The sequence below is a fragment of the Coregonus clupeaformis genome, chromosome 19 (assembly GCF_020615455.1).
Source record: "Coregonus clupeaformis isolate EN_2021a chromosome 19, ASM2061545v1, whole genome shotgun sequence".
In the NCBI taxonomy this organism is placed as follows: domain Eukaryota; kingdom Metazoa; phylum Chordata; class Actinopteri; order Salmoniformes; family Salmonidae; genus Coregonus; species Coregonus clupeaformis.
In genome coordinates, this window is record NC_059210.1 from 30,309,242 (window position 1) to 30,370,189 (window position 60,948).

The window sequence follows — 60,948 nt, forward strand, 5'->3', positions numbered from 1 at the left end:
TCACAATAACAGCACTTACAGTTGACCGGGGCAGCTCTTACAGGGCAGAAATTTGACAGACTGACTTGTTGGAAAGGGGGCATACTATGACGGTTCCACGTTAAAAAATCCCTGAGCTCTTCAGTAAGGCCATTCTACTGCCAATGGAGATTGCATGGCTGTGTGCTCGATTTTATACACCTGTCAGCAATGGGTGCGGCTGAAATTGCCAAATCCACATATTTGAAGGGGTATCCACATACTTTTGTATGTATGTACAGTTGAAGTCAGAAGTTTACATAGCTCCCGAGTGGCGCAGCGGTCTAAGGCACTGCATCTCAGTGTTTGAGGCATCACTACAGACCCCCGGTTCGATTCCAGGTTGTATCACGACCGGCCGTGATTGGGAGTCCCATAGGGCGGTGCACAATTGGCCCAGCGTTGTCTGGGTTTGGCCGGTGTAGGCCGTCCATTGTAAATAAGAATGTGTTCTTAACTGACTTGCCTAGTTAAATTAAGGTAAAATAAATAAAAAACACCTTAGCCAACTACATTTAAACTCAGTTTTTCACAATTCCTGACATTTAATCATTGTAAAAATTCCCTGTCTTAGGTCAGTTAGGATCACCATTTATTTTAAGAATGTGAAATGTCAGAATAATTGTAGAGAGAATGATTTATTTCAGCTTTTATTTATTTCATCACATTCCCAGTGGGTCAGAAGTTTACATACACTCAATTAGTATTTGGTAGCATTGCCTTTAAATTGTTTAACTTGGGTCAAACGTTTCAGGTAGCCTTCCACAAGCTTCCCACAATAAGTTGGGTGAATTTTGGCCCATTCCTCCTGACAGAGCTGGTGTAAGGTGGAGTCAGGTTTGTGGGCCTCCTTGCTCGCACACGCTTTTTCAGTTTAGCCCACACATTTTCTATAGGATTGAGGTCAGGGCTTTGTGATGGCCACTCAAATACCTTAACTTTGTTGTCCTTAAGCCATTTTGCCACAACTTTGGAAGTAGGCTTGGGGTCATTGTCCATTTGGAAGACCCATTTGCGACCAAGCTTTAACTTTCTGACTGATGTCTTGAGATGTTGCTTCAATATATCCACATAATTTCCCTTCCTCATGATGCCATCTATTTTGTGAAGTGCATCAGTCCCTCCTGCAGCAAAGCACACCCACAGCATGATGCTGCCACCCCCGTGCTTCACGGTTGGGATGGTGTTCTTCGGCTTGCAAGCCACCCCCTTTTTCCTCCAAACATAACGATGGTCTTTATGGCAAACAGTTATATTTTTGTTTCATCAGACCAGAGGACATTTCTCCAAAAAGTACGATCTTTGTCCCCATGTGCAGTTGCAAACCGTAGTCTGGCTTTTTCATGGCTGTTTTGGAGCAGTGGCTTCTTCCTTGCTGAGTGGCCTTTCAGGTTATGTCGACATAGGACTCGTTTTACTGTGGATATAGATACTTTTGTACCTGTTTCCTCCAGCATCTTCACAAGGTCCTTTGCTGTTGTTCTGGGATTGATTTGCACTTTTCGCACCAAAGTACATTCATCTCTAGGAGACAGAATGCTTCTCCTTCCTGAGTGGTATGACGGCTGCGTGGTCCCATGGTGTTTATACTTGCGTAGTATTGTTTGTACAGATGAACGTGGTACCTTCAGGCATTTGGAAATTGCTCCCAAGGATGAACCAGACTTGTGGAGGTCTGCAAAAAAGATTCTGAGGTCTTGGCTGATTTCTTTTGATTTTCCCATGATGTCAGGCAAAGAGACACTGAGTTTGAAGGTAGGCCTTGAAATACATCCACAGGTACACCTCCAATTGACTCAAATGATGTCAATTAGCCTATCAGAAGCTTCTAAAGCCATGACATCATTTTCTGGAATTGTCCAAGCTGTTTAAAGGCACAGTCAACTTAGTGTGTGTAAACTTCTGACCCACTGGAATTGTGATAAAGTGAATTATAAGTGAAATAATCTGTCTGTAAACAATTTTTGGAAAAATGACTTGTGTCATGCACAAAGTAGATGTCCTAACCGACTTGCCAAAACTATAGTTTGTTAACAAGACATTTGTGGAGTGGATGAAAAACGAGTTTTAATGACTCCAACCTAAGTGTATGTAAACTTCCGACTTCAACTGTATGTACATATGTATATATAGTGTATATATGCGTCTGTGTGTGATTGGATCTCAGATCATAAGATGCACAATCAGTTAGGCGTGCAAGTAAAGACATTAAAGACAACGGTAATTCTGTGAATAACTCAATTCAATGCATTAGGTTATAGGATTTCATAGATGTAGGTTTCACAATGAATAAATGCAATCAAAACAAAACATGCTGTTATTTCAGATTCATAACATTTGGCCATTCATGGGGGGATTTCGTTCAATCGGCGTCCTCCTGGGCTTCTTTTTGACGGGATAAGAACTCAACACTGTTGAAGATATTCTGAGTGGACAGGCAGTGCTCCATACACCTTTTCTTCCATCTTTATGGTGGATTTACTTTGTTCGTTCGATCAATATTCATGTTGAGGACACATTATTATTCTGATTTGGATATAGCACATTTCCTGTTCATTGTCAATGTCTGGCTTTCTGAATTAGCTACGTTAGCTAGCAACAGTGTCAGGGAGGAAAGTCAAAATGATCCATTTTGTGCTAAACTAGTGCCGCTTTAGTAGCTGGTTTGTCAACAAAGTAAACACCAACACACATTCTACCCCGACTTCGTCTATAGTGTACTTTCAATCAAAATCTAATCGATTATGGATAGCCAAGATAGATCGATACCTAGCATGCATAGCTATATTCGCTAGCTAACGTTAACTAGCTTAGCTAGCTATTGCGCTAAATAGCATGGATGAATGACTTGCTACCTTTGCAAACTAGCAATGAGCTGGTTCGCTGTCCAATGGATACGAATTGTATGTAATTGATCAAATGCATACATACCTCTTACAGATATGGTTGAATGTGTTTTTTTTTTCTTGAAAACGATTGTACTCTATCACTTTCCCTTTGGACTTGCTAGCACGTAGCAAGTAACAAAGAAAGACATGACCGTATGCACGTCAACTTTGACATGGGGAGATACCAACATGATTAATAGGGAAACAAAGTAAAACATTCTTCTCCTAAAATAATACGTCAACGTTTAGTGCATGTATGACAAACATTTCTATTGACATCAGGGATTTATGCTAATATGAACTGCAAAACTATATATAACCCAAGCCTCACTCCCCCATATCACCGTTGGTTTGCTCTACGGACTTTTAAACTCGCGAGGTTGTTTTCCATTGGCTTCCAAGCCTCTGACACAACTTGCAGGCATGTTTGCCGTTTCAATTCGATAGTGGTAGATAAGGGAGTGGGAGGGGATTTGATGAGGGGAGACATTTTCATGATTGGGACTCATCAATATATGGGGTGGAAAAGAAGGCTGGAAAATGAATATTTGGTTGGTGTAAACTCTGCATATGCTACTATAGAGAGCCCGATTGGACTGAGGTGAAAGCATGTGGCATCCATACCACAAAAATAGTTGTCCATACTACGCCATGCGGGCCATTTGCGGCCCAGGAATAGTTTTTAAACGGCTACTATTCAGGTAGAATTAAGAAATGATTGAGGTGTTTTTGGTGTTACATATAGGCCTACTATGCTACAGTATGCCTATATACTATTATATTAGGTTCTGTTAAATACTAATTATTCATTTACATTACATTTTACATTTACATTTTAGTCATTTAGCAGACGCTCTTATCCAGAGCGACTTACAGGAGCAATTAGGGTTAAGTGCCTTGCTCAAGGGCACATTTACGTCATTTAGCAGACGCTCTTATCCAGAGCGACTCACCAATTGGTGCGTTCACCCTATAGCCAGTGGGATAACCACTTTACAATTTTGGGGGGTATTCATTGTGATCTTGCAAGACATTGATTTGATTGAGCTTTGATCCAACTTTACTAAACAAGCACCATTGTGAGAAGTTATAATCTTCTATTTGTAATAATAATAAGTGATGAATAGGACTATTAGGCGTAGGTTATTTTAAGCAATTTGAGTACCCTTCAAATCGTGGTGCTGAAAGGACGGCACCATAACCAAGTGGTCACATATGGTTCTGGGTTCCACTGCACAAGAGTTATATGAACATCAAGGCATACACGTGGTGAATTTGGATCCTAGATCTCTTTGGTGTTTTAGCAACCCCTGGAGTTCTGTCTGTGGCAGTTCTTGTTATGTCGGATTTGGCCCGCTCAAAGTGGTAAATCCTCCTACCTATGGGCCTTTGCACACACTACAATTATTCATCATTCGCGCTCCGCCAGAGGGAGAAGATGGGGAAGAAACCACATTTACCTGCCTATAGGCTGCTATTGCCTACATATTTATTTAGTTTGTCATTCTATCGTTTTCATGGAATTTTTGTGGTAATTAAATAGAATTTGAGAATGTATCATTATTCATTTTCCAGAAATATCTTTTACCAGCAGCGTGTATTCTCAAATTGAATAAAGTGAGGGAGCGCCCCTCCCCTGCACTATGGCAGCACTACATCCCTGCTGATATGTGCAATAAACTTGGGAAATGTAAAACTCTGGTCACTATCTCTCTAGTTGCTGACCATTAAAGTGAAAGTTTCATGTGAATTATTCACAAAACTAACACACCCAGAGTCATAGTATTCAACCTAACAGTCTTAGCCAATATTATTCAATTCATTGGCTCTAGCGACGCGTTATGACACTGTAGTTATGCATTCTACTCAGCCAGCCGGTCAACTTCCCTTGCTACGTTTACATCAAACTAGTTACCGGTTTGGCACTTTACACCTGCTGTCTGCTAGATCTCCCGCAAATGACTGAACGATGTTAATCAAATTAAGGCTTTTTCTGTTACCCCTATGTGCAAGAAACAAAACGGTAAAAAAAAAAAAAAGTGTGTCGAGCTACATTGACAACTTTTAAGGTGGTTAGCTAGCTACTTTAGCTAGCTAACGTAGGTAGCAAGCTATTTTACATTGCAAACAGGATAATATCATATACAACTTATTAATATTTAATCTTCTGCGCCCGGTGCTGGTCGAAGGCTCAATCAAGTCCTCAGCTAGGAAAGGACGGCTGCAGACCCCGGTGTGATTTGTTACAGTGAACTTGTCAAGTCGAATATTTACAATCCATCTCTTCTAACTTCTAACATGGGGAATGTGTGGAAGCTCAACACAGAATTGAAATTCACCGTTGCCACACATTGTGGCACACAGCAATGCTCCACTGAGGTGCTACCTTCGTGTTGCTGGAATCTTGATTAAATTATTTAAAATTAAAGATTTTATTTTCCTGAAATCATGCTGATTTTTTAAAATAAAACTTCTAAAATAAATAAAAAAATGAGGGAAAGTATGAGGAAAATATGCAGTTTTATTGATTAATGGTGACTGATAGTGGTTTAACGGCGGTTGGCATCCAATTTGTTGCATTACCGCCACCTACTAGACTGGTGTACAACTCCCTTATATTTTGCTAGAAAAATAAAATAAAGAAATACCCTACTATCTAACACTACACTCACAAATTCAAAATTATTATTAATAATTAACACCACCCCACTCCACTATTTAAATATATTCATTCCTACCTCATCCCTTCAACCTGAAATGATGGGACATCACCACTTAACACTCCCTGTAACTCTTCTGATGTCAAGTCTCGCACACCCAGATACCTCTATGCAGCTGCCACCACAACCTCAATTTTCTTTGACTTACATTCCATCCCTGCAGTACAATTAATAACCATTGCTATAAATGCTAAAAATCCAATCTTACTGAAACATATATCAGTTGTTGACCTATCCCTCTGTACTGGTACATATCTACTACTCTCACCACTCCTTCCCCTTGACCCATCTTCCTCTACTTTATTAACTGCCTCAGCATATGACAACTTCTTCACTACTTTTACCCTGGAAACCTCAACCTGCCTCTCTCGCACGGGACATTTCTGATCCCCAGCCCCATGGGCACCCCTACAATTAGCACATACCACTACTTTCCCCAATGCTACACATTCCTTTGTCTCATGCCCTTCTGCACACTTCTCACACCTTGGAACCTCCCTCCTACACCCTGCTGCCACATGCCCATAAGTTTGACACTTGTAACATCGTAATGTATTCGGCACATAAGCTCGTACAGGATAACTTATATATCCTAACTTCACTTTGTCAGGCAAAGACTCAACTTCAAAACTCAAAAGAACAGACAATGACTCTTGTGTTTCGCTAGCTAGCTACTGTTCCTGTTGTGATTTGTTAACATCTTGACCAGAACCGTTTTTTTGCGTAAGTATGTAGGCATTAAATCGTCTTTTGAGCCTATTGTTTGGATTCGAATACCAGCCTTGATGTTCCTCTCATCTCTCACTTCTTGGACTAAATTAAAGGGATAATTCCCCAAAATTACACATTGGTTTCCTTAACCGGTAAGCAATCTATGGACAAAGTATGACAGCAATCCATGCGTTTTTATTTCCCTGGCACGGTTTCCAAATGCTAACGTTTTAGAATTTGTGGCACAAATCCCATTCAAGTCATGGACCCGATATTAGCATTCTTTTTTTTTTCCCACACATCATGTCCAAAGCACCTGAAAGTATGTAAAATTGATTGTGAAGCACAACAAAGTCACTTATACAGTGCCTTCAGAAAATATTCATACCGGTTGACTTTGTTGTTACAGTCTGAATTCAAAATGGATTATATAAATAAAAAAAACACCCAAAATCACCCATTGTAATGTAGACGCAGGGAGTCAGGATGCAGTTAGTGAGTTTAATAATAACAAACATGGACCAATACAAAAAAAGAGAAGCATCTGACATAGAAACAAACAATACTAGCTGATGACTGATAACAAAATAGTGTTATATAAAGGATAAGTAATCAATGGAGTAATGAAGTCCAGGTGTGACTGATGAGACGCAGGTGTGTGTAATGATGGTTGCCAGGTGCGGGTAAAGATGGGTTGCCAGAACTGGTGATTAGTAGACCGGTGACATTGAGCGCCGGAGCGGGAGTAGACGTGACACCCATCAACACACAATATCCCGTAATGACAAAGTGAAAACATGTTTTTAGAAATGTTTGCTAATTTATAAAAAATGAAATATCTCATTTACATAAGTATTCACAGCCCTGAGTCAATATTTTGTAGAAGCACCTTTGGCAGCGATTTAAAGCTCTGAGTGTTTCTGGTTAAGTCTCTTAAGAGCTTTCCACACCTGGATTGTGCAACATTTGCCCATTTATTCTTCAAGCTCTGTCAAATTGGTTGTTGATCATTGCTAGACAAGCATTTTCAGCTCTTGCCATAGATTTTCAAGTAGATTTAAGTCAAAACTGTAACTCGGCCACTCAGGAACATTCACTGCCTTCTTGGTAAGCAACTCCAGTGTAGATTTGGCCTTGTGTTTTAGGTTGTTGTCCTGCTGAAAGGTGAATTCATCTCCCAGTGTCTGGTGGGAAGCAGACTGAACCAGGTTTTCCTCTAGTATTTTGCCTGTGCCTAGCTCCAATCCGTTTATTTTTTACCCTAAAAAACTGCCCAGTCCTTAACGATTACAAGCATACCCCTAACATGATGCAGCCACCACTATTCTTGAAAATATGGAGAGTGGTACTCAGTAACATGTTGTATTGGATTTGCCCCAAACATAACACTTTGCATTCAGGACAAAAAGTTAATTGCTTTGCCAAATTCTTTGCAGAATTACTTTAGTGCCTTGATGCAAACAGGATGCATGTTTTGGAATATTTGTATTCTGTACAGGCTTCTGTCTTTTCACTCTGTCATATTAGGTTAGTATTGTGGAGTAACTACAATGTTGTTGACCATCCTTAGTTTTCTCCTATCACAGCCATTAAACTCTGTAACTGTTTTAAAGTTACAATTGGATTCCTTCCTCTCCTGCAACTGAGTTAGGATGGACGCCTGTATCTTTGTAGTGACTGGGTGTATTGGTACACCACCCAAAGTGTAATTATAACTTCACAATGATCAAACGGATATTCATTGTCTGCCAATAGGTGTCCTTCTTTGCGAGGCATTGGAAAACCTCCCTGGTCTCTGTGGTTGAATCTATGTTTGTTTGAAATTCACTGCACGACTGAGGGACCTTACAGATAATTGTATGTGTTGGGTAGAGAAATGAGGTAGTCATTAAAAAATCATGTTACACCCTATTATCGCACACATTGAGTCCATGCAACTTATTATGTGACATGTTAAGTAGATTATTACTCCTTGTAATGAAGACGCTGTGAGTCGAGAAGCAGGTGCAGGTGAAACGTCTAATAAAACAACAAACGTGGAACGAGACAACGTAGCAGTAGCGTCTACGCATAACCACAGGAATAATACTGACTGGGGAAAGAACCTAAAGGAGTGTCAGATATAGGGGAGGTAATAAGTGAGGTAATGGAGTCCAGGTGTGCCTCATGATGATGTGCAGGTGTGCGTAATGATTGATGCCAGGTGTGCGTAATGATGGATCCCAGGACCGGTGATTTGATAGCCTAAGAAGAAGACAGCCTTCTGATGAAATCGGCACATCTCAGCCTTGACAAACAGGTGGTTAGCCAGGAGGCGTTCCAGAACTGCTCGAACGTGAGTGATGTGATCCTCCAGGGTAGCTGAGTAGACCAGGATGTCATCGATATACACGACCACCTGGCGTCCGAGCATGTTCCTGAACACCTCGTTAACGAATGCCTGGAACACTGACGGAGCATTGGCTAAACAGAAAGGCATCACCAAGTACTCTTAGTGACCAGACATTGTGCTAAATGCCGTCTTCCACTCATCCCCCTCCCAGATGCGGATGAGATTGTATGCACTCCGCAGGTCTAGTTTGGTAAAGATCCGGGCCCCGAGGAGCTGTTCGATGGCTGCCGGCACCAACGGGAGAGGGTAACGGTACTTTGTGGTGATTTCATTGAGTCCTCTGTAATCAATACATGGACTTAACCCTCCATCCTTCTTGGCCACGAAGAAGAAACCAGCCGACGCAGGAGAAGTGGACGTGCGGATAAAACCTTGTTGGAGCGCCTCTTGGATGTAATCCTCCATGGCCTGGGTCTCAGCCACCGACAGAGGGAAGATGCGTCTTCGCGGAGGTGCAGACCCTGCCAGCAGGTCGATGGCACAGTACCAGGGGCAATGAGGAGGAAGACGGGTGGGGCGGGTCTTGGAGAATACCTCCCGCAGGTCCTGGTATACCTCCGGGATGTTGGGCTGAAGGGCAACCACAGGTCAACCGACGTGGAACCACAGGGGACAGGGGAGCAGGTCCTCCGCCATTCGGGTGAACAGTCGGTGATTCTCATTCTCGACCATGAGATGGTGGGGTTATGGCGTTGAAGTCAAGGGAGGCCGAGGATGATCTTGTGACCTGGTGCACTGGTGATGAAGAAGGGGATGTTCTCCTGATGAATGGACTCCACGGTGAGGGTGAGTGGTTGGGTGATGTGGGTGATGGTTCCGGATCCTAGTGGCCGATTATCAAGGGCTTGAACTGGGAAAGAAGAGGGGAGCGGGTATGAGATGAGGTTAAGAGAGGAGGCAAGGATCTGGTCAATAAAGTTCCCTGCGGCACCAGAATCCACCAACGCTGTAGACACAGTACATGAGGGACAGTCAACTAGTGTGATGGACACGAAAAAGAGTTTAGCAGAAAGTGATGAAGATGGAATACTCTCTCCTGCCCTAGGAGGTGGAAGATCACGTGACCGTCCCTCTGCTCTTGTGGATCCCGGATTAGGAAGTGCCAGACACCGCTGGACCTGGTGCCCTCCTTGACCACAATACAGACAGAGCCCCAGCTGTCTCCGTCTGCGTCGTTCTGCCGCGGGGGGGCGTGTGACCCTTACCTCCATGGGTTCAAATCAAATCAAATCAAATTTTATTGGTCACATGCGCCGAATACAACAGGTGCAGACATTGCAGTGAAATGCTTACTTACAGCCCTTAACCAACAGTGCATTTATTTTAAACAAAAAAAGTAAGAATAAAACAACAACAACAAAAAAGTGTTGAGAAAAAAAGAGCAGAAGTAAAATAAAGTGACAGTAGGGAGGCTATATATACAGTAAAATAAAGTGACAGTAGGGAGGCTATATATACAGGGGGGTACCGTTGCAGAGTCAATGTGCGGGGGCACCGGCTAGTTGAGGTAGTTGAGGTAATATGTACATGTGGGTAGAGTTAAAGTGACTATGCATAAATACTTAACAGAGTAGCAGCAGCGTAAAGAGGATGGGGTGGGGGGGCAGTGCAAATGGGTGGGGTGGGGGGGCAGTGCAAATAGTCAGGCTCTGATCCAGAGTGTTCACTGAGGGAGGGAGCGAAGCGATGATAGTACCGACGCTCCCGAAGTAGGTTATCCAGACGGATGGCCATCGCAATGAGTGTGTCCAAGGAGAGGTTGTCGTCTCGACAGGCCAATTCCGTCTGGACCTCCTTGCGCAGACCTCTTCTGAATAGCGTACGAAGTGCCGGCTCGTTCCATCCGCTGGATGCTGCTACTGTCCGGAAGGTGAGCGTGTACTCGGCAGCCGTCTGGTCCCCCTGCCGTAATTGGAGTAAACGCTCACCCCCCTCTCTGCCCTCCGGGGGATGATCGAAGATGCATTTGAACAGAGCCATGAACCCCTCATATGAATCTAGCTCCTCCTCTCCTCTCTCCCAGACGGACGTGGCCCATTCCAACGCCTGCCCAGTCAGCAGAGAAATAACCATGGCAACCTTGGACAACCTCGGTGGTGGGAGCTCCCATCTGGTGCGTAAAGTAGAGGGAGCACTGAAGTAGGAAGCCACGGCATTTAGATGGTGTGCCGTCATATTTATCCGGGAGGGACAAACGGGCATCGCTGACCTGAGCGGGTTGCTGAATGGGCTGTTGTGCTGGCTTGCTGGGTCGACTGGCTGTAGAGTATGATGGATCCTAGGACCGGTGGTTAGTATACCGGCAACGTCGAACTCCGGAGGTGAGGAGCGAGAGTAGACATGACACTTCCGAATTTATTTAAGCTTTTCATTTTTATTTAATTTGTAAAACTTTCTAAAAACATAATTCCACTTTGACATTATGGGGTATTGTGTGTAGGCCAGTGACAAAACATCTAAATTCAATCCATTTTAAATTAAGGCTGGAACACTTTCTGAAGGCACTGTAGATGATTTGAACATGAAGTGCGAAAAAAGCTCATATGGGTCCCATGATTGGAATGGGATTTGTGCCACAGATGCATTTGTAAACAGTGCCAGGGAAACTAAACCGAAGCATGGATTGTTGTCATACCTTGTCCATAGACTGCTTACAGGGTAAGGAAACCAATGTGTCATTTTGTGATTTGGGTAAACTAGGCCTATCCATTTAAGGCAGGACCAAAGATTCAGAAATGGCAGCAACGTTCCTCCACTACAAACAAGGATTCCTCAGAAGTTTCGAACAGATTGAAACAACACTGTGTAAGGGGCTCAAGGATGGCCTTCAATACAGGACCCTACGGAAAATATACGGATGGCGAGGAGGAAGGAAACGAATCAGCAAATTAAAGTCTATTGTGTGCACTCGCAATGCAAGCAGTACAATATGCACACCGGAGTTGGACAAAAAAAGGACACTTGCCAGTTCTGCAGGCTGACCCTCTGGCAATTGACGTCACCCACTCCACAGCTGTGGTGGAGGTCTTCATCCATTATTTTTTACTTTTTACCCCTTTTATCTCCCCAATTGGTAGTTACAGTCTTGTCCCATCACTGCCACTCCCGTACGGACTCAGGAGAGGCGAAGGTCGAGAGCCATGCGTCCTCCGAAACATGACCCTGCCAAGCCGCACTGCTTCTTGACACACTGCTCACTTAACCCGGAAGCCAGCCGGACCAGTGTGTCTGAGGAAACACCGTACAACTGCCAACCGTGTCAGCGTGAATGTGCCCGGCCCACCACAGCACGATGGGACAAGGACATCCCGGCCGGCCAAACACTCCCCTACCCCGGACGACGCTGGACCAATTGTGCGCCACCTCATGGGTCTCCCGGTCGCGGCTGGCTGCGACCCAGCCCGTGATCAAACCCAGGTCTGTAGTGACGCCTCAAGCACTGCGATGCAGTGCCTTAGACCGCTGCGCCACTCCAGAGGCCTCTTCATTCTTTATTTTAAAGGATTTTCTTTTCCAGTTCAATATAGAACTAAAACACAAAAACAAAGCTGCCAGACATATACACTGTAAAGTGGAATATTGGTTAAGGCATAAAACAACAATAGGAAAACAATATAATCATGACAACAACACAAGTAGTCAGGTAAGCGTTCACAATTACTTCACAATCAGTCTTTATCCGGAAGATCAAGAAATGGACTCCAAATCTTTAGAAATCTGTTGGAGTAGTTAGTGCTGTAGAAATGTGTTTTTCCCCCATGTTTATGGTGTTGATCATTTCCGCTAACTATCTCCGGAAGCAAGGGGAAGTTGGTGATTTCCATTCTGTGAGGAAGATGTTTTTTTGGCAGCCACCATTCTGAACATCAAAGCTTGTTGTTCCTCGTAAAATGACTTAAGAGCAGATTTTGAACAACTGAAGAGAGCTAATTCTGGGTCAGGTTCAATGGCCCTTTCATACACATTTGAATACCATAAAACATATATATACATTCACCCAGAAGTCATTGAGTAGGGGGCTTTGCCAAAAAAGATGAGTCAATGAGCCCTCTGAGGTTTTACATCTGTCACACATTGGGGAAACCTGAGGGTAGATTCTATGTAGTTTGCATTACTTTATTGTATCAATTGATACCTGGCATGGATGGAACAAGAGGTAATTCATTCTAGACAGGGCTTCTCCCCAGATATCATCGGAGATCTCAATATTCAACTCTTCACACCAGGTCTCCTTGAGATGACTAGTAGAGGCCTCTGTATATTTGGAGAAAAAGGATACAAACTGGGAGACTAGGTGTTTTGAGTTGGGAGAGCACTGTAACAGGTCATAAAATGAGCATTGCACAGTGAGGGTTTCAAAGTTTGTCTGACTTAGAGTTACTTTAACTGGTTAAATGATGCAAATTGCTGTTGGGGAAGCTACTCTGAAAATTGACCAAGCTACCAATTACTTCACTCTGTAAGAAGTTAAGCTAATAAGCTGACAGTCCCCGAAATTGGGCACTAGAATTACTACTGTTTACATGACTTCTTTTATTGATTTCCCACCATTTCAAGTCAGAAGACCGCCATCCAGACCTTCCTAGGACTATGTCCTCTGTCGGCTGCATCATTACATTCATTTATATCACTTCACTGCAATGTTACTTCAAAGGGGCGGTCCTTAGAAAAACATTTATCCAGCTCGACTGCTTCAGGGCACAGCCATGGCAAATAAATCGCTGAATTTGTCTCGAGCAGGCAGATCTAAATACACTTTTATAGCTCTACGATAAAGAATGCGACCTACACACTTCCTTAAACCTAAAATAAGTAAATAAGTAATTTTGTGTGGAAGTCAAACATTTGTTTGATGTCGGATGCAGACACATTGCATATGCTCGGAACAACAAAATCGAGCCCTTTACATAGCCCTTGTCCCCTTGTCTATAGGTGGGACGCACGCTGTTTAAATGGTCCAACTGTTGATTTAGATCTTCACAAATTTAACAGATTTTGACTCACTAATGTCATTATATACTGAACAAAAATATAAATGCAACAATTTCAAGGATTTTACTGAGTTACAGTTCATATAAGGAAATCAGTCAATTGAAATAAGTTAATTAGGCCCTAATCTATGGATTTCACATGACTGGGCAGGGGTGCAGCCATGGGTGGGCCTGGGAGGGCATAGGCCCACCCACTTGGGAGCCAGGCCCAGACAATCAGAAAGAGTTTTTCCCCACAAAAGGGCTTTATTACAAACAGAAATACTCCTCAGTTTCATCAACTGTCCGGGTGGGTGGTCTCAGACGATCCTACAGGTGAAGAAGCCGGATGTGGCGGTCCTGGGCTGGCGTGGTTACACGTGGTCTGCGGTTGTGAGGCTGGTTGGACGTATTGCAAAATTCTCTAAAACGACATTGGAGGCGGCTTATGGTAGAGAAATTAACATTCAATTATCTGGCAACAGCTCTGGTGGACATTCCTGCAGTCAGCATGCCAATTGCATGCTCCCTCACAACTTGAGACATCTGTGGCATTATGTTGTGTGACAAAACTGCACATTTTAGAGTGGCCTTTTATTGTTCCCAGCACAAGGTGCACTAACAGGGATGTAAACACATTTGTGCACAAAATTTGAGAGAAATAAGATTTTTGTGCGTATGGAACATTTCTGGGATCTTTTATTTCAACTCATGAAACATGGGACCAACACTTTACATGTTGCGTTTATATTTTTGTTCAGTATATGTTTGGTAAAGTAATAAAGAAGGTGAAAAATCTTGGGTAGATGTTCCTAAAACAGATAATAACTATATATTGACATATTATAAAGTATGAAAAGGTGAATTCATTCATTTATAGATTGTTTTATCATACCATCATATTTGTATATGTATTATTATACTTTTATTGTGTACTAGATCATATGGGTTGAAAAGTGTTTTTTGTTGTTGTCATAAATTAACAATTCCAGGTGAAAGCCAAAGGTCATAGCTTTCTGGGGAGGGGGACACTACTACATTAATAAAATATTTCCCTCTTGCTAGATTGATGACTAAAACCATAGCGAAACAGTGAAAAATGTCTGTCAGCTCAATAAGCTACACTAAAGCTACCCGCATCCCCAAACCATCACACCACCACCACCATGCTTGACCTTTGGTATGATGTTCTTACTGTGGAATGCAGTGTTTGGTTTTCGCCAGGCATAATGGGACCCATCTCGTCCAGAAAGTTGACTCAAGTTTGCCAAAAAGCACCTGGATGATCATCAAGACTCTTGGAATAACGTTCTATGGACAGATGATTCAAAGGTATAACTTTTTGGACGACATGGTTCCAGTAATGCCTGGCGAAAACCAAACACTGCATTCCAGTGAATGTCAGACCATCCGTCTGTGTCACGAATTCCGCCAAGACTGCTCCTCCTCCTTGTTCGGGCAGGCTTCGGCGTTCGTCGTCCCCGGAGTACTAGCTGCTACCGCTTGATGTTCTCTATGTTTGTTTGGTTTTGTCTTGTTGGTGCACCTGTTTCGTATTATGTCACCTATAAGTTTCCTTTGGTTTTGTTTGCAGTTGTGTGTTGTTGTCCGCCTGTCCGCTGGTGAATGTTATTTGTTTTCTAGTTGTTAGTGTTTTACGCACGTTTTGCGTAATCGCTCGCCTCCTGTGTTTTGAGGCCCGTGATTTTGGTATTTGTCTTTGTGACAATTAAAGTCGTTTTCGACTAAGCTTCTGTGTCCTGCGCCTGACTCCAACACCGCATCCACATCAGCTTCTGACAGTCTGTGAGCTGAAGCTGAAGCGCAGCTGGGTCATGCAGCAAGATAATGATCCAAAACACACAATCAAGTCTACATGAAAATTGCTAAAAAAAAACAAATTGGAAGTTTTGGAATGGCCTAGTCAAAGTCCAGACCTAATCCCAATTGAGATGTTGTGGCAGGACTTGAAACGAGCAGTTCATGCTTGAAAATCCACACGTCACTGAGTTAAAGCAGTTCTGCATGGAAGAGTGGGCCAAAATTCCTCCACAGCGACGTGAGAGACTGATCAACAACTACAGGAAGCATTTGGTTGGAGTCATTGCAGCTAAAGGTGGCACAACCAGTTATTGAGTGTAAGGGGGCAATTACTTTTTCACACAGGGGAATTGGGTGTTGCATAACTTTGTTTATGAAATAAATTAAATAAATATGTAATTGTTGTGTTATTTGTTCACTTATGTTCCCTTTATCTAATATTAGGTTTTGGTTGAAGATCTGATAACATTCAGTATCACAAATATGCAAAAGTAGAGAAAATTAGAAAGGGAGCAAATACTTTTTCATAGCACTGTACATTTGAGATGAGTAAAGCAAAAATATGTAAACATTATTAAAGTAACTAATGTTCCATTATTAAAGTGGCCAGATTTCAAGTCTATGTATATGGGGCAGCAGCCTCTAAGGTGCAGGGTTACGTAACCGGGTGGAAGCCGCCTAGTGATGGCTATTTAACAGTCTGATGGCCTTGAGATGGAAGCTGTTTTTCAGTCTCTCGGTCTCAGCTTTGATGCACCTGTACTGACCTCGCCTTCTGGATGATAGCGGGGTGAACAGTCAGTGGCTCGGGTGGTTGTTGTCCTTGATGATCTTTTTGGCCTTCCTGTGACATCGGGTGCTGTAGGTGTCCTGGAGGGCGGTAGTTTGCCCCCGGTGAAGCGCTGGGCAGACTGCACCACCCTCTGGAGAGCCCTGGGGTTGCGGGCGGTGCAGTTGCCGTACCAGGCGGTGATACAGCCCGACAGGATGCTCTCAATTGTACATCTGTAAAAGTTTTTGAGGGTTTTAGGTGCCAAGCCAAATTTCTTCAGCCTTCTTAGGTTGAAGAGGCGCTGTTGCACCTTCTTCACCACACTGTCTGTGTGGGTGGACCATTTCAGATCGTCAGTGATGTGTATGCAGAGGAACTTGAAGCTTTCCACCTTCTCCACTGCGGTCTCGTCGATGTGGATAGGGGCGTGCTCCCTCTGCTGTTTCCTGAAGTCCACGATCAGCTCCTTTGTTTTGTTGACGTTGAGTGAGAGGTTATTTTCCTGGCACCACACTCCCAGGGCCCTCACATCCTCCCTGTAGGCTGTCTCGTCTTTGTTGGTAATCAGGCCTACTATTGTTGTGTCGTCTGCAAACTTGATGATTGAGTTGGAGGTATGCCTGGCCACGCAGTCATGGGTGAACAGGGAGTACAGGAGGGGACTGAGAATGCACCCTTGTGGGGCCCCTGTGTTGAGGATCAGCGAAGTGGAGGTGTTGTTTCCTACCATCACCACCTGGGGGGGCGGCCCGTCAGGAATTCCAGGACCCAGTTGCACAGGGCGGGGTTCAGACCCAGGGCCCCGAGCTTAATGATGAGCTTGGAGGGTACTATGGTGTTGAATGCTGAGATATAGTCACTGCTACATGGCAAAAAAGCAATTAACTACTGAAAAAACTTCCAAGATTTGAATTGAGTTCAACTACCACCAAGCTGCTGCAAAATGTAGTTATATTACTAGTTGAACTACATGTAGTTCACTACTCCCCAACAGTCATGGTCAAAAGTTTTGAGAATGACACAAATACTAATATTCACAAAGTCTGCTGCCTCAGTTTTGATGATGGCAATTTGCATATACTCCAGAATGTCATGAAGAGTGATCAGATGAATTGCAATTAATTGCAAATTTGCCATGAAAATGAACTTAATCCCAAAAAAACATTTCCACTGCATTTCAGCCCTGCCACAAAAGGACCAGCTGCCATCATGTCAGTGATTCTCTCGTTAACACAGGTGAGAGTGTTGACGAGGACAAGGCTGGAGATCACTCTGTCATGCTGATTGAGTTAGAAAAACAGACTGGAAGCTTTAAAAGGAGGGTGGTGCTTGAATTCATTGTTCTTCCTCTGTTAACCATGGTTACCTGCAAGGAAACACGTGCCGTCATCATTGCTTTGCACAAAAAGGGCTTCACAGGCAAGGATATTGCTGCTAGTAAGATTGCACCTAAATCAACAATTTATCGGAACATCAAGAACTTCAAGGAGAGCGGTTAAATTGTTGTGAAGAAGGCGTCAGGGCGCCCAAGAAAGTCCACCAAGCGCCAGGATTGTCTCCTAAAGTTGATTCAGCTGCGGGATCGGGGCACCACCAGTGCAGAGCTTGCTCAGGAATGGCAGCAGGCAGGTGTGAGTGCATCTGCACGCACAGTGAGGCGAAGACTTTTGGAGGATGGCCTGGTGTCAAGAAGGGCAGCAAAGAAGACCCTTCTCTCCAGGAAAAACATCAGGGACAGACTGATATTCTGCAAAAGGTACAGGGATTGGACTGCTGAGGACTGGGGTAAAGTCATTTTCTCTGATGAATCCCCTTTCCGATTGTTTGGGGCATCCGGAAAACATCTTGTCCGGAGAAGACAAGATGAGCGCTACCATCAGTCCTGTGTCATGCCAACAGTAAAGCATCCTGAGACCATTCATGTGTGGGGTTGCTTCTCAGCCAAGGGAGTGGGCTCACTCACATTTTTGCAGAAGAACACAGCCATGAATAATGAATGGTACCAACACATCCTCCGAGAGCAACTTCTCCCAACCATCCAAGAACAGTTTGGTGCCTTTTCCAGCATGATGGAGCACCATGCCATAAGGCAAAAGTGATAACTAAGTGGCTGGGGGAACAAAACATCAACATTTTGGGTCCATGGCCAGGAAACTCCCCAGACCTTAATCCCATTGAGAACTTGTGGTCGATCCTCAAGAGGCGGGTGGACAAACAAAAACCCACAAATTCTGACAAACTCCAAGCATTGATTATGCAAGAATGGGCTGCCATCAGTCAGGATGTGGCCCAGAAGTTAATTGACAGCATGCCAGGGCGGATTGCAGAGGTCTTGAAAAAGAAGGGTCAACACTGCAAATATTGACTCTTTGCATAAACTTAATGTAATTGTCAATAAAAGCCTTTGACACTTATGGAATGCTTGTAATTATACTTCAGTATACCATAGTAACATCTGACAAAAATATCTCATAACACTGAAGCAGCGAACTTTGTGAAGACCAATACTTGTGTCATTCTCAAAAAATGGAGTGTGTCTCCTCCATTTTCTCATGTGAGCACAATCACAAATTGAGCTGCTGCATAGAGAATAGGGTTTTGTCTTTACGCAGCCCTGCTTTCCCACTGCTGCGAAACGCGGAGAGGGGAAGAAGTAGCAACCATTAAACCCAAAGAGAGAGGGTAGGGCAGAGAGCCGTAGGTCCTGCACACTATCCTATCCAGCCCGCAGGTCTGCGCCCAGGTTGGCCAACCCATCTTACCTCTCTTAGGAAGGATAGAGGGGCGGATCCTTGCTGTGGCTGCGGCGTAAGACTGTTGTGAGGCGGCTGGGGCGAGACGCAGGAACCAACAGGCTGCCACAGGCTTCTCTTTTGCATGTCACACTTCTGCCCCATGGCATCGATAGTATACCCAAACAACTCCTTGGGTGTCACTGGGGCATTCAGGAGGTCCACCTTTTCTTTGTCTGTTAGGCTGGATAAGCCCTTTCTCCCACCACCGCTAGGCTCATGATACGACCACAGCCTTGGATGTGTGGGGATCTATTTTCTCATAACTGGAGGGATGACTAACTTAGAAAGAATACATTAATGATTAAAGCATAAAAGGTTTGTACTGTACTGATATAAATTGTTTCACATAACAAGCTGTGATTCATGTGAGGAACGTTAGGGGCTAGGATGAGATAAAACTTGTATTTCTTACAGATACGAACACTGCCTCTTTGTTGTCTGTGAACCATTGTCTGTGAACCGTCCTTGAACGTAGGTACTTACAGTACAGTGGAACGGTGTCTTTTGGGTGCTGACTCCACAGGTTGTTATGATAAAAATGTACGCCTGGCAACAGTGTGCAACGGTGGAGCGCCAAGGGGCTGGGACCAGCCGGTGCGCCAACGGATAGGCTGAGTAAGTCTAAACCACGCTCAGTCTCTACTCTGATTGGCCAGCAGGGAGTGGGAAATATCTCTGTCAGAGTATTTGAAGAAGAACCTGTAACAATGGATCAGTTCTCTGTCTGCCCTGCGTGGTATTTCAGTGAGCCCGTATACGAACCAACATACTGAGGTGGTGAGCCAGTGAGAGGGTTGCCAAACCCGGATTCCTTCTTATTGCGCATGTCCAGGCGGGGGTCGTCCCAATCACTTGCGCTATCTCAAGGATATCCATAAAATTAATCTCTCTGTCATCCTCGTCTTCCCCTGACACCACGTCGTCAGACAGTGAGGAGGGGGGAGTTTAGGCTATCCATGACCTCGGCCCAACTTGGCTCTGTTGCGGAGAGCTGAGCCTCAGCTATCGCTGTTGGCTCGGAGGCAAGATAGACGCACATTTAAGCCTCCTCTTCAGACCTGCTCTCTTCAGCAGTCTGCAGTGCTCACCTCTTGAGCACCTCTTGGGTGTGTTCCTAATCCAAGCAATTGATGCATAGAGGGTGGGAATCTTTCCCGCAATCATGGAACCGCAAGCACTAGAACGTGGGGGTTTGAGTGATAGGCTCATCCTGGGACGGGATAGCAGTGGCCATTGTGAGGAACACAATGGTTAGTACCTAACCTCTCGACAGGGTCTGAAGACCTACGCTCGGCAGCGATATCTATCATGGTTCACTTGTGAGCAGTTAAGCAGGAAAACAGGTATCCAATCGATATGAGAGCTAGAGTAGAGATACTCTTCGTGAGGAAGAGAAGCGAGAATAACCAGGGGCTCATTAGCATATTTGGGGGCATGGTCTAAAATATGTTAAACTTGTGGACACCTACTTGTTGAACATCTCATTCCAAAATCATGGGCATTCATATGGAGTTGGTCCCCCCTTTGCTGCTATAACAGCTTCCACTCTTCTGGGAAGGCTTTCCACTAGATGTTGGAACATTACTGCGGGGACTTGCTTTTATTCAGCCACAAGAGCATTAGTGAGGTCGGGCACTGATGTTGGGCAATTAGGTCTGGCTCACGGTCGGCTTTCCAATTCATCTCAAAGGTGTTCGATGGGGTTGAGGTCAAGGCTCTGTGCAGGCCAGTCAAGTTCCTCCACACCGATCTCAACAAACCATTTCTATATGGACCTCGCTTTGTGCACAGTGGCATTGTTATGCTGAAACAGGAAAGGGCATTCCCCAAACTGTTGCCACAAAGTTGGAAGCACAGAATCGTCTAGAATGTCATTGTATGCTGTAGCGTTAAGATTTCCCTTCACTGGAACTAAGGGGCCTTGCCCGAACCATGAAAAACAGCCCCAGACCATTATTCCTCCTCCACCAAACTTTACAGTTGGCACTATGCATTGGGGCAGGTAGCGTTCTCCTGGCATCCGCCAAACCCAGATTTGTCCGCTGGACTGCCAGATGGTGAAGCGTGATTCATCACTCCAGAAAACGTGTTTCCACTGCTCCAGAGTTCAATGGCGGCCAGCTTTACACCCCTCCAGCCGACGCTTGGCATTACACATGGTGATTTTAGGCTTGTGTGCGGCTGCTCGGCCATGAAACCCATTTCATGAAGCTCCCGACGAACAGTTGTTGTGCTGACGTTGCTTCCAGAAGCAGTAGTGAGTGTTGCAAACGAGGACAGGCGATTTTTACGCGCTACGCGCTTCAGCACTCGGCAGTCCCGTTCTGTGAGCTTGTGTGGCCTACCACTTCGCGGCTGAGCCGTTGTTGCTCCTAGACGTTTTCACTTCACAATAACAGCACTTACAGTTGACCGGGGCAGCTCTAGCAGGCCAGAAATTTGACGAACTGACTTGTTGGAAAGGTGGCATCCTATGACGGTGCCACATTGAAAGTCACTGAGCTCTTCAGTAAGGCCATTTTACGGCCAATGTTTGTCTATGGAGATTGCATGGCCATGTGCTCGATTTTATACACCTGTCAGCACTAATTTGAAGGGGTGTCCACATACTTTTGTATATATAGTGTATTTGTGGCAATCGTTAGTGGTAGTGTGTGCCAGTTTAAGTGGTTTTATCATTAAGTTGATGAAGGTTGAGCACCTCATTTGTCCACTCCCAGTTCTACAAGCTTTGTAAGAGCCTGTGACAATCAAGAGCTGCACGGTTAATAAGAGGTTACTGTGCATTTTCCAGTAACTTAATGACAGTTGGTCAACAGGAAGTTCATGTTTATTTTTCGATAAATTACTGTTGGCTTACTGCAAGTAGTTATTGTAAAATTCACAGTAAGTTACTGTGGCTGATCTCTGTCATGCTCACTAACCTGTTGGTGTGGCAGGAAGGTCAGTTGGCTGTCAACCAAAAGGTTGAGGCCTGGTGAGGGAGGCTGAGTCTCAAGTGTACTAACCACAAAGAATGCTTAGTAGTTGTCAACTAATGTTGAGCTATCTTGTAATCAGTAAAGTTCAGTGAAAGTACAGTAAGTTAATGGCAGCTAGTTGCAAGTAAGTTACTAGCAGTTACTGGCTATTAAGTTACTGTGAATGTTGATAGCTTTTTGATACTGGTAGCTAGTTGCCAGTTAGATAAAGCAGAATTCACAGCAACTACCAGGCTACTAACTTCCATTAAGTTACTGTAAAATGCACAGTAACCTCTTAACAGTGCAGCTTTTTGTCACATGCTCTTACAAAGATTGCAGAACTGACATTGCTAAAAGAGGTGGTCAACCTTTGACAACATAACCATCAACCACTTAAACTGGTACAACACTTCCACTGATGGTTGGCACAAATACACAAAATACTGTAACTTCTTGTTGTTTACCATACTTTCACTGCAACCAGTAGCCTGTAGTGTACCGTAAAATTACAGGAACTTTTTAGTGTAGAATTTCATGGCATAAAGGAAAACATGGTGGAGAAGTGAAGAGCAATATGGTTCTTCACAACCATCACAGCAGTAAAGAACCCTTCCTGGCAGTAAAGCACCCTACCTGAGCAGTAACGCACCCTAACTGAAAAATGGTTACATGTCACTCTCACCCCTGACAAAGAACCCCTCAATATCCTTTTTTTGTGTGTAGTAACAACATTGCATCAACATGTTTCTTTACTGCTTTAGCCATGTTTTGCATTGTGTTGAATGATTTGTTACACAATAGAGCCCCACAGTGGTATCGTAATACCCATAAAACCTAGCGGTCAAACAGGGAAATGTTTCCAATCGTTTTTTCCACCATTCATTTTTCCCATAGGGAATTTTAGAAACACTTCAAATAAGAGCTGTGTTTTGTGTAGGCTTACCCTGGCATGACATTTTGATAACCATGTAAATTTCTCTTAGCGTCAAAGTAGACATCATGCAAGACTACAAATCCCTGCAAGCTCCTGCACGTCATCTCTAGCTGACACCTTCGCTAACAGGTATTGTATCAATTTAAAACTTACACAAGACACTAAACAGAATTGTCAATTTAAATAAATGTTGCCAATAATTGAATTACTCAATTTAGCTAATATTAGATTGTTAATCCAGAGATTATTACCTTTGCCTCGATTAGGCAGCCTCTTCTAGATCATCATGGCATTTGTAGTTCTTTATGATAGCCACATTAACAGCTAATTAGCATTTCATTTTGGGGGGGTAAATACAGGCGACTATATTGATAAGTCACCTTGTTCTAGAGAGATTTACACGGTTATCAAAACGTCACACCAGGGTAAGCCTACACGAAATACAGCCCTTAATGTAAGTGTTTCTAAAATCCCCTATGGGAAAAATGAATGGTGGAAAAACGATTGGAACCATTTCCTTGTTTGACCGCTAGGTTTTATGGGTATTATGACTTGTACTGTGGTACTCTATAAGGACAATCCCTATTCCACTTGTGGCTGTGGAATAACGAAAAACTATGCAATTACAACAGTACTACAATAGAGTATTACAGTGTAGGAACAACTGAACTTACCCATTTGTCTACCATTTGTGTTTGATATTGAAGATTTTACTTTGTCAAAACCCAACATCATCATCAACACCAGATAAGTCCAGCATCCATTCAGGCCAGGCTTTTAGGTTTGAATGGGATAATGTACATTTTCTTCAGGGTCAACATAAATCCTCAATTACACAACAAAGTATAGCATCAAAACAAGACTGAGTTACAGGGAGGAAGATTTCTTTCTCAAAAAGAGATAATACAACCCAGTAAGTAAATTGAATCACAGTCATAATCCATGAGTAGGAATTTGGCCACTAGCATACACTTTATAGACTGGTTATTGACATGATGTGCCCAGACAGTATATCACAGGTGTGTCAGGAAAGCTTGACTCAGCTACAATCCTTGTAAATTATGAACACCTCCACATAAACATTTTGGTTACGATAAGACAAGACATGCTTATTTCTGTTTAATGAAAGGTGTGATTCAATTCTGGTTCCATGAACATTTTCTCATGTGAAATTGTAAGATGTCTGTCTCATGTATTTGGCAATTACTCTGCTGCTCTGCTGAAGTGAAATATACAGTACCAGTCATGTTTGGACACACCTACTCATTCAAGGGTTTTTCTTTATTTTTACTATTTCCTACATTGTAGAATAATAGTGAAGACATCAAAACTATGAAATAACACATATGGAATCATGTAGTAACCAAAAAAGTGTTAAACAAATCAAAATATATTTGAGATTTGAGATTCTTCAAATAGCCACCCTTTGCCTTGATGACAGCTTTGCACACTCTTGGCATTCTCTCAACCAGCTTCATGAGGTAGTCACCTGGAATTCATTTCAATTAACAGGTGTGCCTTGTTAAAAGTTAATTTGTGGAATTTCTTTCCTTCTTAATATGTTTGAGCCATTCAGTTGTGTTGTGACAAGGTAGGGGTGGTATACAGAAGATAGCCCTATTTGGTAAAAGACCAAGTCCATATTATGGCAAGAACAGCTAAAATAAGCAAAAAGAAACGACAGTCCATCATTACTTTAAGACACGAAGGTCAGTCAATACAGAACATTTCAAGAACTTTGAACGTTTCTTCAAGTGCAGTTGCAAAAACCATCAAGCGCTATGATGAACCTGGCTCTCATGAGGACCGCCACAGGAAAGGAAGACCCAAAGTTACCTCTGCTGCAGAAGATAAGTTCATTAGAGTTAACTGCACCTCAGATTGCAGCCCAAATAAATGCTTCACAGAGTTCAAGTAACAGACACATCTCAACATCAACTGTTCAGAGGGGACTGTGTGAATCAGGCCTTCATGGTCGAATCGCTGCAAAGAAACCACTACTAAAGGACACCAATAAGAAGAAGAGACTTGCTTGGGCCAAGAAACATGAGCAATGGACATTAGACCGGTGGAAATTTGTCCTTTGGTCTGGAGTCCAAATTTGAGATGTTTAGTTCCAACCGCCGTGTCTTTGTGAGACGCAGATTAGGTGAATGGATGATCTCTGCATGTGTGGTTCCCACCGTGAAGCATGGAGGAGGAGGTGTGATGGTGTGGGGGTGCTTTGCTGGTGACACTGTCTGTGATTTAACCAGCATGCCTACCACAGCATTCTTCAGCGATACACCATCCCATCTGGTTTGCGCTTAGTGGGACTATCATTTGTTTTTCAACAGGACAAGGACCCAAAAGACACCTCCAGGCTGTGTAAGGGCTATTTGACCAAGAAGAAGAGTGATGGAGTGCTGCATCAGATGACCTGGCCTCAACCCAATTGAGATGGTTTGGGATGAGTTGGACCGCAGTGAAGGAAAAGCAGCCAACAAGTGCTCAGCATATGTGGGAACTCCTTCAAGAATGTTGGAAAAGCATTCCTCATTAAGCTGGTTGAGAGAATGCCAAGAGTGTGCAAAGCTGTCATCAAGGCAAAGTCTGGCTACTTTGAAGAATCTAAAATCTAAAATATATTTAGATTTGTTTAACACTTTTTTGGTTACTACATGATTCCATATGTGTTATTTCATAGTTTTGATGTCTTCACTATTATTCTAGAAATGTAGAAAATAGTAAAAATAAAGAAAAACCCTTGAATGAGTAGGTGTGTCCAAACTTTTGACTGGTACTGTATGGTTCAGGATTAAGATGAATCATCAGTCACAAGGAGGAAACTGGGGCTACCTTCACCTGATGTTGAGCAACTGAAACAGTCTGTGTGCAAAAAGGCCTTGAGAGACCTGCTGGAACTGCTGGCAAGGTGGCCGTGAACCCAGGAGATGGAAATTAGGGTCGTGTTCATTAGGGGACACTGTAAAAAAAAAAAGCGTAACATTTCAGTTCATCCCCGTTTATCGGTTTTCTTCAAAGCTTTCCGCTGTTGAATTAACTAAACAGAAAACTGAAGCAAACGGGGAGGTACTATCCAAATTTCTCCAAAAATAAACACTTGTTTTAGTTTCCCGTTGCAATACGTTTTGATACGGTGTGCCCTAATGAACAATGTACAATCAATAAGTTCTGCGATCACACAAAACAACTGCCAATGTCAGTTTTACAACTGATTTAATATCTCTGTATTAACAAACTTGAAAATTCCAGAGCACAATTACACTTCCACATGTACAAGTGAGAGATACGACAAAGTCCCATTCTTTAAAAATATAAAAATAAGACACTGGACACATGCTGTATGAAATGCAATAAATAGTTAAAAAAATAAGAAAGAAATGGCCTGTGTTTTAAAGAGGATTTGAAAATGGGAGTCCAGTCAAGATGGGCCATTTCCCCTCAATCTTCCTTCTAGTGTAACGCATGCATTATGATGCCTCAGAAACGGTATGACCCAATGACTCTTCTTGTGGGACCTTCTTCAAAAGGTTTCTGCTCCCAACTGAGGTTGAGGTACATTGCTACTGTTACAGCTAATGTCCGGTATCTGGTCCGCAAACGACTGTGTCATCCACTGGTCGTATGGCATGTGGCTCATTGCTGTAGCTTGGTCCTTACTGGGCATTCCTGAAAGAAGCAAAAAAAAAAACATAATATATTTATTACATATGTCCTTTTAGATTAACAAACCTAAAACCTGTATGAATAGTGATACTAACTCGTCTCATCTTTAGGGTCTACTTTTCTATCAGCCTCATCAGATGGCCCAGGTTAACTAACGAAAGTAAAAAATACAAGCACTCTTGTCTTCAGAAACCTACTCTCACCTGTCTCTTTGGTGGAGGAAATGTTGCAGTAGCTGGTGCTTTGACTTGCATCCTGGCGTGCCCCTCCGCAGTTCTCGTACTCAGGATCCACCTGCTCTTCCTTGATGGCCATCCTCTTAGCATCCTCTGTAGCACAGTGATACAGGAAATACAAGGTTACTCATCTTCAACACTCTGAACTGCCTTGACAAACACATGAAAAATCTAGAGATCATACAGTGAGGGAAAAAAGTATTTGATCCCCTGCTGATATTGTACGTTTGCCCGCTGACAAAGAAATGATCAGTCTATAATTTTTATGGTAGGTTTATTTGAACAGTGAGAGACAGAATAACAACAAAAAAATCCAGAAAAACGCATGTCAAAAATGTTATAAATTGATTTGCATTTTAATGAGGGAAATAAGTATTTGACCCCCTCTCAATCAGAAAGATTTCTGGCTCCCAGGTGTCTTTTATACAGGTAACGAGCTGAGATTAGGAGCACACTCTTAAAGGGAGTGCTCCTAATCTCAGTTTGTTACCTGTATAAAAGACACCTGTCCACAGAAGCAATCAATCAATCAGATTCCAAACTCTCCACCATGGCCAAGACCAAAGAGCTCTCCAAGGATGTCAGGGACAAGATTGTAGACCTACACAAGGCCGGAATGGGCTACAAGACCATTGCTAAGCAGCTTAGTGAGAAGGTGACAACAGTTGGTGCGATTATTCGCAAATGGAAGAAACACAAAATAACTGTCAATCTCCCTCGGCCTGGGGCTCTATGCAAGATCTCACCTCGTGGAGTTGCAATGATCATGAGAACGGTGAGGAATCAGCCCAGAACTACACGGGAGGACCTTGTCAATGATCTCAAGGCAGCTGGGACCATAGTCACCAAGAAAACAATTGGTAACACACTACGCCTTGAAGGACGGAAATCCTGCAGCGCCCGCAAGGTCCCCCTGCTCAAGAAAGCACATATACAGGCCTGTCTGAAGTTTGCCAATGAACATCTGAATGATTCAGAGGAGAACTGGGTGAAAGTGTTGTGGTCAGATGAGACCAAAATCGAGCTCTTTGGCATCAACTCAACTCGCCGTGTTTGGAGGAGGAGGAATGCTGCCTATGACCCCAAGAACACCATCCCCACTGTCAAACATGGAGGTGGAAACATTATGCTTTGGGGGTGTTTTTCTGCTAAGGGGACAGGACAACTTCACCGCATCAAAGGGACGATGGACGGGGCCATGTACCGTCAAATCTTGGGTGAGAACCTCCTTCCCTCAGCCAGGGCATTGAAAATGGGTCATGGTTGGGTATTCCAGCATGACAATGACCCAAAACACACAGCCAAGGCAACAAAGGAGAGGCTCAAGAAGAAGCACATTAAGGTCCTGGAGTGGCCTAGCCAGTCTCCAGACCTTAATCCCATAGAAAATCTGTGGAGGGAGCTGAAGGTTCGAGTTGCCAAACATCAGCCTCGAAACCTTAATGACTTGGAGAAGATCTGCAAAGAGGAGTGGGACAAAATCCCTCCTGAGATGTGTGCAAACCTGGTGGCCTACTACAAGAAACGTCTGACCTCTGTGATTGCCAACAAGGGTTTTGCCACCATGTACTAAGTCATGTTTTGCAGAGGGGTCAAATACTTATTTCCCTCATTAAAATGCAAATCAATTTATAACATTTTTGACAGGCGTTTTTCTGGATTTTGTTGTTGTTATTCTGTCTCTCACTGTTCAAATAAACCTACCATTAAATTATAGACTGATCATGTCTTTGTCAGTGGGCAAACGTACAAAATCAGCAGGGGATCAAATACTTTTTTCCCTCACTGTATCTTCATTTAACATTTTTGCACAGCAAATGACCGAATATAATTTGCGTAACATGATGGCATCCTTATTATCATATCAGTCTTATTCCTTATGTCCACCCACTGTGCCCAGAGTGGGTGAAAACGCACTTTGGTGATAATTTCACTTACTTATGTTATAAAATACATTTTAGAAGACAAATTATTATTCATGTTCTGAATCGTTCAGTGAGGTCTTTCTCTAACATATAATTAACATTATATCCAAAAAGTCGGATTTCGTAAGATAATAGATCCGATAATAAGCTCTGACATAGCCATGCAGGTTTCTCATAACTTTAGAGGATTTTTCAATTTGTGGTCGGTCTTCAAAGTTGTTTCCGCGGGTCGCAAAAAGTAAAATTAGCATGACATGAGCTGAATTAATGTAAAAGGCTTTGAAGAAAAGCTTGGTATACGCTCAGTGCTCCGCTGACATTTCACAGAGATACGCTTGTTTTTGTGAGAAATCTTTGAAAAATAACAGGAATTTCTCATTAATATTAATAACGTATGCTAAAATATGAAAATACTACATGTCATGTCTCAAAATCGATATCCATCTTACCTCTATATTGTTTTATGTCTTGCGGATTTGAGAAGAAACAGGAGTTCAACGAGAAAGTGAGCCTGTCAGGTAGCCAGTCGCCTTAATTCTTGCACAGAATCCAGCGTAGTTGACGCGATTAAACTTTCCAGATTATTTTTTTTACCACTTTTTTCCCTCTGGCTTCCATTGATTTAGTCACCTTAATTCTGGCCATACTACAAGGGAAACACTCCAATAACTTTTGAATGGATTGTGATAGAGACATGAGATTTGGACCATTTGTTTTCTTAGAGGATTATCTACACAATTAACATATTATTTTACCCATTGTTCAAAATATGTGTTTTTGATTGGACACCCTCCTTATCAATAACATTATATTCAGTGTATACAGTGCCTTCAGAAAGTATCCCCTTGACTCTTTCCACATTTTGTTGTGTTACAGCCTGAATTTAACATTGATTGAATTGAGATGTGTCACTGGCTTACATACAATACCCCATAATGTCAAAGTGGAATTATGTTTTTAGAATTTTGTATAAATTAATTAAAAATGAATAGCTTAAAATGTCTTGAGTCCAAGTATTCAACCCCTTTGTTGTGGCAAGCCTAAATAGGTTCAGGAATAAAAATCTGCTTACAAGTCACATAATAAGTTGCATAGACTCACTCTGTGTGCAATAGTAGTGTTTAACATGAGTTTTGAATGACTACCTCATCTCTGTACCCCTCACATACAATTATCTGTAAGGTCTCTCAGTCGAGCAGTGAATTTCAAACACAGATTCAACCACAAAGACCAGGGAGGTTTTCCAATACCTCACAAAGAAAGGCACCTATTGGTAGATGGGGAGAAAAAAAAGAAAAGCAGACATTGAATATCCCTTTGAGCATGGTGAAGTTATGAATTACACTTTGGATGGTGTATCTATACACCCAGTCACTACAAAGATACAGGCGTCCTTCCTAACTCAGTTGCTGGAGAGGAAGGAAACTGCTCAGGGATTTTACCATGAGGCCAGTGGTGACTTTAAAACAGTTAAGAGAGTGTAATGGCTGTGATAGGAGAAAACTAAGGATGGATCAACAACATTGTAGTTACTCCACAATACTAACCTAATATGACAGAGTGAAAAGAAGGAAGCCTGTGCAGAATATTCCAAAACATGCATCCGTTTACAATAAGACACTAAAGTAAAATTGCAAAGAATGTGGCAAAGAAATGAACATTATATGTCCTGAATACAAAGCGTTATGTTTGGGGCAAATCCAACACAACACATCACTGAGTACCACTCTTCATATTTTCAAACATGGTGGTGGATGCATCATGTTATGTGTGTGCTTGTAATCGTTAAGGACTGGGGAGTTTTTCAGGATAAAAAAAAAAAAGAGAGAGAGACTGAATGGAGCTAAACACAGGCAAAATCCTAGAGGAAAACCTGGTTCAGTCTGCTTTCCAACAGACACTGGGAAACAAATTCACATTTCAGCAGGACAATAACCTAAAACACAAGGCCAAATATACACTGGAGTTGCTTACCAAGACAACATTGAATGTTCCTGAGTGGCCTAGTTGCAGTTTGGCTTAAATCTTCTTGAAAATCTATGGTAAGACTTGAAAATGGCTGCCTAGCAATGATCAACAACCAACTTGACAGAGCTTGAATAATTTGTTTAAGAATAATGTGCAAATATTGTACAATCCAGGTGTGCAAAGCTCTTAGAGACTTACAACTGTAAGCACTGCCAAAGGTGATTCTAACATGTATTGACTCAGGGGTGTGAATACTTACGGAAATGAGATATTTCTGCATTTCATTTTCAATAAAATTTGCTAAAAGGTCTAAACATGTTTTCACTTTGTCATTATGGGGTATTGTGTGTAGATTAAAAAAAATCCATTTTGAATTCAGGCTGTAACAACAAAAATGTTGAATAAGTCAAGGGGTATGAATACTTTCTGAAGGCACTGTATAAGAGATTCAGTTTCCAGCTTTCTCATGTTCGTTCTGAAATAGCCAAGTGAACGAGACTTTGAAGTGTGGCAACGGGAGACTAATTCAGTTACCTTTGGCAAGTCCCAAGTCGAAGTGGTACTCCGTCTCTTGCACCTCACGGGCGATTGGAGCCACACCCTTGATCTTGTCCCGTAGCTCCTTCAGCTTGATGTAGAAGTGAACCTTGTCCTGAGCGCGGGGGAACTGGGCACACCGGGGGCTTGACGAGGGCATCAAGTAGCACACCTGGGGTGTATTTAATGAGTGAAAATGTTTGCAACGTTGCAGGTAGGAATGTAATGTGCAGAGCCGACATGACTCACAAACACTAAACTTGATCTACACACAATACATTTCTATCCGAATATTCTATAACGCTGCACCCTCTTGAACAGACCCCAAAACAACAGTATGAACAGCCAATGAGAGGAACAGAGAATGGCTACAAACATCAAGATACATGATACAAACATTTGCGACTTCTTACTATTTTGGTAAATCTACTTACCGTTTCGGTTTCTGGGATTGTGTACGGCTGTAAGCCGAACTCGAGTTTCTTTGCCTTCACTCCAAAGATCTCTTTGCTGAAAATTTCGTAAATACCTGCCAAAGAGCAATGCAATGATTATCATCATCATTTTTAATAGTATATTTTTTAAGTTAACTGTAAAAGACAGCATAAAAAACGACAATTGTAATTACTGATATCCTCTACAGAAATGTGCTCACATTTTCCATTGAAAGCTGCAATTAGTGGCTTGTATTTCTTCAGCTTCTCTACCAATTGATGGCCTCCTTCACGAAACTCTTTGCTGTGGAAATAGTAACACAGTTAGCCTAGACAATGAACAGCCAATTAACCATGATGACAATTCTAAACTAAAGAGAAAACACATAATGGAAGTTAGTTTTATTACTATAACTATTATTACTATGATGGCACATTTAATAACATACATTTGACAATTATTATACATTTGAACAAAAAAAGGGTTTGACACCTTGAGAGGTCTTTGCTTCCTGGGGTTGTTCTCTCCACCATGTTGGTAAAGCCAATGCCATACTTCTCCGGTAGGCTCTGATCGTGCATGTGGTTGAGCTGCTCTTCAGTAAGACCAGAGAGGAACAGGCATTTCCCTAAGGTCCGAAACAAGAACTAGCTCAGTCACTTTCATCATAATGTTACTAATAACGTGGGTCGTGCTCACTAGGCACGAAACGTAAGAAGGCTGTCTCAAACGAGTTAAACAGGGAGGTCCTATCTGAACTTGTCCAACAAGAACAGCTAGCTTTTGTTTTCCGTTTTGCTACGGTGTGCCCCAATAAACATGACCCTGATCAGGCAGTCAGTATGTCATATTACAATATTCTGGATATATGAAAATAGAAGTGAAAAAAATAATACTGAGTGAAACGTACAAAAATGATTTCCTGGGTTTGGGTAATGTCGTCCCTTGTAGGCTGACAATAGTCCTGGATTGATACCAATCTGAGAAAGGGATAATAAAATACCTTATTATTGCAACATGCTAGAGAACGAAAAGTAATTTTAGAGATTAGATTTTCACGTAATTAATAGCTTTAATCTAACTAACATTTGCGTTTGATCCATGGGCTATCATTAGAGGGAAACGGTACAGATAAAACAAATGTAGCCAAACTTCACATCAAAAGACCTACTCAACATTCCCATTCCAAAAATGTCACTCATTGAATGATGTTAAAACTCACTATCAAAATGTCCAGGTTGTGGTCAATAATGTCTGGCAGGGTTTTGGCCATAACCTCATCCACTGACATGCCATTGAAGCGGTTAAGGGTCCTTTTGGCTTTCTTCAGAGCCTCTGCCTGATCGTGGTCCTCCTGTGGTTGGCCCTCCCCCGGCTTCTGTTTGGGAGGCCGACCTCTCTTTCTCTTCCCTGGCATTGGAGCTAAAATAAAGAAAATTAACAAGTTTGAGGGGAATCTGTTTGAGGCGAGCTGCAGAATCACTTATCTTGATCACATAATGAGTGCCTATCTGGGAAGCAAGGTGATTTATAGATCAGTGATCCTGTGCTGTCCGACTGCAATGTAGTCAATCTCAAACATGCCAAATGATTCTGTAAAAGGTGCTAGACAAATAATTGAATTGATTGACCGATTGATTACAGGAACAGCACTGCATGAGGATGGGTCAGTTCATGTTAATACCAGGGAGATGGGGACTGGGGAAATGTGTTTACGGTATGTGGAGGAAAGAGAGCACAGAGTGGCAAATCGAGCTGTACAAATATTTACCAAGCAAACATGGTAGATTGCATGGCTAAGTAGGGGGAGGGGCAGTAATCACATACCTTGTGATGTATCCACAGGCTGATGATGTTGGACAATTGGCTCTTGATGGCCGAGGAAGTCATGATGGAAGTCCAGTTCTTGGTGGACAGGGAGCTCCTGGTGGACCGACAGCTCCGTCATGACCCGGTCCTCTCTGGATCCCTCCATGTAATGACCCATATGACCTGTGTTATGGTACTGCATCACATGTTGAGCTTGGGGGTGCTGCTGGGTGGACTGGTACCTACAGGTCGAGAAGACAACGGGACAAGAGGCAGACTGGGGTGACACTATCTTCTTTTGTTTTCATGGGATTTGTCACGAGATGAGACGAAACTGATGACAAACAAAATGACGCACAAACGACGGAGGGCCCATAGACAAATTGTTCATGCTCCTAGGATCTCAGAATGAGTTTACATCAACAAAGATGATAGAGGCCTTCAAATAATACATGTTTCACACACACATTGGTTTGACATGTCATGTTTCCTGGTCAGAAAAAACGTATGGCCCTACTCATGGGCCAATAATTTGATTTCATATGGATGTGTGCTATTAATGACCATGTTTTAATTATGCATATGTTTTAAGGTCTAGGATTACTTTAGTTAAATGTAAATGGCCCTATCAATGACACGTTGCCTCATACTCTGCATCAACAGAGTAACTTTGCATATAGACTTCCAATGACATTTTTTTATTTGCAAATCTTAAATTTGATCATGTACCATGTAGAGCTGTCTTTGTTTGTCGGTCTGTCTGTTTTTCTGAATTCCTTCCCGGCTGTCTGTCTACACAGGACCATGATTGCTTCTTCATTTTAAAAGTACAGTGTTGCAATAAGAAGCATGCTTTTTCTGATGTTGTTTGTGATGATGACAATAATGCATAGCCTAGTGTAGGCCTCGACAATAGTAACTGTTTTGTCAGTTGTTACAAGATTCAATTTATTTCATAAATGTATGTTGATGGAGACTGTACTGACACTACACAACAATTGTATTTTATGCAAAACCTCCAACACCAATGCATTTGGAGGACAACTCACCACTGTTGGAGATAATCCGTAGGAACCGTCAGTGACGTATACTGCTTTTCTTCCATCTTTACGAGGATTTACTTAAATAAATTAATATTCATGTTTCTGTTAGCTACAATGATATGCCTTTACTCTGTAAGTTACCACAGTAGGAGTACTGGCAAGCTGTAGGTCTTTAGATTTGGCAAACTGATTGTTATCATAGCACCACAAAGACGTCTGGTGGTAGGAAGGGCTACGGACAACCAACATTCATTCTAGCTACACAGTCTACTATACTAAACAAGCTTTCTGGAAATTGCGTAGGAGGGTATATAAACGTGCTAGCGTAACTAATAAAATATGTTGTGTAGAGACATACCTGTTATACATATGTTTACAGTTCCCTTTTCAGCAAATGCACCGAATGAGGGCGATCAATGCACCCAAAACAAAGACCATTTAGGAACATTGGGGGGATCTGTCTTCAGTTTGTTGGCTTTTTCCTAGCAAAAGTATTTGCATTGTCGCCACCTACTGGGTTGGAGTATGGATCTGGGCTCACATCAACTTGGCTTTTGTGCCATTAACCCATTATATTTAAATGTGGCTTATCTACATAATGTAGGTACATTACGCTTTTGACCAGAATGAAAAAGTCGTTTCAGAATTTCACAACTACAGATTCCATCTCTCGAAAATGGAACGAGATAGGTGGCAGTAGCGCGCCAATATTACCCACACCGGTAACATAACATTCTAAAGAAGAAGAAACGCTGCGTTAGCAGAGCTGTTATCTAGCTAAGTGACCTGCCAATGTGCTTCAATTATAAATAGATTTCTGTTGGAAACAACAGTTCTTCAAACTCGCCTTTTATCTGTTTCAGAATAGAGCAAGGTAATGTTAATAGCTGAGTGTAAGTGTTTATTTTAGGTGGTTTGACTATGGAGCAAAGACCAAAGATCTACTACTAGCTTGCTAGCTACTCAGCTAGCTAGGTAACGTTACATATGCCAAGTGACATAACTATGGATTGAGATATATGGGATATAAGATATTTTGGAGACAGAACTACTGTAGCAGTATAACAATGGATCCCTGATGATGTTCCATGTAATATCAGAAAATCTGTGTTTCACATGTAAACTGTTTCTTGTGGCTGTGATTATGGAAGGTCATGAATGTACCCTACTACAAGCCCTTAGCATGTTGTGATGATTATTTGATTCAAGGATGATGTTGGGGTACTGGTTAGGGTTAGCACAACGCCCACCCATCCAGAACCAATCAAAATCTTCCAGCTTTATGCTAATGTCAAATCACTACACCACTGTCTGTCTCTCTCCTGTATAGGTAACTGATTGGTCCTCTTGGCTGATGTGAAGATGCCTGCTGGTGTGTCTTGGCCTCGGTACCTGCGGATGTTTGGTGCCAGTGTACTATCTATGTTTGTCGGAGCAGAGGTTGTCCATCAGTACTACAGACCTGATCTGGTAAGCATGGAAACAAACACCTATCCTTCCCCATGTGCTTTTTCATTATATGACCACATGTATCGTAAAATGAAGGGTCCACATTGTCTTGTGTTTTGCATACTTGTTCATAAGATCGTAAATGCATTGCTTGAAATGTTGCTGATACGCCAATGTAATGCATGCACCTTTTATTTCCCTTTGCCAGACTATTCCAGAAATCCCTCCCAAACCTGGCGAGTTGAGGACTGAACTGCTGGGATTTAAAGCCAGAGAAGAGGCTGCTGCCGCTGCTGCCCAAAGACAGTGACCATTTCAGTAGACTGATTAATTATTGTACAGTATCTAACTCTGGAGCAATCCTTGTACATATTGCACATGTTTAAAAACCACAAAGGGACAAATGTGAATAAAACAAAATGGATGTACATGTGCGTATCACATTTGTTATGAAAAGGACTCTAATGTGGTATAAATGTGCCTGTGCCAATTCTATTCAAAGTTGCTTCAGGCAATGATGGCTGGTTGGAGCTTCAGGCTCCTCAGCCTATTTAGGTCAGGAGCCTACAATTGCATTTATCAAACCTACTGTCATGGAGAACTCATGAGGTTGTGGGTTCGATTCCCACGGGGGGCCAGTATGAAAAAAAATATATATATATGCACTCACTAACTGTAAGTCGCTCTGGATAAGAGCGTCTGCTAAATGAGTAAAATGTAAATGTAATGAGGTCTTGAGTATAGGACTACTTGCAGAGAAGACACCCCTTTGCTGTTCTTGATGCGAGAGCCATAGCAAAGTGATCTCAAGTTTTAACCATGTCTTCTGATGGATCACTCATGTCTCCAGCCTTGCCACATGCTGTGTGAATGTCAGATATAGATACTGCGCAGACTAGTATGAGTATGTCAGATACTGTATGTATGTAAATGTTCAGTGGGTTTTTAAGCAGCAGATGTGAATAAAATGTTTATTGGGTTTATGCTTTTAATATACTTTTATGTTGGGTTAATATACTTTTATGTTGGGTCCACACGCAACAACAAAAAATCGTAGAAAGGGCATCTTTCACCAAATATATTTCAAAATCGGAGTTTCATTATTTATTAATGAATAAACTTTGAAATTATTCTGAAAGTTATCATTCTGATTTTGATCATTCAGGCGCGCACAGCAGACCATTGTCGCAGACAGCGCCAGAGGTTTTGGCGTATCCATAGCAACCATAGATAGCAACCAATGTAGCTAGCTAGACTTGTGAGACGGCAAGAATGGCGACACCAAGAGAGCAAGAGGCTGCAGATTATCTTAGAAAACACAAAATTATCGAACTCATGGATAATTTAACAAGCATGCTCTTCTTTTACAGACCAGGTTAGACTTCTTTTTTTAAATTATTTGTTCACATTTTCTTCCCATCTTGTTTGGTGGCTGAAGTAAAACGTAAGCTAGCCTGCTGCTGTGCTAACGCTAACTGCACTGACTGCTTGACTAACGTTAGGAAAGAGGGACACCATAATAAACTCATCACTAGCATCCTCTTTGGTAACATTAGTCATTGAAATCCCCCCCAAATCAGTGTTGTTTTTCAGGATCTGTTTCACACTAGTTTGCAAAAGAGAATGGTTGAGATATACTGAAAATAAGTTGTTAATAGTAATATGCCACAGAGCAGACGCTTTTATCCAAAGCGGCTTACAGTCATGCGTGCATACATTTTGTTTGTGTATGGGTGGTCCCGGGGATCGAACCCACTACCCTGGCGTTACAAGCGCCGTGCTCTACCAGCTGTGCTACAGAGGACCAATGTTTGATCTACTGCAAAACAGGAGGATCATTCCTATGACATAGCCTACCTAGCAGGGCAGGCTAAGCTTTGTGGAATATTGACACATGACATACTAATTTTTCCCCATCATCTGTGCTGTTTCTACTACAGAGAGACCAAATGAGTTCCTGATCACACAGCTTGAACAACTGAGAGTGTCCAAAATGCGGTCACTGGATTGCCCAAGCCTGTTCAATGACACAAACCTGGATGCCGTTTTGGGAATCTTGGACCCTACCAAGCAAGGGCACATCACTTTTGTTCAGTACAAGGAGGGTGAGTCACAGAAATGGTCCATTTGATCATTTGCGAGGCAATGGCCCAGAAACAATTTGGAGGGGATAGGACAGTGTATCAGATCACCTACTGTATCAGATAAGTGCATCAAAAACAAGTGGGGGGCATACCAATGATTCGGCCTATATAAGTCTAAGCCTATAAGTCTAATAATATACCACACCCCAATGTTTATGCCTTTCCATCACTCCCAAGGAAACACTCATTCAACATACTATGTATGATTCTGTTTCGCAGCACTAACCACTTTGGGGATTGAGAAGTTTAATGAGTGTCCTGAAGGTGTGGCCAAGGACAAGATATCTCAGGAAACCTTCAAGAGAGAGGCGTAAGATCTATAGATCTCTTTTAAGTCAAACATAAGCCAAATATTCATTCACTGTTTGTTATTGTGAGATACTGTGTGATATGACTATCTTTGTCATTTTTTCTATATTTTTTTTTACAGGAAGGAGGGCTTACAGAGAAGCTCAGCAACATTTATATCTAAATAAAATTGGAGATCTCTGTCCCATCACTCTGAGCGTGTGATATTTTGACTGATATGTCTATGATGGCTATATGAACTCTTCATAATAATGAAATGTATGGTCAAATTGGATTAGTTATACAGTCAGGCATGTGTTGTCTGGACCCAGTATGGTCACAGTCTTGAATGCAAGTTGTCTCGGCTTGTCCACCATACATCAATGGGCATGCACCTGTTCGAAAAGTCCTACACAAATCCAAGTATATGTTATTATATGTTAACTAAGCAAAGCTTCAGTTTAGAAAATATTCATTTTACTGGCTATCAAGAGGTTTTATGTGGACGCTATTGTTTTGTGTTTACAGTAAGCAACTGTTTTCAACATGTTTTAGTTTTGCAATATATTGTGAAACGTTGACATCTTGAACACCCCCAGGATGAATGAGGGGGCGTGGTTTTGGTGGTGCCATGGCGTTCCCTGTCCACGAAGCTACAATACTCTTGAGCCGAGTGTGAATTAAATGTCCCTTAATTTCGTAAAATAAACACCAACATTTGAAGTACATTACATTCAAGACCAAATCATGGGCACCGTTCACGCTAGGGTAAGGATAACTGCTTAAAATGCAAAGGGTGAAAGCATGACCTCTGAGTACAGTAGCCGTAATAGCTAGCGTAGTCATAGCACGCAAAGCGAAAGGGGCCCAGTTGGACAGCTTGCCAACTATGGCAGCTAGCTAAACTCCAGAAACACGAACTGTCCATACCTTGTCACTAAGTGAAGGAAATTAACATGTTCAAATGCTGCATAGTTGCAACAACAGCACCGGTGTAGCGCGCGCACTACAGCCACTGATCATATGCATGGGGGTTCATTAACCATTTGCATTATTAGATGCTTAAAACCACAGTCTGAAATTTCCAGTAAATTCAACTAATTACATTTTGAAGAATGTGACTTGTAAATACCAGTCTTGTGGTCAGGTGCCACGAAGAGGGACTTACGAAAATTACAATTGGCCCAGAACAGGGCAGCACGGCTGGCCCTTAAATGTACAAGGAGAGCTAACATTAATATGCATGTCAATCTCTCCTGGCTCAAAGTAGAGTTTGACTTCATCACTACTTGTCTTTGTGAGAAATATTGACATGTTGAATGCACCGAGCTGTCTGTTTAAACTACTAGCACACAGCTCAGACACCCATGCATCAGTGGAGGCTGCTGAGGGGAGGACTGCTCATAATAATGGCTGGAACTGAGAGAATGGAATGGCATCAAACACATGGAAACCATGTGTTTGATTTATTTGATAACATTATACTTATTCCGCTCCAGCCATTACCACGACCCCGTTCTCCCCAATTAAGGTGGCACCAACCTCCTGTGCCATGCATACCCCACAAGACATTCCACCAGAGGTCTCTAAACAGTCCCCAAGTCCAGAACAGACTATGGGAGGTGCACAGTACTACATAGAGCCACGACTACATGGAACTCTATTCCACATCAAGTAACTCATGCAAGCAGTAAAATCTGATTTTAAAAAACAGATAAGAATACACCTTATGGAACAGTGGGCACTGTGAAGAGACACACACACTTGTACAGACACACACATGATAACATACCCACTATACACACACGTACACATGGATTTTGTGTTGTAGATATGTGGTAGTAGAGTAGTGGCCTGAGGGCACACACTTAATGTGTTGTGAAATGTAATATATTGCAAATTGTATATAACTGCCTTAATTTTGCTGTACCCCAGGAAGAGTTGCTGCTGCCTTTGCAGCAGCTAATGGGGATCCATAATAAATACAAATACAAATGTTGAGATTAACTAGTACCTTATCATAATGACCAAAACACTAAAGCCACCTAACTACCTGTTCAGCTAATGAGTTTTGTACAGATAGCTTTACAATACAATATATAGCCTGATAAGTAATCGTATTCATCACTAACTCTGATGTGTTGCAGAGTCTTGATCCTCTGCCAATGCATGGACCCGAGCTGGGGTTTCATGCAGATGACATTGAGACGCCAGATATGGAGCAGGAGTCAAAACAAGAGGTCCTTGAAAACAAAGATGTAAGGTGTTTTGGTAACTCAGTCCTGAATGAAAACCACATTGGCTCAAGTTGTTACTTAATCCAATATAATTTCTGTTTGGTTGAATGTAAAAGTTACCTTTTATTGTTGCCTGTCAATGCAGATTATAATTCCTTTATATATATTTGTCCTATAGGTCATAGTCCAACGTGTACACGTAGATGGTCTCGGAAGAACCAAGGAGGATTGCTTAACATACGAGATTGCTGATGTCTTCCGAGCCAAGAACTTGATTGACGTGAGTGAATCTATCAGTACAGTACAGACCATGGTTTTTCGTGTGGAGTCTGTATAGAGACTGTAGCAAAAGTATGATCAACTTTGTTTACTGTTTGTTCTAGGTCATGAAGAGAGCCCACGAAGCCAGGCAGAAGCTCCTACGTCTTGGTATCTTTAGACAAGTGGAGGTTGTCATCGATACCTCACAAGGTACTGTAGTTAGAAAGGTGATCTATTCTGAATCTGAACAGTATCTGTCCAAAGTTTAGTATGTTACTTTGGAAGAGACTTAAATGAATGGGAAAGTGGGTAAAGCACTCACAACAAAACAATACTTACTTTCAGGGGTGGATGCTTTACCTAATGGACTAGATGTGACGTTTGATGTGACTGAGCTGAGACGTATGACTGGCAGCTATAACACCATGGTTGGAAATAACGAAGGCTGCATGGTGAGAACTCCTGAGTGATGGGCTCTATTCAGTGCATCGTTTCAATTCATTTCTCACATCCTATCTCCTCGCCTCCTTCTCAACCGTATTGGAGGAGAAGGTCCAAAGCCCCTCCCCCTAGTACCTTCTCCAATGCATTTGAGAAGGAAGCGAGGAGAGCGGATACCAGGAGTCGAGGAAAGATTAATTTAGAAAGAGCCATGGTGGTGATTACAAGTGCTATTGAGGTACCGTACTCTGTTGTCATGTTTTTACTCGTTTACCTGCCTCCTACTTTAGGTTCTTGGTCTGAAGCTGCCCAATGTCTTCGGTCGTGCAGAAAAGCTCACCTTCCAGTTCTCCTACGGCACCAAAGAGACTTCCTATGGGCTGTCGTTCTTCAAGCCCCAACCTGGCCACTTTGAGCGCAAGTATGAGAAAAACCAAGCTGCTAATTCCATCATTAGCAATGCTTGAAAAACGGTGAATTGTGTTGTTGTTTATTCTGTATTTCCCTGAGCTCTTTTTGTCGTATCTATCTAATTGACTTTCTCTGGCTGTTGCAGTTTCGCCGTCAACTTGTACAAAGTTGCAGGCCAATTTCCATGGAGCTCACTGAGAGAGACTGATCGTGGCGTCTCCACAGAATTCAGTGTAAAGATCATTTTCCATTAATTTATCATTACTGTACAAGTTCTCGTGTGGTATACTCCTGTGCTCTGTGTTACCTCCGGACTCTATGTGAAATAACCAAAGTGATTGTTTTATTTTTGCTGTTGTTATGCTAACTAATATGAGTAGAATTGCATTTCTCTGCTATTTTACTATTCCATTTCATCCTACTGTAATGCTTTTGCAAATGCTTGATCCTCTCTGGTTTCTTCCTTACTGTTTTGCATACAAACAGTTCCCTCTCTGGAAGACAAACCACACCCTGAAGTGGGAGGGTGTGTGGCGAGAGCTGGGCTGTCTGACGCGTACCGCATCGTTTGTAGTCCGGGAGGAGAGCGGCCACTCCCTCAAGTCATCACTCTCGGTACCGGGACTTCAGTTTCGCTTCACAATCCCCCCACAACTACCTTTAGTACCAGGGATTTATTTATTATTTTTATTTAACCGTTATTTAACCAGGAAAAGCCCATTGAGACCCAGAGTCTCTTTTTCAAGGGAGACCTGGCCAAGTAGGCAGCAACAATCAATACATTACAGAATTAAAAACATACAATACAATTCAACAACATGATCCAGACTTTTTAAAAAGCATTTACACTCCTCTGTGACAGTCTCCCATCAAAATGTTGAATTCATTCAGTGGCACTGACATATCTAGATGAAGCATGGATTGTAGAATATTCCATGCCTCTGGTGCACAAAACAAGAAGGCAGTCTTGCCTAATCATGATAATACATTTGAGCCCAAATCCTATTTTGAGATCTGTACACTTAATTTGGACTTTTGTGCAGATCTTGCATTGATGATGTCAATGGGAAATGTGTGCAAAAATGTGTTTTGCGCAGGTGGATCTCAAGTTAGGATTTGACCCACTGAGACATTTGAGACAATACTTTTCATCAACATGTCTCCTCTCCTTTGCAATCATAGCACTCCATGGTCATCGACACCAGAAACTCTGCAATCCTTCCCAGGAGTGGTGCCTTGCTGAAGATCAACCAGGTGTTTAGGTTTACATTACCTGGCCAGTGTTGCAGCCAGTAATAATTTCCTATTTAAACCATTTCCCAAACCATTTTGAACCAACAACACATTCAGCTGATGCATTGTTGTGGTTTTGCAGGAGTTGGCTGGATACACTGGAGGAGATGCCAGCTTCCTGAAAGAGGACTTTGAGATCCAGTTTAACAGACGTCTCTTCTGGGACTCGGTGAGAACCTCAATTGTTTTATTTATCAAGAAGAAATGTGTGTGTGAACTTTAGTTACACACATGGATCTAAAGTTGGAATGCAGTCTGAGTATTGAACTGGTAATAATCACTTTTACAGTAAACACAAGTTATAACCAACAGCTTGTTGATGGAGGGTTGACAAATGGTTGTGGTCAGGTTGGAATAAATGTGGGATAAAAGAGCAAGTGGGAGAGCACCTTTGATGAGACCTCTTCCTCTATCTTCCAGGTCCTGTCTGCATCTCTCTGGGGGGGGTGCCTCCTGCCCATTGGAGATAAGCCAACTTGCATTGCTGACAGGTAAGACAGTACTCTCTATTCCACAATACCGCCACTGAAAAGCTGGGATGTCAAACATGGCCCGCGAGACGATTTAACGTGGCCTGCCATGTTATCTGTATATTAGGATGTTTCTTGACCCTTTAATGGTTTTCTACCTGCAACTGCTTGGTGTCCGACCACAAGGCGCTACAGAGGGTAGTGCGTACGGCCCAGTACATCACTGGGGCCGAGCTCCCTGCCATCCAGGACCTCTATACCAGGCGGTGTCAGAGGAAGGCCCTAAAAATTGTCATACTCCAGCCACCCAGTTCTCTCTTTTAGCGCACGGCAAGCGGTACCGAGTCTTGGAACCAACAGGACCCTGAACAGCTTCTACCCCCAAGCCATAAGACTGCTAAACAGTTAGTCCGTGTAGCTATTGGTTAACTATCTGCATTGACCCGTTTTGCACTAATTATTTTGACTCTTCACATACGCTGCTGTTACTGTTTATTAACTATCCTGTTGCCTAGTCACTTTATCCCTACATATATACCTCAATTGCCTCGTACCCCTGCATACAGCCAAGTTATCATTACTCATTGTGTATTTATTCCTTATGTTGTTATTTTTATATTATTTCAATTTTTTCCCTCTCTGCATTGTTGAGAAGGGCCTGTAAGTAAGCATTTCACTGTTAGTCTACACCTGTTGTTGACGAAGCTTGTGACAAATACAATATGATTTGATTTTTGATCTACATTTACATTTTAGTCATTTAGCAGACGCTCTTATCCAGAGCGACTTACAGGATCAATTAGGGTAAAGTGCCTTGCTCAAGGGCACATCGACAGATTTGTCACCTAGTCGGCTCGGGGATTAGAACCAGCGACCTTTCGGTTACTGGCACTACGCTCTTAACCACTAAGCTACCTGCCGCCCCTATGTGTCTCTTAGGTTCTATCTCGGGGGTCCTACTAGCGTCAGGGGATTCAGTATGTACAGCATCGGCCCTCAGAGTGAAGGTGAGATGTTATCCACTGTCCGTTTCAATAAAGTCCGATTTAAGATAGGTTACATTCTCACATCACGTGTGGTTTTATTGTTGGTATGACAGGTGACTACCTGGGAGGGGAGGCGTATTGGGCTGGAGCCGTCCACCTGTATACTCCACTGCCTTTCCGTCCAGGCAAAGGGGGCTTCGGAGACCTCTTCAGGACCCACTTCTTCCTCAATGCCGGGAACCTGTGTAACCTCAACTATGGTGGGTGTTTAAAGATGTAATTCACCCCACAATCAATGTTGTTCAAATTCATCCGTAGGAGAAATCTGTAGGACTCAATCACCATGATATTGGAAGGAATGGCACCACCTAATAATAATCAGTCTTTTTTATGACAACTTAGTCATATGGTATTTGGGTCAGGTATTGGTTTAAACCCACTCAATTTACAATGGTCTGTTCTGGGACTTTATACAGGGAAAGAGAATCCTCTGTGCTTTTCAGTCCTCTAGGTCAGTGGTTCCCAAACTGTGGGGCAACTCAGTCCGGCTTTCAACCTACTCTTGAAAGTTGTAATAGTAGAATGCACAAGGTGCAATTTCGAGATTGGGTAGTGCATCATCAGTTTTCCTCTTGTCATGTTAGTCATTGCATACCTTAGAGAGCTATTTATAACTTGTCCGAAATTTCCAGATCAAATCTTTTTTTTCAGCTGTGTTTTCTTAGCCCATAGATTTTGTAGTAATGTTTGAGTCACTCAAATATCACATGAATACACATTAGACATGGCAAAATGTATAGAATTGCAAGACAATTAGCTTTAAAACTGCAAAATGTTCTCTGCACCCCATGACAAAATGTGTAGAATTGCAGCAACAGTGCTTGTGCCCATAGAAATAGACCTGGCGCGCGCGCACGGGGATGGAAGGGGAGCCTGAGTGAAAACGTCTGGGAACCCCTGCCCTGGCTTTACTCAGGCTGTGTGTGTTTTCCAGTAGGTGACGGGCCTCAAGCACACCTGAGGAAACTGGCAGAGTGTATCCGCTGGTCTTACGGAGCGGGAATCGTGCTGCGACTAGGAAACATTGCCCGGCTGGAGCTCAACTATTGCATTCCCATGGGCGTCCAGAGTGGAGACAGGTAGCCTATTATCTTCCCGTTCTGTTGTCAAACCATGACATGATAGTCCTAAGTTTAGAAACAATACTATATAGCTCATAGGTCATATAGATGAGCAGTACACTTTTATGCCTGATTCAAATAATAGGGCCGACTCGAACCGTGCTGTGCTGGCTCGGTTATTTTATTTTCCAGTTTCCTTTCCAGCATGGTTTCAGCAACTATGGTGGATGCGTAACCAAGCCAGCCCAGTACAGCTCGGCTTGGATCGGTTTGGCTCGATATTGTGAAAAGGGGATTGGGTTACTGTTAAGAAATAACACTTTAGCCTTTGTTTAGGATATGCGACGGGTTTCAGTTTGGAGCTGGAATCGGATTCCTGTGATGTCCTCCTGCTGTCTTGCTGAATTGAGTTGTGGACAACAGGAGTTTGTTTCCTTGGTTTTAAGTAAGTGAGACGTGGGGACCCTTGCAGTACACCGAAGGTTGCTGGAAATGCAATGGCGACTACAACCAAGCTATTGTAAAATGGATGAGGCAACAATGGAGATTTTCCTCCAGTACTAATGAATGACGGGAGCCACCAGTGCTCAAGATGTGGAAACCAAAGAAGGTGATATATCAGCCATGAGTGCCCTTATCATGACTCAAATAATGTGGTCTGGATTATTATGCTCGGTAATAAATTATGTTCACCTCTACAGGTATTCAAAGACCACACTAGTATGTGTCTTTCTATGGCATTGACCTACCTTCCGGTTGATTTTGCATGGCATGGATTTATGGTTAGTGCATTGAAACACAGCATGGATTAAACCATTTGTGCCTCAAGGTTAGGTCAGACAAGCTTATAGATGTGCTTGAGTTGGTCAGAGTATATTATTTATTAAGGAGCTGTGCCAAAAAAGTATAAAGTAAATGAACGGGCCAGTACCCCTACTTTATGTATAGGATATGTGTTTGCCATCACTGCTATCAAATTGATTACTCCACTCGGCACGCAATAATATAAACAACCGTATTTTAGGGAATATGAAGAAGATTAACATTGCATACTGGGGAATCTTGTCCGCCCATTCAGAACGTTGATGTTGTTTGAAGCGGGCCCATGCGCATTAAAGTCCTTCCTGATGTTAATTTTGGTAGCAAGGCTAGTGTACGTTGTAGGAACGGACTGCGTGGTTTCGTTCACAGCGAACATACTATACGTTTCCTCCCCCCCTCCCCATCCCCTTTTCCAATACACAGTACTACCAGAACGTAGTGTTGTTTATGTTTGGAGAAATTCTGGACTAAAAGGGACGAATTGAAAGTAATATCGGTGGAATATTGTTGGTATTCTCATCTCGACAACACGCAGTCGGACACACTGATGGCGGTCACTATCGAGGAGCTGTATCGTAACTATGGGATCCTTGCTGATGCCAAGCCAGAAGACCTGAGCCAGGTAAGCATCAAATGAATGGCTAGCTAATTGAAATATCTTCCAGAATAGCTACCTTTTCATATAAATTATATCAGCAGTGGAAGCCAAAGGTGAAAGTTATGCTAACGAATTGGCTACATAGCCAGCTAGCTAGCATCGCCTGGACATGCTAAACAAGTGTTAGCTTGCTAACTAGCTAAAATGTGCCTATGTAGGTAGCTAACGTTAATCCTTCTTCATTTCAGTTAACGTAACCCGACGTTTTTACTTTAGCTTGCTAGTTAGCTGTGTGCAATCAACTTTAATTTCTAGCAAGCGGGGTAGTTAGCTTGATACCTAACGACGATTTTAGCGGCTAGTTAGCTATCTAAGTACTGTAGTTGGCCAAGATGAGTTGATGTTGATTCCCGCGTACAGCTTCTGCCGAAAACGTATTTACGCTATGACTCTTGCAACTTGTCATGTTGGTAAGATTTACCATGTTAAACTCAAAGGCTAGTTGACACAGCAGGCAGTTGAGGGAAGGACGGCTCATAATAATTGCCGGAGAAAATGGCATGGCCTCAAACACATGGAAATGTATTTGAAACCATTCGGCTCCAGCCATTACCACAAGCCCGTCCTTCTCAATTAAGATGCCACCAACATCCTGCGCTAGCTAGCTACTACTGCTGGCAACTAACCAGCTACTATGCCAAGGGCTTCAAAAAATTGCAGGCTTGTTTGGCTGAACGCTCAATTTTCTAGTCCTCTACTGAACACTTTTGACCAATTCACTGGAAGCTTTTGCATTCATGTTGGACAGTGATGTCCTATATTACAAACTTGTGAATGTATCAATTTGTTTCCATCTCTTCTCCAGCACAAATATGCCTATCAGGTGATCATTGATGGGGTGAAGGGGGGTCCCAAGGAGAAGCGCTTGGCTGCACAGTTCATTCCCAAATTCTTCAGCAGTTTCCCAGAGCTGGCAGATGCGGCAATCAATGCTCAGCTTGACCTGTGTGAGGATGAAGATGTCTCAGTAAGGATTTGATCCCAGTGGGACTATCATTTCCATTTGGAAAATACTATTGTCACAATTCATTTGACAAAATATAACATGCATATACCACTATACACACTTGAAACATAAGAAGTTAGATTTGAGAAATCAATCAATCAATGTAAAAGTGTACTTGGGTAATGCCTGATCAGAGTAGTCACACTACTCCATTTCTCACCTGTTGTTGGTTTGTCATCTTCCTTCCTCCTGTAGATTCGGAGGCAGGCCATCAAAGAGCTCCCCCGTTTCGCAGCCGGGGAGAACATCGTCAGGGTAGCAGATATCCTCACCCAGCTTCTCCAGACAGGTACAGTACTCTTGAGCTAACCCACCTACTACTTCTTCTTGTACGTTTCCGGCAAAGACGCTGTATTTCTCAGGTTGGGGTGCAAATGACACATTTAATTCTCTAATAGCCTCACACCTGTAGGTGCAGGCCACTGGAATAGAGAAACCACAACGTCCTTGCTATTTCGCTCTGCCTGTCATTTGAGGCCAAAATAGTTACAAGCGAAAATGTGGTTACGCCCAACTCGGCCAGCTCACAGAAAAATGTCCTCCTATCCTCAGCATACCGCCTGCAATATAACAGGACATGCTTCACATTATCTACCTCTCCACATTCCTCACACTTCCCATCTGGTTGTTTCCCCACTAGCAATAACCCACTTCCCAATCCACAATGGCCCAACCTCAGCCTTGTCAACAGAACCCCCCCCCCCCCCTCCCTTTCACTCCCCAGATACCTGCTGACCTTCCTCACAGACTTCTGGATAGAGAGAAACTGCCTCCCTCTCTCCCACTCATGTTGCCACTCCTGGGTCAACCCCTCTGCTATGATACTCCTACATTCCATCCCCCCCCTAACGGGACAACCACATCTACCTCCTCCCTCTTCAGAGCCGCCTTCGCTACCTTATCTGCTGCCTCATTTACCCCTACCCCCAACATGAAAACCTATCTTACTCCCTTTCTGCACCACCCTATAAAGTGCAATCAACGGCACTATTATCAGGTCTGTGCTTGTCTTTGACTTCCCTTTTCTCAGGCTAGCAGCAGCGTCTGAACACAAAATGACCCTATTAGGCCACACTGTTTGTACTATCCTGGGAGTGGACATTATGTATGCCATAGCGTAGTTTGTCAGAAGATATGTACTTTCTGTGAAACTGGGGGACCAATATTTATACTCTCTTCTACGTTGGTGCTTACAGATGATTCGGCCGAATTCAGCCAAGTGAACACAGCGCTGGTCTCCATCTTCAAGATGGACGCAAAGGGTAAGCGTCGATTTTTCTCTCACGTTTGAATAGGCTTTCAATTGTTAAAAGACGGACTACTTCATGAGTGAACAGGCAGGATAATGCAATGCTCTACGAATACAAATGTAGTTAAGAAGAAATAGTCGTTTCTCAGATGTTTTCATACCTCAAGCGGACTTTATTCCACACGATCTGTTGTGTAGAACCTCGCACAACGCTTTAAGAGAAATTTGGCAGGCCTCAATCCCAAATGAAGTGGGAAAATGGGCATTAGAGTTAGATGATGTCGTTTGTTGAAGTGAGCATAACATGGCTTCCCCTCCAAGGCTGAAGGACTGTATAGCCTCTAAGTACTTTGTCTAGCCAACCTGTATCTCTCTGCTCGGCCTCAGCTACCCTGCGAGGCCTCTTCTCTCAGATCCTGCAGGGGGAGGACATAGTGAGGGAGAGGGCCATCAAGTTCCTCTCCATCAAGCTGAAGACACTGCCTGAGGACACCATGACCAAGGAGGTGGAGGACTATGTGTTCACAGAGACAAAGAAGGTATGTTCCATATCTCTCTGCTTTGGTAGCAACTATCAAAGTGAATCACCTGGGATGATACACTCCATGCTTGAGGCTGTTTAGTAGAGCACTTTGTGAAAGGGCTCAGATGGGATGAAGTAGAATGTGTTTTTCTTACTATTATTGGCAAACTGAATACAAGATCTCCATAGGAGGGATCTGTAATCTAGTTGTGTGTTGGATATATTTGTAACTGGTCAGCCTCACGTTGACTCCTGGATCTTGTTCATTAGGGCACAACATAGCAAAACGTCTTGCAAGCGAAAATGACTGTTTCTTGTTGGACAAGTCCATGTAGTCCCTCCCTGTTGCAGTCTGGTTTTCTTTAGCTTTGTGCCTACTGAACACGTCTCAGCCCTCTGACCCACATTGACCTCTGAACCATTCCCCCTCCAACCACAGGTGCTGGAGGACGTGACGGGGGAGGAGTTTGTGCTGCTGATGCGCATCCTGATGGCACTGAAGGGCCTGCAGACGGTGAGCGGGCGGCAGCAGCTGGTGGAGCTGGTGGTGGACCAGGCCTTCCTGGAGCAGGCGCTGAACCCCGCCGACCCCGACACCGTGGACCGCTTGCTGCAGTGCACGCGCCAGGCCCTGCCCCTCTTCTCTGTGAGTGTTATAACACACACAGGTCCAAGTCATAATAATGTACTCCTCTTAGCGACTTACAGGGAGTGCATACACTTTTAGTGTGTGCCCCCCTGTGGGATTTGAACCCATGACCTTGGCATTGCTAGCACCACACGTTTACCAACTGAGGAAACCGCAGTCTCCCACTCACAACACACACGCACGGTATCACCAAACACATCGTGCTAATGTGTTGCTCAATGCTCACGCACACAGTCACCTCACACATACTGTTGATTGTTTGCAAATGGCTAATTACTCTTGTGATGAGAACCCTGAGATTCAGTATCTGTTTGTGCCGTTACGTCTCATTGTTACTACTTTCCTGTTTATGCATGTTTATTGGTCAAGGTTCTGACCTGATTCGACCAACCACATCAAGTAGACAACCCCCTCCCCCCTTTCTTATAATTAACTTTTTTCTGCGACTTCTTGAACTTTCCTACCCTTCCAGAAAAATGTCCATTCCACCCGCTTTGTGACCTACTTCTGTGACCACGTCCTGCCCAACCTCAGCACCCTGACCAGTCCCGTGGCAGAGCTGGACATTCAGCTGGAGGTCAGTTACCGCCCTCCCCTGTACCAACCATACAGAGTTCAGGCAACTAGTCCTCAATGTTGGCTCCAACATGCCAGGATAATAGCATTGTCATTGACGTGTGTGTGTGTGTGTGTGTTTGTAGGTGCTAAAGCTGCTTGCTGAGATGAGTCCTTTCTGTGGGGACATGGAGAAGGTGGAGGCCAACCTCACCATGCTTTTTGAGAAGCTTCTGGTAAGTAACAGCCTAGCTCAGCCTTGTAATGGACTTCGGTGTGCTTTCACCATACTGCGTGGGATAGTGGGTCAGTGTTGATTTTGGACCGGGACATGTAAATCTGCTTTATCAGACTGGTAAAAGGCTAATGGACAAAACACCGCTAAAAGCAAACGACCGCTAAAAGCAACGAGTGACCATCCTCTCGCCTCTTACCACAGAACTTTGGCCGTCATTTTAATTTCCTAACGATTCTACATGTTGAACCGCCTCCGCTACGTCAACACCCATGAGGTGATCTAGTGTGCCCAGCCGATGTTCGTTGTGGTGTGTTTTGTCCTTAACTGGTCCTGGCTGGTAAAAGGCGAACTGATCAACCCCTTCCTCCCTGTGTCTAGGAGTTCATGCCGCTTCCCCCAGAGGCGGAGGGTGAGAATGGCGAGAACACGACGAGCGAGGAGCCCAAGCTGCAGTTCAGCTACGTGGAATGTCTCCTCTTCAGCTTCCACCAGCTGGGCAAGAAGCTGCCTGACTTCCTCATCGACAAGATCAATGCAGAGCGCCTTAAAGACTTCAAGATCAGGTAGAGGAAGGGTTCCCCCCCCTGCAAATGTTTTGTCAACGTTTGTGTGTCTTTTTGATCAGTCTTGGTTTGTTGTGGGAACGTTTGGCATATAATATCTTCTGGTCTTTTTGTGTTTTCGCACCATTTTCAGTTTAGTGATCTGCGTTCATGCGTTATAGCAATGTTTCTGTTGAATTTCTATCAGTCTCCTCCAGGACATTAAATGAACACATGCCAAATGCGGGTAGATTTAGGTATTGGCGGGTAAGAATGTTTATTTCACCAGCCACGTTTGCGGGTGGTCAATTTGCAGGGCTCTACAGTTCAAGCATTACATTCGCTAATAATAATTAAGACACACAAATGACTAGAGGGAGTCCGACTAGCAATTGATTGTGCCGGGCCGGGCTCAGACTTGCGAGTGACTAGCACCTGTTGTCTCTCTCTCCTCCCTGCTGCAGCGACCACCACAGCGCGATAAACACAGTTTATGTTCTGTCTGTGTTGTTGAAGCTGCAACATAATTACAGCCATTTCTGACTGAGAAGTTCTGTTACCGAAATCCCTAATTTGTTTAGGAAAAACATGGCCTATTCCCTCAGCCCTTACTCTCTTTACGTGACACATGTATGCAACACATGCACTTGTCCAAAGACCTATTCGCACGGGAGTAGTATTACTCGTAGAGAACGTTGGTTATGTAATTTACTCCAGAATGTCTGTCATTCCAGATGACGATTCGGACAAGACTCGTTTTTTTCCAAACTGCCCCCTGTCATTTAAAAAAAATAAATGGACAGTTATGACCGAAGCCTGGAGGTTTTTATTCTAGGTGTGAAGATAGTATTTCAACATGTACAGGTGATAGGACCACACTGAACTCTAGCTTGATTCCCAAGTTTCTAAACCAGCGTTCCTATAGTGTCGCCATAATATTTGAATTGAGGAAGTGTGATCATAATCATTAGGATATTTTAGCGATCCGCGGTACATCCTAAATGCCCCCCAGCCTTCAGATGTGAGCTAAACAGTGCAATTGCACTTGAGATGCATTTTAAGGCTATGGATGAGTTTCCAAACGTTTAGGTCAGTTGTATGCTGCTTTGCAATCTATTAACAGCAAGGGTTGCATTAAATATGCTCTATTTTCAGTTCATACGCACAAAACATATAAACAAAAGCATTCACCGTGAAAGTTGATAGGCTACATGTAGGTCGTTCATACAGTGCATTCGGAAAGTATTCAGACCCCTTGACTTTTTCCACATTTTGTTACGTTACAGCCTTAATCTAAAATGGATTACATTAAAAAAAAAAAATCCTCAGCAATCTACACACAATACCCCATAATGACAAAGCGAAAATAGGTTTTTAGCAAATTTATAAAATAAAAAAAACAGATACCTTATTTACATAACTATTCAGACCCTTTGCTATGAGACTCGCAATTCAGCACAGATGCATCCTGTTTCCACTGATCATCCTTCAGATGTTTCTACAACTTGATTGGAGTCCACCTGTGGTAAATTCAATTGATTGGACATGATTTAATAAGGCGCACACCTGTCTATATAAGGTCCCACAGTTGACAGTGCATGTCAGAACAAAAACCAAGCCGTTAGGTCAAAGGAACTGTCCGTAGAGCTCTGAGACAGGATTGTGTCGAGGCACAGATCTGGGGAAAAGTACCAAAACATTTCTACAGCATTGAAGGTCCCCAAGAACACAGTGACCTCCTCCATTCTTAAATGGAAGAAGTTTGGAACCACCAAGACTCTTCCTAGAGCTGGCCGCTCGGCCAAACTGAGCAATCAGTGGAGAAGGGCCTTGGTCAGCGAGGTGACCAAGAACTGGATGGTCACTCTGACAGAGCTCTAGAGTTCCTCTGTGGAGATGGGAAAACCTTCCAGAAGGACAACCATCTCTGCAGCACTCCACCAATCAGGCCTTTATGGTAGAGTGGCCAGACGGAAGCCACACCTCAGTAAAAGGCACGACAGCCCGCTTGGAGTTTGCCAAAAGGCACCTAAAGGACTCTCAGACCATGAGAAACAAGATTCTCTGGTCTGATGAAACCAAGATTGAACTCTTTGGCCTGAATGGGTCACGTCTGGAGGAAACCTGGCACCATCCCTACGGTGAAGCATGGTGGTGGTAGCATCATGCTGTGGGGATGTTTTTCAGCGGCAGGGACTGGGAGACTAGTCAGGATCGAGGGAAAGATGAACGGAGCAAAGTACAGAGAGATCCTTGATGAAAACCTGCTCCAGACCACTCAGAACCTCAGACTGGGGCGTAGGTTCACCTTCCAACAGGACAACGACCCTAAGCACACAGCCAAGACAACTCAGGAGTGGCTTTGGGACAAGTCTCTGAATGTCCTTGAGTGTCCCAGCCAGAGCCCAGACTTGAACCCAATCGAACATCTCTGGAGAGACCTGAAAATAGCTGTGCAGCGATGCTCCCCATCCAACCTGACAGAGCTTAAGAGGATCTGCAGAGAAGAATCGGAGAAACTCCCCAAATACAGGTGCGCCAAGCTTGTAGCGTCATACCCAAGAAGACTCGATGCTGTAATCGCTGCCAAAGGTGCTTCAACAAAGTACTGAGTGAAGGGTCTGAATACTTATGTAAATGTCATTTTAACGTTAATTTTTTATTATTAGCAGAAATTTCAATCCTATTTTTGCTTTGTCGTTATGGGGTGTTGTGTGTAGATTGAGGGGTAAAAAACAATTTAATCAATTTCAGAATAAGGCTGTAACCTAACAATGTGGAAAAAGTCAAGGGGTCTGAATACTTTCCAAAGTGATGAAATTAACAAATGAATGATTGATTGATACAGTAGCCTATAGAAGTGATGAAATATAGGCTTAAGTAAGTTACGGTATTAAGACTAAACACAATGTGCTCTTAGGCCTACAGTTCGATGGTGGTTATTCAAGGCTGCTATACCAAGCCTACTAATGATAATGGCATTATTTATTATTACAATAATAATAATAGTAATAATAAGGCGATCAAGAAAAAGGAGCATTATTATTGTTATAAATATTATTTTGCTTTCCTCTCCTCACTTTTCTTAGACAATAAGGCAAGGGCTGTTTTCTCATCTCTTCATTCTGCTGCTTCCTCCGTGGCGTAGTTCTCAACACCAATATGCTGGTTAACGTTGCTATTATGCACATAGCAACATGGTCTAGGAAAAGGCGCCAATTCAACAGCACACTGTGTTTCAGAACCGTGGACAGCGACCGCTATCCAACGAGGGAGAAAGCGCATTTGTTATATGTTCCATCCACAGTGGATCAGTCCGCTCAGACAGGCGCGAATCAGACCGGTGTCTTATACACCGTGAGGTAAATGTATTTAGACACACGTGACAGGACTCGAGTGGCCCCGTTACCATAGTAACCTCCCGCCCTTCAAGGGGCCGCTGAACAGTTTTTCTCTATTTTGATTAAAACTCAGATCACAAATGAAATTGCGCGATATAACACATTACTTCTTACTAATACATTTCTTGTTTTAGAAACATTACAAAGCATGGAAATGTGTTTTTTGATGTAATTATGGTGGTAAAGATTTGGGCTGATAACAAATGTGACAGGTAGATCTATCTGCCATAGTGTCTGGTGGACCAAAAAGTACATTTTAGGCCCTGGTCTCCACTATAATTTAATATGCCATTTTAGCTGACGCTTTTATCCAAAGCGACTTAGTCATGCGTGCATACTTTTTTTTTTTTTTGTGTATGGGTGGTCCCGGGGATCGAACCCACTACCTTGGCGTTACAAGTGCCGTGCTCTTCCAGCTGAGCTACAGAGGACCACAATCCAGACACTATAGTGTCTGGATGCCAGTAATGTCATCTTTTTTTTTTTTCTTCAGTCACTCTAACCCTAGTTTGTCTTCTCTCCTGCCTTCAGGTTACAGTACTTTGCCAGAGGGCTGCAGGTATACATTCGCCAGCTGCGAGTAGCCCTACAAGGCAAGACGGGAGAGGCACTGAAGACAGACGAGGTATGTATCGTTTTAGCAGCTGTTTTGCTCTCTGATGAGGACTTGCTTTGTTTCCTCTTGACGGTATCTCACCAGCCACAAAGAATCATGCAGATTCAATCAGGAACAGTCTCTGGAGACATTGTTAATCATGTGTTCCTTCTGTTCTAGTGTAATAGTTGTCTTGTGTTTTCATCCCTCTTAGAACAAGATCAAAGTGGTGGCTCTGAAGATCACGAACAACATCAACGTTCTGATCAAGGTGAGATGTTCATCTTCGATGTGTTAACACTGGGTCAACCCTGAAAGACACTGGGTCAACTGTACATAGCTAGTTGTATCTCTAACATTCTCATTACTGTTCCGCTTTTCTGCAGGATCTCTTCCACAACCCACCATCGTACAAGAGCACAGTCACTCTGTCCTGGAAGCCTGTCCAGAAGCCTGAGGCTGTAGCGTAAGTCTCTTTGTTTTTTTTTTTGTTTTGTTTTTTATGTTGTCATGGGTAATCTGGTGACCGAGAATATCGGGTTTCTGATTAAGTGTTATTAACCTTACACTCTAAAATCCGAAATGTTCAGACCTCAAACGTAGTCAAGATGAGTTCACATCCCAGGCCATCTTATGTAAATCCGTCTCTCTGCCACAATCTAAAAAGAATGGAAGCGATAAGTACCATGTAGTGTCCAGATTTGTGGATGAGTTATGTAGCTAGATCTATACAACTGATGGTGTGGGGAAACGTCTGACCAATGTTGATTTTGGAGTGCAATGTCCCTTTTAATGTTAATTCATGGGTCAACTGACCTGCTCACTTCAATGTAAGGACACTAGCAACTTCTCAGTACAAACACAATAACCTCATCAGATAAGACTGAAAACGCAACATTAGTGTTAGCATTATGACCCCAGGTGACCTCTATGTAACCTGTGACCTTTGCCCTCTGTGCCCATCAGTCAGAAGCGCCCATCCGGGGAGGAGATGGGCACAGGCAGTACCATGAAGAAGCAGCTGTCCCCCCTGCCCCGAAGGAACGCGAGACAGATCTACAACCCTCCCAGCGGCAAGTACAGCGCCACCATTGGCAACTTCACCAACGGTGAGGGTGGCACTTGGGTAGCATGTCAAACAGTAGAACGTTGCACAGACGTTGTATCTGGGTTTTTCTCATGGGTTCTCTCACGTTTTGTCTCATCTACCTTTGTCGAGTGCACTTGGTGTTACTTAGTCACTCTGGGTAAGAGAGTCAATGACTGAACTGGAAACATGTTTGGTGCCTACTGTTTCTTTCCATTGTGTGTGTGTGTGTGTGGTGGATGTTGTTCACTTCCATCTTGTATTGTGCCTAGGGTTGCAAAGGGAGGGTATATTACTGGAAACTTTTCAAAGTTTACCAGTAAATAACCAGAATTTTGGTAACTTCAAGTTTCTTTAAGTTTATCCGATGACATCTAGTGGCCTTTTGGGTACTTTAAATTATCACAGGTGTCTAATTATCTCTGGACCTCTGTGTGGCCTTATCATATGTAAAACATATAAAATAATCAAGTAAGGTGATTTTAGAATAAAAATAGAATGACAAAGCTGTAAAACATATTTTACTATGTTTAATGTCTTTGTTGTAAATGTTTTGGCGCCGAACTGGTGGCAGTTGTAGCTCAGTTGGTAGAGCATGGCGCTTGCAACGCCAGGGTTGTGGGTTCGATTCCCACGGGGGACCAGTATGAACAAATGTATGCACTCACTTAACTGTAAGTCGCTCTGGATAAGAGCGTCTGCTAAATGACTAAAATGTAAAAGAGTCAATCGTTGGAAGAGTTGCAGAGTTCATTGAAAATAATGCCATTGTTGATTTAGATGCTTTTTTCATTAAATAGGCAATTTTCTCTTGAACCATATGGTCTAACCACTTGAAACTCATAGACAATATGCATACAGAGATAAACGAAAAATGAATACTATATATGAGTAAGTTATTCAAGTATAAATCACCAAAGTTACCATAGATTACCTGTTAATTGCCAAAATTACCGAAGATAACGCTTTGCAACCCTAATTGTGCCATGTACACCCTATATGGGGAATATGAGGGTGTTACTTGAGTGACTGAGGTGCACATGCTGATGCTTAAATGTTGCTAATGTGTTAAAAGGATAGGAAATCCAAAATCACCATTGTTTTTAAGCTGAGCCCTCTGTTTTATGTGAGCTATTGAGAAATATGCAACTAAATGGAGGGAATGGCACCAGCTAAATATTACTATCCTTTTTAAAGGCCCAGTGCAGCCAAAATGTTTTTTTCTGTGTTTTGTTATCATATTATACATCTGATGAAACTAACTGTAAAAATGTTACAAGTGTTATGTCCTGATAGTTGCTGTTTGAAAATACAATTTGCTTTCTAATCAGCAGGTTTTGCATGGGTGGATTTTTGGCTTGCCTTGTGACATCACCAGGCCGTATAGGTTTAATAGACCAATAACAAATAGAGTTCCAAATCTCTCTGCCAATAACGGCTAGTTTTTCAGGTTACATATCCCTCCCATTAGGCCCCTCACTCAGACCATTCCCAGACAGTGAGGGGATTCGATTATCTGGCCTGGATTACCCCAGTGGTCGGAGTTTGCACCTGGTTAAAAGTGATTGCATTTGTTTTGGAACCTGGCTGCCTCCTGGGCGTGAGCCAGGTGCTCCGTTCAAAGGCACTGGAGAAGTCGTCTCAACAAGTGACAGACTAGATTGAGAACGTGTAGTAATGAGTAGGATTCACTTGCAAAAGTGATTTGCCTTTTGATATGAAGGCTTTATTTGCCTTCCTAATTAAAACTAGTTTGAAAATTAAAACATATTTTATGGAAAAGAGATGGTCCTGGACGATCCACCATGCTGCCTTGTTGACAACATGACCGAGCGGTGCAGATTCCTGTTTGATTTGAGAAGGGCGCTCCTCCTTCATGCTGCGTTTAGGCTAGGGATGCAAAAACCATCATGCCAGTCGGCATAGTGGGACAAGAAATTTGTTGATGACGGCAAAAGCAAGCCAGCGCGATGGTATGCGTTGCTATGGTGATTTCAGCAAATCAACATCCGGTAGAAAACAACATGAATGCAGACTGCAAAAGTTGAAATATTTTAACTCTGGGGGGGCAAGTCCCATCTACCTTGGCGGCGTTCACCGCCAGCCTCAATGGCACTTACCGTCGTGCTCTCATTGAAAACAATGACATCCGGTTTGCCGTCTACCTCGTACCATGTAAATGCAGCATCACCACTTTTGCTCGTTCACGTCACGTGCCATAGACGGTGCACAGCAGCTCAGGTTAATAGAAATCCCTCAGTCCTAGCAAAATCCTTGCTTGAGAAATAGATTTTTGCTTAAAAGCCATTCTTGTTTCTTTTTGACTAGTTGAATGGAAAACTATTACAGTAAGGTATTTAATTATTTAATATTGAGATAAACGCCTTTTAGCTCTAATACAAGATGAGTCGGGGCAGGAGTTTTTCTCTGACCATGTGACCCAATTATTTCTTCCTTTTTTATAGGCTGTTTGAGATGTACTACATTGCCATCGGGTTTTATCCCGTCAAACACGCTAAATTACTAAAACTAGGGCCCAGTCTTTCCTGGCCAGGTAAAGCAGTCAGGAAAAACTCCTGACTCAAATGATGAGTCCTCATACTGACCTTCTGTCTATTGTCCCTGTGTTGTGATTCCAGAGCAGCGTGGAGGCTTCAGGGGAGGCCGGGGACGAGGCTTCGGAGGCAGGAGCCGAGGCCGAATCTACTGAGTCCACCATCACACACTGAACTGCAGCACATCAGAATCCCTGCCGCAACTGAGGTGGTCTCCACGACCACCGCTCCTCAACCCGTGTCCACTTGTTCTTTTTCCTCCGGCTCCAAACGCCCCCCTCAAAGTAAATCCACTTCAAGGAGACTGGGCTTCAGACTTTTCTACCAGTTGTTTCTACCACGACACTGTTCCCCGGCGAAGCGGTTGTTCAAGTAGATCATCGTGTTTTAGTTTTTTTATTATTATGAGTGTCTTTTTGTGGAACCAGAGACTGCCAAGTTGTACCTGATTTTGATATTTTTGTCAGATGTCGGAACGTCTTTCTTTGTTTTACAAAATGGTGACGAATGCATTCTTTCTATATTTTTATTTAATCCTTACATTTTTAGAGCTTGGATTTGGATTGGCCTGCTCTCTTCGCTACTTTGTATGAATCGACAATGAAGTTTTCATCTGAATTTTATCATAAACTTGTATTGAAGTCTCACCACCTTGCTCCCTTTGTTTGTGTAACACCTTGTTAAAATTAGATCAACATTGGTTTTCGATGTTTTCAGATTTTTTTTTTGTTAGTAAAACTAGATTATTTCCTCCATAAAACAGGTTGTGACGCCAAATAGCACAGATCATTATTAGTTGTATTAATTGGACATAGGTTGTCATTCAAACCAGCCAAGGCAGATTGAGGACATGGGGGCCTTACTTGTGAACATAAGCAACCATTTAAATTTAAACAGGTTCGATGCGTTTCAGCCAATTAAAATTGCCGATTTACTGGCACGTGACAGAACGTTGGACTTCCAATACTTGTTCATACCTCAGTCCAACCGCACGTTCACTATCACGTGTATTTGAATGAATGGTCAAATTGCTCTCTGTAAAGTGCCTTGTAATTGTGGCAAGGGTTGGAATCTCACATGTTTTTCCTCCCCTTTGAAATGTAGATTTGCATGTATTGTGTTAGTGTGTTGAAAAGGGACGTAGCCTACAGCCAACAGTTTAAAAATTAAGATTTAAGAATACATTTTATAAGGAGCTACCTCTTTCAGCCTTGCGCACAAACACACTGCTATTGCCTAATAATCGTATTGCATAGGCTATATTACATGGACGTGTACACCTAAATGTAGCACTACAATGCTTTATATGCAATTTTCTTATCTGCTTTGTCACATGCGTTATGACTCGAGGATGAGCATTA

General features: G+C 42.8%; 5 protein-coding genes across 8 annotated transcripts in view; 3 read left to right on the top strand and 2 right to left on the bottom strand.

The window, feature by feature from the left end:
- The window catches only part of LOC121532135 (G/T mismatch-specific thymine DNA glycosylase-like), a 10,556-nt gene extending 7,464 nt beyond the window's left edge, over window positions 1–3,092 (bottom strand). Inside the window, exon 1 of the mRNA XM_041837850.2 lies at window positions 2,950–3,092. The gene's annotated coding sequence lies outside the window, so the exon portion shown is untranslated. The remainder of the gene's footprint in view (window positions 1–2,949) is intronic.
- A 23,083-nt stretch (window positions 3,093–26,175) lies between these two features.
- Window positions 26,176–35,097, bottom strand: LOC121532132 (G/T mismatch-specific thymine DNA glycosylase-like). Of its 2 annotated transcripts, XM_045227164.1 has the most exons (11): window positions 34,965–35,097; window positions 34,613–34,683; window positions 33,582–33,805; window positions 32,977–33,176; window positions 32,665–32,734; window positions 32,247–32,382; window positions 31,975–32,057; window positions 31,754–31,848; window positions 31,317–31,491; window positions 26,857–26,982; window positions 26,176–26,656 (listed from the first exon to the last, which is right to left on the bottom strand). In XM_045227164.1, the coding sequence occupies exons 2-11, from the start codon at window positions 34,666–34,668 to the stop codon at window positions 26,511–26,513; spliced, it is 1,311 nt and encodes a 436-aa protein (XP_045083099.1). In that variant the 5' UTR covers window positions 34,669–34,683; window positions 34,965–35,097; the 3' UTR covers window positions 26,176–26,510. The 2 variants fall into 2 exon arrangements, with proteins under 2 accessions (XP_045083099.1, XP_045083100.1); XM_045227165.1 differs by lacking the exon at window positions 34,613–34,683.
- A 2,169-nt stretch (window positions 35,098–37,266) lies between these two features.
- Window positions 37,267–38,698, top strand: si:dkey-42p14.3 (EF-hand calcium-binding domain-containing protein 10). The gene is made up of 4 exons (XM_041837849.2): window positions 37,267–37,430; window positions 37,996–38,160; window positions 38,419–38,509; window positions 38,630–38,698. Exons 1-4 carry the CDS (start codon window positions 37,328–37,330, stop codon window positions 38,673–38,675), a joined length of 405 nt encoding a protein of 134 aa, XP_041693783.1. The 5' UTR covers window positions 37,267–37,327; the 3' UTR covers window positions 38,676–38,698.
- A 392-nt stretch (window positions 38,699–39,090) lies between these two features.
- LOC121532131 (sorting and assembly machinery component 50 homolog A) lies at window positions 39,091–46,420 on the top strand. Of its 2 annotated transcripts, none has more exons than XM_041837848.2 (15): window positions 39,091–39,255; window positions 40,635–40,745; window positions 40,903–41,004; window positions 41,108–41,195; window positions 41,331–41,437; window positions 41,717–41,847; window positions 41,983–42,070; window positions 42,324–42,452; window positions 43,020–43,091; window positions 43,213–43,299; window positions 43,551–43,621; window positions 44,540–44,607; window positions 44,700–44,846; window positions 45,584–45,725; window positions 46,044–46,420. In XM_041837848.2, the coding sequence occupies exons 1-15, from the start codon at window positions 39,235–39,237 to the stop codon at window positions 46,087–46,089; spliced, it is 1,410 nt and encodes a 469-aa protein (XP_041693782.1). In that variant the 5' UTR covers window positions 39,091–39,234; the 3' UTR covers window positions 46,090–46,420. The 2 variants fall into 2 exon arrangements, with proteins under 2 accessions (XP_041693782.1, XP_041693781.1); XM_041837847.1 differs by having other exon boundaries at window positions 39,092–39,255; window positions 45,581–45,725.
- A 99-nt stretch (window positions 46,421–46,519) lies between these two features.
- Window positions 46,520–60,234, top strand: LOC121532130 (apoptosis inhibitor 5). Of its 2 annotated transcripts, none has more exons than XM_041837845.2 (14): window positions 46,520–47,151; window positions 47,993–48,154; window positions 48,389–48,482; window positions 49,390–49,455; window positions 49,830–49,981; window positions 50,405–50,611; window positions 51,087–51,191; window positions 51,316–51,405; window positions 51,786–51,970; window positions 55,882–55,975; window positions 56,160–56,216; window positions 56,332–56,411; window positions 56,912–57,054; window positions 59,672–60,234. In XM_041837845.2, the coding sequence occupies exons 1-14, from the start codon at window positions 47,077–47,079 to the stop codon at window positions 59,740–59,742; spliced, it is 1,581 nt and encodes a 526-aa protein (XP_041693779.1). In that variant the 5' UTR covers window positions 46,520–47,076; the 3' UTR covers window positions 59,743–60,234. The 2 variants fall into 2 exon arrangements, with proteins under 2 accessions (XP_041693779.1, XP_041693780.1); XM_041837846.2 differs by having other exon boundaries at window positions 56,912–57,018.
- Window positions 60,235–60,948: the final 714 nt, after the last annotated feature.

Coding starts and splice junctions, on each gene's coding strand:
- LOC121532132 (XM_045227164.1), bottom strand. CDS start 34,668: ATGGAAGAAAAGCAGTATACGTCACTGACGGTTCCTACGGATTATCTC. Junction 32,058..32,246: donor GGAAGCAAAGACCTCTCAAG/GTGTCAAACCCT, acceptor CTATTTCCACAG/CAAAGAGTTTCGTGAAGGAG. Junction 26,983..31,316: donor CGACTTGGGACTTGCCAAAG/GTAACTGAATTA, acceptor ACTGTGCTACAG/AGGATGCTAAGAGGATGGCC.
- si:dkey-42p14.3 (XM_041837849.2), top strand. CDS start 37,328: ATGGCGACACCAAGAGAGCAAGAGGCTGCAGATTATCTTAGAAAACAC. Junction 37,431..37,995: donor GCTCTTCTTTTACAGACCAG/GTTAGACTTCTT, acceptor TTTCTACTACAG/AGAGACCAAATGAGTTCCTG. Junction 38,510..38,629: donor GAAACCTTCAAGAGAGAGGC/GTAAGATCTATA, acceptor TTTTTTTTACAG/GAAGGAGGGCTTACAGAGAA.
- LOC121532131 (XM_041837847.1), top strand. CDS start 39,235: ATGGGCACCGTTCACGCTAGG. Junction 39,256..40,634: donor TGGGCACCGTTCACGCTAGG/GTAAGGATAACT, acceptor GATGTGTTGCAG/AGTCTTGATCCTCTGCCAAT. Junction 43,092..43,212: donor CCTTGCTGAAGATCAACCAG/GTGTTTAGGTTT, acceptor GTGGTTTTGCAG/GAGTTGGCTGGATACACTGG.
- LOC121532130 (XM_041837845.2), top strand. CDS start 47,077: ATGGCGGTCACTATCGAGGAGCTGTATCGTAACTATGGGATCCTTGCT. Junction 56,412..56,911: donor CAGAAGCCTGAGGCTGTAGC/GTAAGTCTCTTT, acceptor TGTGCCCATCAG/TCAGAAGCGCCCATCCGGGG. Junction 57,055..59,671: donor CATTGGCAACTTCACCAACG/GTGAGGGTGGCA, acceptor TTGTGATTCCAG/AGCAGCGTGGAGGCTTCAGG.